General features: G+C 57.0%; 1 protein-coding gene across 3 annotated transcripts; it reads left to right on the top strand.

Moving 5' to 3' along the window:
- Positions 1 to 387: 387 nt before the first annotated feature.
- Positions 388 to 35,951, top strand: EPHA8 (EPH receptor A8). 3 transcript variants are annotated; one of them, XM_072750827.1, is made up of 17 exons: positions 388 to 542; positions 5,940 to 6,004; positions 12,014 to 12,677; positions 19,736 to 19,891; positions 22,009 to 22,344; positions 26,704 to 26,828; positions 26,905 to 27,067; positions 28,295 to 28,388; positions 29,547 to 29,614; positions 30,409 to 30,573; positions 30,745 to 30,930; positions 31,223 to 31,284; positions 31,827 to 32,036; positions 32,851 to 33,000; positions 33,090 to 33,280; positions 33,633 to 33,806; positions 33,949 to 35,951. In XM_072750827.1, the coding sequence occupies exons 1-17, from the start codon at positions 452 to 454 to the stop codon at positions 34,061 to 34,063; spliced, it is 3,015 nt and encodes a 1,004-aa protein (XP_072606928.1). In that variant the 5' UTR covers positions 388 to 451; the 3' UTR covers positions 34,064 to 35,951. The 3 variants fall into 3 exon arrangements, 2 of the variants coding, with proteins under 2 accessions (XP_072606928.1, XP_072606931.1); XR_012000114.1 differs by having other exon boundaries at positions 397 to 542; positions 31,704 to 32,036; XM_072750830.1 differs by lacking the exons at positions 26,704 to 26,828; positions 26,905 to 27,067; positions 28,295 to 28,388; ... (7 more) ...; positions 33,633 to 33,806; positions 33,949 to 35,951 and adding an exon at positions 23,036 to 23,167 and having other exon boundaries at positions 397 to 542.
- Positions 35,952 to 60,948: the final 24,997 nt, after the last annotated feature.

The raw sequence follows: 60,948 nt of genomic DNA, 5'->3' as shown, positions 1-60,948 counted from the left end.
GAGCCGTGCCCAAGGCCACACAGCCAGGGGTTCTGGGGTCTGCGCTGCGCCCCCTAAACGCGGGGTGTCTCGTGCCGGGTCACTGGGGCGCGGGAGGGGGGGAGAGTTTTTTCCCCCGCGAAGTGCTTCCCGGGGCCTGGCGAGGGGCCGCCGCGGGGCGCGGGGGGCGCGGGGGGCGCGGGGCGCGCGGGGGCGTCGGTGCCGGCGGGCGGCTCGGCCCGTCCCCGTCCCCGTCCCCGTCCCCATCCCCGTCCCCATCCCCGGCCCCGGCCGGCCCGGCCCCCGCCCCCAGCCCGCCTCGGTGCTGATTGGCTCCGCGCCGTGACGGGCCGGCCCCCACCCGGGGCGGCGGCGGCGGGCGCGGGTGCCCGCGTGTGCGCCCGGGTGTGCGCCGGCCGCCGGCTGCGGAGAGCGGGGAGCGCGCGGGCTGCGGCGAGCTGGAGGCCGGGCCATGGCCCCCGCCCGGGGCCGCCTGCCCCCCGCGCTCTGGGTCGTCACGGCCGCGGCGGCGGCCACCTGCGTGTCCGCGGCGCGCGGCGAAGGTGAGCGGGGGCGGGGGCGGGGGCGGGGCGGGGGCGGCGCAACTTCCTTCCCTGCACCCCGGGCTGGGGGGGCGGGTGCACCCCGGGGGGGAGCGGGGTCGAGGGACCGGGCGGGGAGGCGGGGCGGGGACCCCAGGGCTTGGGGTTGAGGGACAGAGGCCCCCCCGGGGCCCCAGGGGAGAGGACCGAGGGACTGGAGCTGGGGACCCGGAGCCGAGGGCTGGGCACCTGGGACGAGGGAACAGGATGGGGACGGAAGGCGGGAGAGGAGGTGTAGAGGAGAGAGGGGAGAGCAGGGCGCAGGGCCAGGGGACGCGGCGGGGACAGAGAACGAGGGACACGAGGGACACGGGGCTGCAAGATGAGGTTCAGAAGGTTGAAGAAGAACAGGGCAGGGGTGGCCTGGAGAGGGGACCAGGAACTGAGGAAGGAGGAGCGGAGGGCAGGACCGGGTTGCACCAAAGGAGGCGAAGGAGGCCGGAGAGAGGGGCAGGGAGTAAGAGTCTTAGGTGGGAGGGCCCGCGTGGTGGGGCTGGCGGGGAGGGGCAGCGTTGGTGGCCCAGGGTGGCCCTGGGAGGAGGGGACAGTGAAGAGCCGGCTGTGGGGCTGCAGACGGACTGAGGCTGGCAAGGCCCTGGAGAGCAGGTCTTGTCCAGGGCACGTCTGGGGCAATCCAGTCATTGAGGGGACCCCGGGTGAGCGGGGTGGGAGCAGGAGTGGGGGCCCAGCAGTCAGGACAAAAAGGATCTGGGAAGTGACCTCCTGGTGGTGGGAGGGGGACAAGGAAAGCCAGGAAGAGGCACCCATCGGGTTCCCCATCACCCAGGGCCTCACATCTGCACATCTGCACACACACACTCACATGCGCACACACGCACACATGCACACACGCACGCAATTAGCCCCACTGAAGTCCAGGTCCAGCCCAGGATGCCACCCCGGGTCCTGTTCTGCACCCCACCTCCCGTCCCCCAGGACCTCCTCTGCTCCTGCGGCTCTGCCCAGAGGAGGCCCCGTGGGGTACTCGGTGCAGGATCCGGGGCTGGTGTCCCAGGTCCGGAGCTGTGTGTGTGGCCGCACGAACTTCTTCCACATGCGAGGGAGCTCCGGAGCCAGTGTTCCTCACTGACACTCAGACATACCCGAGATCCACCCCCTCACGCACCAACAGCTCAGACATACAGGCATCCCCGAAGGCACACATGCACACACGGACTCACGTCAGGATTTACACACATAGACCCGGGCCTGTGGAGGCTCACATGCGTGGACAGCCTCCGACATCACCCACAGTCAGAGGCACAGAAATGCAGCTGGTGCACACGTGCACACACACACATGTACAGATGCACACATGTGAAAAATACGCACATCCGTGGGCAGATACCACATATCTAAGGAGATCTTCGAACTTGCGTTCGTGCCCCTAGAAATGCATGTGCACGTAATAAATGCACACGTAGATGAATTCATAGTCTCCGGTGGAAAGGGGACCTTGCGGGGAGAGGGACTGTAGCAGGGCAGCAGAGAGGTGAGGTGACAGGCAGGCACAGCAGGGCCAACTGGGGTGGCTAGTGAGCAGGTGCAGGTTCCTGGGCCACCAGAAGAGAATTGAGGTGGGGGCCCAATGAGTAGGGAAGAGGGTGGGATTGGGGCACAAGGGTCTGGGGGCTCTCAGAGCCCTGGCCTGAGAAGATGGTTTTCCCAGGTTTGGGTTGGGGGAGGGGGCCAGTTTCTTGCCAGCAGGATGCTGGGGGGTCCACACCGAGGCTCTGGGCTTCAGACAGTACCCCCTCAACTCCTCGCTTCAGTTATCTTCTCCAGGAAGGAGGCAGCACCTTCCAGAATTGCAGACGGGCACACCCCAGGGCCCCCCCTGGGGAGGTGACTTTGAGCAGACTCACCTGCAGAAGACAGGCCATTGGCTCGAGGGAGAGGACACATCCAGGGGAGGGACAGCAGTTGGGGAAGAGGCAAGGTCCACAGAAAGAGGCGGGCAGGGAAGGCTTTGTCCAGGGCCGAGGGAGGCATTGTGCGAGGGCCAGTCCTCGCCTGTCCAGAGTCCCCACAGCGGGGCGGGGGTTAGCCACACAGGTTGGGCAGCCTGGGGCACAGGTTCCACATAGGACCACCCTCCCTCCCGAAGGACAGGAGTCCCTCCCGGGTCATTCCTGGGCTGATGCAGTGCCAAGACCAGCAAGGGAGACCGTTGGCACCCAGGGAGGGGTGTCTGCTCTCAGCTGGGCTCCTACAAAAGCGGCGGTGCCCCAGCCTGGCCAAGTGCCCCTGTGCCAGGTCCGTCACAGGGCAGGACGGGGGCCCCCATGTCCCAGCAGGCTCATGGCCGCTTATCACTCTCTGGTGTGGATTATCCACCACTTTGGGGTGATCGCCCAGGCGTTCACATCCTGGCTGACATCCCCTGGCCACCCGAATTCTCCAGCCTCACCATCATGCACTGCGTCCTCGGGGAATGTAAATCAATTTAAGTATTAGTCTCAGCGAAATGGAATGGGGGAAGGTGACGGTGCTGGAGAAAAAAAGAAATCGCATAATGCTTTCCACAGTGGAACAGGAAAGGCTTAGGAATTATCTGTGCTTCTCAGAGCAGGAGAGGGACCCGTTTGATCTCCTAGAACAGCCCGGGCGGGTAGGCCCAAGAGGGATGCCTACAGACATCTTGCAGATGAGGAAACAGCACAGAAGGGTGAAGTGATTCTCTTCCTGGAGAGACCGTGAGTCCCGTCCTCCCATTGGCAGATGGGGAGATGGGCCCAGAGAGGAGAACTGACTTCACAGATGTCACACAGCCCTCCAGGCCGGCTGGGCAAGGGGCAGGAGAGAGCCCAGGCCTGGTGACCAGAGGGGTTTGAATTTCCAAGACGACTCAGGCCTGGGCCAGGTGGGCCTCTGCTAGAATTCTCTCTAGCCTTGAAGAACCGCCCTGTGGGCCTGGAGCTTCCCTGGCAGGCATTCTGTGCCCCCCGCCCAGCCCCCCAGGGGAAGGCATGGGAGGTAGGAAAGAGGGGACAAAGGGAGAGGAGAGGAGGGCAGGGACAAGGAAGCATCTAGAAGGAGTTGGAACAAGCAGCGCTGGAATCCTATAGCCCTTCCTGAATCCAATAGAATCGACTTTTGACTTATCTTTGGATTATCTGAGCCCCCTGGCTGGCTGATCAAGAATCAGCTGCAAAGGCTGTGAGGCTTCCCAGAGTGGGAAGGGCCTGGAACGTGGGGTCTGCCCCAAGAGTGAAGGCCCGGCGGGGAGGAGTCTAAATGGTGGACATTTACGCTGATTTTGCCCCCTGGGTAGGAGCAGATCTGAGCTGCGTTCAGGGGAAGCCAGAGAACCGGCCCTGCAGCTCTGAGCCCCCATCTGGAATGTGGGTTGGAATGGGGGAGCCCACGGGTCCCCGGTCCCCATCCTCTCCCCAGCCTAGGCTCTGCTGGTCTGGGGGAAACTGCAGTGCGGCCCCCTCCCCCTCCCACCAGCCAGCAGGAGGAGAGAGCTTGCCTGACCCAGTTTTCTCTCCATTGCCTGAGAGGGAGGGAGGAGGCGGGAAGGCTTCTCTGCCTGCGCCCCTGGCGTGGGGCCGGCTGGGGAAGGGAGATCCTTCTGCGGACACTGGCTCCATCCCCTGATGCCCCCCCCCAGCCCTGGGGACCCCAGGGAGGAGGGCAGAGGCCCCTCCGTGGGTCTGCAGCCTCTCTCTCCAGCAGGCCTCCCTTCTGGGGTCCCCGACAGCGGGGTGGGAGGGTAAGAGGAAGGAGAAAATCAGCAAATAAGAGCATCCCCACTCCAAGGTTTCCTGAAGACACTTGTCTCCATCTTTGAGGGGCAGGCGCAGAGCTATGCAGATTTCAGGCAGAAGGACACCCGCCTCCCTGCAGAAAAGTTCCAGGAGGGCCCCCCCCACCCCGGCATTAACACCCTGCAACCTGCCCCAGCCAGCCTGGTTGGAGGCCCACACTTGCAGGCTGGCAGAGGGGGGACGTGGAAGAGAGCGTGAGCTGGGAATGGGAGCCAAGAGCCCTGTCCTACTACCATCACCAGACGGGTCAAAGGAAGCAGGGGGCCCAGAGAGGTGAAGGGACCCCCCCCCGGGGGACACACAGCAGTTGAGATTCAAACCATCATTTCTTGACAATGTCATGTTCCTTCATCACCTTACAGTGAGGGGGTAGGTCTGAGTACAAGGAGAGAGGCCGGAGGGGCAGGACTTTGGGGAAGGAAATTCGCTTTAATGAGGCATCATCGGCTCCAGGCTTTAGGGTTTGCTGTCTAGGTGCTGTTAGCCCCATTTTACAGATGAGGAAACAGGGTCAGGGATGCAAGGGTCACCTGCTACTGGGTAGCCGCCTTGCGATTGAAGCCCAGCCGCGTCCGACTCCAAAGGAAAGGTCTTCCCTAACGTGGTGTTGAGGTTCTGGGGTCCTCTTTGGGGGTTCTGGCTTAGAAGAGCCTTGCCCCTCAGGCCCGCGCTCCTCCCAGCCACGGTGACTGCTCACGGGTTCTGCTTCTGGGGCTCAGGTGCTGGGGCTGGTGGTGCCCTCCGTGGCGGCCTCAGCGGGTGCTCTGAACACCAGTTCTGCCGGCCACACCCGCGGGGCTCCGAGCACATTCCAGAAAACCCCCGAGGCCCGGTGTCCTCACTGGTAAAACGGAGAGAAGAGTCACCACCACCTCTCGGCGGTGGCTGCTGTCGTGCGGGTTATGGATGCGGCGTCTAAAGTGCCCCTCGAAGAGCTCGGTACACAGTAGGTGCCTACACAGCAGGGGCGGCTTCTACTGTTCTAGATCTCTCCACGTCACATGTGCTCAGAGGAGTTACTAGGTGCCAGGTGTCTCCTGCGGACGCTGGTGATTGCAAAGCTGGGGCCGGTCCTCCTGCAGGAGCCACGACCTCACAGTGCAGACATTGCTGGGTGCTTTTGACTGCCATTGTGTCCCCTGAGTGAGATGAAGATGAGGCTGTCCTCACCACACCCCGTGAGACGGGACCCACCGTCACACCCATTTTTCACAGGAGAAAACTGAGGCTCAGGGGGGAGCAGGGACTTGTTCAGGGACACACAGCCCCGAAGTGGCAGGACTGGGACTCTGGCCCAGGCCTCCTGGACTCCTGAGCCATCCCACTGCATCACCCGCCAGGGAGCTTGGGGCACTTGGGGTGGCTTGTGTTCTGGGGGTTCGGGAGATCACATTTCGGCAGAGGTGGTGGAGGGTGGCTTCAGGCAAGGGGAACAACTCGAAGCAGGCTCTGAAGGAGGGGGGAGTGAGGCACGGAGCTGGCATGTCGGGGGCTGAGAGCAGACCAGTGGCCAGGCTGGGCTGCTCTGTGGAGCCGGGGAACGGTGTCCCAGGGTCTGATGCTCCCTCGTCACCTGTTTTTACAGTGAACTTGCTGGACACGTCAACCATCCACGGAGACTGGGGCTGGCTCACGTACCCGGCTCACGGGGTAAGTGACCAGCCGTGGGGCCATTGCCATCCTGTGTGAGCAGAGAAAGGCTGGGACTCACAGTCCTATCATCAGATAGATTAGAAGGAAGTGGATGCCCAGAGGGGGGAAGGGACTTCCCCAAGGCCACCCAGCAGTTAGAAACAGCTCCTGACTCTCTCCCTCACTTTGTCCCTTCTCTTCCCTCTCACCTCTCCCCACGCTCCATCCCTTCCTTCCTATCTTCCTGCCTTCCTTTCTTCATGCAGACCCTTGGGATTACACCCTGGTGCCGGGCTCCTAGGGTCTAAGGCCCTAGGTATGGGATCCTTATGTCTGTGTCCTGGGCCTACAGAGTCATGACGTGCCACAGCTGGGCCCAGGGTAGCTCGGGACAGTGTCCAGGAGCAGGGCCAGGGAAGGTCCCCAGCCAGGCCTTTCTCACCTTCGGGATTGATCCCTTCCCTCATGCCCTGCCTTCACCAGGAGTCACCCAGACCCCTGGAGCCCCCACCTGGTACTCTCTTCCATCGGAATCATCCAGGTGGTACAGCCAGCACCCACTGTAGCCAGGCCCCCATGCCCATCTGGCCTCCCTGGGGACCCTGGGTGAGCCCATCAGGTCTCTAGGGGTTATGTTCTCTCAGGCGATACCCCCGCCGTCCCCCCGGGAAGTGGGCCTGGTAATCCCAGGGCATCCAGGGGCAAGGCTTCCGTGCCCCATCCCTCTGCGGCGGGGCGGGCGGGGTGGGGGGCACAGCAGTAAAGCCAATGTGATTGTGTCATTGACAAGCAGGGTGGCCCTGGTGGTCACCACTTCACTCCCGGAGTCTCAGTTCCCCGTCTGTAGAAGGGGATGAGCATGTGACCACCTCGTGGGGTTTGCTGTCAGGATGAGGGGAGGTGACACCTGCTCTTGGACCCATGCCTGGTGCATGGTGAGCCCTCACTGAATGCATTATCGCTGTCATTGTCGTTAGTGGGCGTTATGGTTGCATGTCACAGACATTTCCTCCTGCAAGTGTGCTCGGAAACACACACACACGCCCACCAGACACAAGCACGTCATGCACATGTGACTTCTTTCATGAACACTGGCTTCCATGGCTCTGGAGACAAGGGTAATAATATTAATAACAACGATGGTGGGGTGCCTGGGTGGCTCAGTCGGTTAAGCGTCTGCCTTCAGCTCGGGTCATGATCTCAGGGTCCTGGGATCGAGTCCCACGTCAGACTCTCTGCTCAAGGGGCCGTCTGCTGCTCCTCTGTGCTCTCCCCCAAAATAAATAAATTAAATAATAATAATAGTAATAATAATAATGGTGACAATGGTATCAAGAGTTAATATTTGTGAAGGGAGTGGGAGTATTTCTTCACATTTCATCAGGGCCAGGCTAGAGCCCCCCTCCTCTCCCTCTGGAGCTGTCGTCTGCAGGCAGTAGGAAGCTGAGTCCACTGTCATCAGTCCCCACGCACCAGGCCTCAGGGAGCCTCACAGCAGGCCACGTGGGCCCAGGAACCTGGAGGGAACTCCGTTTTGCCTGAGTGGGTCAGCCCTGCCTGCAGACAAAGGCAGGGTCCTTGAGGTATCTCTGTACCTCTCTGGGCCTCAGTGTCTCCCTGTGAAATGCTCCTCTGCGTGTGCCCCGATGGCCGTCTCCCAGCTGTGAGCAGGGTGTGAAAGGGCTTGATCGAGTGAGCCAGCTCTGCCAATGGCAGGGCCCAACCCTTGAGTAGGTGACTTTCTGGCTGTTGGCTGGGTCAGCCTTTCCCCTGAGACCCAGCATAGGAAGGAGTGGGCCTGGCCCCAGCTGGGCTCCGGGTGTCTGTGTCCCTCTGTCTTCTTCAGAGCTTAGGACTTGGTTTTTAGAGTAACATGGAGTTGTAAGGGTTTTAGGCAGGTGGAGAGCATGACCAGGCGTGTTTCCAATGATCGTGCTGGAAATCGAAGGTTCTTTGGCTTGCAGGGTGCTGTAAAGCAAGGCTCAGAGTTATCTGGTTGGGAAGTTAGAACAAATAAGGTATAGTTACATCGCTCTGAACGGTTCACAGGTGTAATCTCATTTAATCCCCACAACCAGTCCTGTGAGTAGGTACCACCACCCCATTTCACAGATGAGAAGGCTGAGGCTCAGAGCAACAGGGAATAACTTGCCCAGCATCAGACAGGTTCCAAAGGACGGTCTCAAACCCCACTCGCTCCGGCCCAGAGCCTACATGGAGTCCCTTGCGTTCTCTTTGGTCTGTGTCATCGTCGTGAGAGGGTGGGAGGCCCTCCAGCGTTGTCTGCTGAGCCGGGGACCGCCTTCCATCTTTATGGGGCCTGGAGACTGGGCTTGCCCAGAGGGGAAAGAAGATGGGTGAGATCCCTGGTTCCCAAACTCAAGACCCTGAACCTGTCCCAGGTTAGCAAGTGAGGCATACAGGTCGCCACGTGCAGGGGAGGTGGGGAGGTACCTGGGAATCTTTTGTTTCATAAGCTTTCTAGGTGATTCTCCTGCCCAGCTGGCTAGAGAGCCTGTGGACATGGTCACTGAGGTTCTGTGAGGTTCCTCTGATTCGGCCTGGGAGCAAGGGCCCTCCAGGGCTGTCTCCGGCATGAGCAGAGTTACTGGATTGTCAGGCCAAGGCTGCACAGCCCAAAGGCCGGGGGTGCTGGGCCTGCATGAGCCCCTTCGCTGCTGCCTCTAATCAGTGCGACTCAGGCAAGTCACTTACCTCGCCTCCACCTCCCCGTTGATAAACGGAAATGATCACAGAACCTGCTCCGTACAGTTGTCATCAATGAGGATGCATGAAAGGGACATTGTCCTGGTGAGACACCAGCAGCAGCAATGAGAGGTTAAGTGACTCTGCTAGGGTCAGGGGAAGTCTGACCCCGCTGGGGACCCAGGTTCTTAATCCGACCGTGCCCCTCCCCCCACACACTGGGACCTGTTCCATCGCTTCTGGTGAATTAACCAAGGCTGCCTTAGATGAGAGGCACGTTCTGTTGTCTCACCCGGTCCTCACCACCCGCTGGAGTAGAGGAAGGGACGGGCATCCGCCAGCCCATTTCACATATGAGAAGCACAAGCTTCAGAGAGGGGAGGGGAGGTCCCCAGGGCTGCCCAGCTGGTTCCAGATGGAGGACAGAGTTGCAGAGCAATGGGGGTGGGGTGGGGGGTGGGCATCGGAGGAGGAGCCCCCCAGGGCTTAGAAGGCCGGGGTGGGGCTGCCCAGGTGGAGAACAGGGCTGATCTTTGCACCAGCCCCCAGGAGTCTGTGCCCCCCTGGGTGTTTGCGGCAGCCCCCGGGGCTGGCGGGGCTAGGCCGGGCCGTTGGCATTGGTAGAGCGGCTGGAGCAGACTCAGATGGAGCTGATTAATTTATCCAGGTCCCTGGCAGCAAACAGACAGGGAGCAGCTGGCTGGCTCTTTGGTGCTCCATTAATTGTGACAATGACTTTAACCCCAGATGTGACACAGCAGCGCCCAGTGGCCCTGGCTGCAGTGTGGGGTCTTTGGGGTAGGGCCGTAGGAGGCAGAAACTCTCAGGTGAGGCTGGCGTGCCCCGGACCTCTTCCCCCCAGGGGTCCCTGCAGGCGGGCACAAGTGGGCTGGGACGATGCTGCCAGGACGGCTTCCATCAGTCCCGTTCTCCTGGCAGCCTGCTGGGCCGGGCCCAAGGCAAGCGCTTGGCAGCTACTTCTCCTTTCTTCCTCTCAAGCCTCGCTGAGGTGGGCCTGTCTGAGCCCCGTTTTACAGACGTGGGCACTGAGGGTTGAGACCACGTGCCGGCCAAGATAAGAAGAGGTGGACGGGCTTTTTGTCCGACAGGAAACACTTGAGACCCCCGTGGTCCCCACTCCAGCACTTGCGGGTCACTCAGAACCCCACGGATTCCTGGAACATCACAGGGAGTGGTTTTTACCTCCCGCACCCCCTGGAAGCGATGGGGTCTCTAGTTCAAGGGCATTGCACTTGAGAGGCCCAAGAGAGAAGAGCAAGGCATTGCATCTCTGGCCAACCCAAGGCAGGGACCCAGAGCCCATCCCCTCCGTCTCCCCCTCGGCCCCGGCCCCTCCTCAGGGCCCTCCGGAGTCCGCTGATCTCAGCCCACCAGGACTGCTCCCGGCCGACCAGCTCTCTGCGGTTGGGGAGGCTGGGGCCCGGAGAGGACAGCGACTTGCCCAAGGTCACATTGCAGGTTAGAGACCAAGAGGCCTTGACCTCTCAAATCCTGGCTCATTTCTCAACACTGGGTCTTCCACGTGCATCTTGCGTGTCCAACCTGGACTATCTGGTGCTCACTGAACTTGCTGATACTTCCCAGCCTCGCAGGGGCTCTTCCCTCCCATCCCCACAAGAGCTTCCTGCTTCAGGGGGCAGGAAGTGTTCACCACCCCCTGGATGCCCACCACGCCCTGGATGTAGCCCTCCACCACCTTGTCTGATGAGGGACTGTGAGGCCCTCAAGGGAAGGGAGTGTTTCTGGAACATTCCTTTCTTTCTTTTTAAAAAAAGTTGAGGTAAAATATGTATAACATTTACCATCGTGACTGCTTTTCAAGCATACAGTTTAGTGGCATTAAGCACATTCGCCGTGTCGTGTGCCCGTCACCACCGTCCATCTCCAGACCTCTTTTCGTCTTCCCAAACTGAAACTCGGTCCCCATGAAACACCAGCTCACCCTTCCTGAGTCCCGCAGCCTCTGGCAACCAGCATTCCGTTTCCCGTTTCTCTGGCTCTAAGTACCTCATTTAAGTGGAATCATAACAATATTTGTTCTTTCATAACTGGCTTATTTCACGTTGCATAATGTCCTCAAGCGTCACCCGTGTCGTAGCAGGTGTCTGAATTTCCTTCCTTTCTAAGGCTGAATACTATCCCGTTGTCTGGATATACCACATTTTGTCCTTTCATCCGACAACAGACACATTTGGGTTGTTTCTGCCTTTTGGCTACTGTGAACACTGCTGTTGTGCGTAGAAGTATGTGTCTGAGACCGAGCTTTCAATTCTTTTGCGTATATACCCAGAAGTGGGACTGCTGGGCCATAGGGCAGGTCTCGTCTTGACTTTCTGAGAAACCTCCGCAGTTTTCCTCAGCAGCTGCCCCATTTTACGTTCCCACCCACAGTGCACCAGCATTCCAGTTTCTCCGCATCCTCCCCAACATCCTGTTGTTTTGATAATCGCCACCCTAGCGAGTGTGAAGTGCCCTCCTTGCAGTTTTGATTTGTATTTCCCTTAATGGTTAGTGACCGTGAGCATCTTTCCATGGAGTATTTGGCCATCTGTACATCTTCTTTGGAGAAACGTCAACTTAAGTCGTTTGCCCATTTTTCAATTGAGCTGTTTGGTTTTTTGTTTTTTTAGTTGTAGGAGTTATAGGAATTCTTTATATATCCTGGATACTAATCCCTTATCAGACACGGGATTTGCAGGTCTGTTCTCCCATTCCATGGGTTGCCTTTCACTCTGTTGATCGTGTCCCACTTCTTTCTGAATCACTGATGCCTGGCCAGGACCTGGCACAGGAACCACCATATTCATCTTTCCCACGTCCTGGTATGCCCTTGCTGAAAGATTTGAGCAGTCAGGTTCACGCATTAGAAAGATCCCTCTGGCAGCTGATATGGAAACTGGACCTGTGGGCTCCCTGACTTACCCAAGCAAAGTCAAACCACCCAACCTCCAGCTCTGGGAGTATTTGGAGCTGCTGTATAGACACAAGGTGGGGTTTGGCATCGATTCCAGTGCTGACTCCACCCCTCACTAGCTAGGCGACTTCAGACATGGGGCTCAGACCTATTTCCTCACCTGTAGAATGCGGCCAATAACACTTTCTCGGAAGGCTGTGGCAGTCTTTGGGATCACACGTCACAGTGATGGTCAGTAGAAGGCCGGCAACACAAGGGCAGAGAACATTGCGGCTTCTTCCCAGGGATGCCCCTGGCACCGTGCACGGGGCACGAGGCAAGGGTGACTGGCAGGAGGAGGCAGGGTGCTGACTCTCATTTCAGCGCTGTGCTCTCTCTGCCCGCAGTGGGACTCCATCAACGAGGTGGACGAGTCTTTCCAGCCCATCCACACGTACCAGGTGTGCAACGTCATGAGCCCCAACCAGAACAACTGGCTGCGCACGAGCTGGGTGCCCCGCGACGGTGCCCGGCGTGTCTACGCCGAGATCAAGTTCACCCTGCGTGACTGCAACAGCATGCCCGGCGTGCTGGGCACCTGTAAGGAGACCTTTAACCTCTACTACCTGGAGTCGGACCGTGACCTGGGCGCCAGCACGCAAGAAAGCCAGTTCCTCAAAATCGACACCATTGCAGCCGACGAGAGCTTCACGGGTGCTGACCTGGGGGTGCGGCGCCTCAAGCTCAACACGGAGGTGCGCGGCGTGGGCCCCCTCAGCAAGCGCGGCTTCTATCTGGCCTTCCAGGACATCGGCGCCTGCCTCGCCATCCTGTCTCTCCGCATCTATTACAAGAAGTGCCCCACTATGGTGCGCAACCTGGCCGCCTTCTCGGAGGCGGTGACGGGGGCCGACTCGTCCTCGCTGGTGGAGGTGCGGGGCCAGTGCGTGCGGCACTCAGAGGAGCGGGACACGCCCAAGATGTACTGCAGCGCGGAGGGCGAGTGGCTGGTGCCCATTGGCAAGTGCGTGTGCAGCGCTGGCTACGAGGAGCGGCGGGATGCCTGTGTGGGTGAGCGCGCCACGCGTGGGCGGCCGGCCGGTGGGCTCAGTCCGGGCGGGGCTGCTGGGGTGTCGGGGGGGCATCGCAGCCCACGGGTGGCAAACTGTTTCTGGGAAGATGGGTGACCCTCTAGTGTTTCTGTGTCAGCAAATACACGGGGCTGTGATTGTGTGCGTGTGTAGCAGGGGGCGGGAGACACTGCAGCCAGGAGGACCCTCTGTGGGCATTGCAGAGAGGTACGTCTGAGGACACCCGTAGGGTTGGGCGTCTAGCTGGGTACACGCCCGTGTGAGGGAACAGTACCGTGTGCTCACTTATATCGGCCATTATTTAGGCACTTTTCACCTATTAACTTGCTTAGTCCCCAGAGCTACCTGATGACACAGAAGCGACTGGTGCCCTGGCTTTGTAGATGAGACAGAGGCACAGAGAGACAAAGCAGCTTGCCTAGGGGCACAGCTAGGAAGAGGCAGCGCTGTGATTGGAACCCAGAACTGTGGCTCCAGAGCCTGTGCTCGAAAGCACCAGACTTCTGTGGAGTGGAGGGAAGGGGACACGGTTCCGGGGGCATGAGTGTGGTATCGGGTCACTGTGGGAAGGTATGGTGGGCAGGGGCCCCCAGGGAGCACTGTCCGGGTTGAGTGTGTCACTGGGCCACCTGACCCAGCCTGCCTGTGTTTGGAGGGATCTTACCCAGGGACCAGTGGGAGAGGGCAGCCAAGGTCCTTGAGAAGGGGAAGGCCGAGAATGGGACAGCATGGCACCTGTTCCGTGAGCGCGCTCCTCGGCCTCCCACGCCAGAGACCAGGAGCAGGGCCCAGACCCCAGGCTGCGGGCTTGTGTGTCACACTTGCACAGTGCCCACGTGAGGGCGGTGTAGCCAGGCGTCCCAAGCACCTGGGACACTGCAGGAGTTGCTTGGCCAGATAGCTGGCGCCCCAGCTGTTAGTGGCCTCGGCCTGGTTGCCCCTGGCCCTTCCCTCACCTCCCCGGGCGGGGGAGGGGGTGCTGGACACATGGTTGCCCCTTGCCCTTCCCTCACCTCCCCGGGTGGGGCAGGGGGTGCTGGACACATGGTTGCCCAGCCTCTCAGGGCATCGTGGAGCCTGCTGTTGGGACCACTGATGCTCCTAGGGGAGGAGGATGTTCCTGTGCAGGGATCAGAGAGACTGGGGCCTGGCCCAGATAGGAACTGGGACGGGAGCCCTCCCTCGGCCCCAAGCAGGCAGGAAAGACCCGTTGGTGCTCCCAGGACAGAGCAGGGCACAGGCCGACAATTTCAGGCGGCGCTCAGGGTAGTTGTCTGGGATCAGGATACTCCATCCAGCCGCAAGGCTCCTGCTGACCCTTCCTGGGGCTCTCTGGGTCCCTTTAGAAATCTTCGTCATGCTCCCGCCTGCCGTGAGTCTTCACCTCTGCAGAGCCCTGGCTCCCAGAACCTTCTGTGACGTTTGCCTGTTTCTGGACCTGTTCGCGCCCCGTGGTCTAGTTTGTCAGGTTCCCAGGCTGCCAACCTCTTCTGGTTCCCATATCCGCCATCCCTATACTTGTCACCCTCCCGCGGGGGGATGACAAACATCCCTGTTGCCTTTAGGCTCACGCACATCACTTCATTTGCTCACTGGAACAAGGCAGGTGTTGCGGTTCCATTTTGCCGATGAGGAAACTGAGGCTCAGGAGGTAGTGTCACTGCACAGGCCTCACAGCTGTGGGAGGTGGGGCTGGGACCTGAGTCGGGTCTGGCTGCCTGGAAGCCACGTGTAGGTGGCCCAGGTGTATCCTGACTGCTCTCCCCACCAGAGCTGGCTCCTGGCAGCCCCTCCTTCCGATGGGGACAGTAAGGTCCCTTAGCAACAATTTTTGAGTGTTTGCCGTGTGCTAGGCACGTTAATAAGCACTTCCTACTTGTCACGGCAGTTAGTCATTCTGTTGAGCATCTGGCGTGTCCCTGCCCTGGGGAGTTCACACGCTTTCTCATGCTCACGGAAGTCCGCTAAGCGAGGTAGCGTATCCCCATCTTACAGATGCGACAAATTGAGCCCTTCAGCCTAAATCACGGAGTAGGCTCTGATCCCCGGCTGGCTCCCTCCAGGGCCCTGAACTGCCAAACCCCACTACCCACTGACCCTGGGGTGACAGCAGAACAGGTAATAACCGGCACAGCAGAGGCCGTAATAATCAGGCCGGCTGGTCAGTGGTGCTGGTCACAGTCAAGGTCAGCTGCTGTCCCCAGCTCTGGGTTTAGTCTGCAAGTGCAAGTAAGCCACCTGTCTGTCCAGCGGGCAGTGGGACACACTGGCCCAGGGGAAGGACACTGATCCTCCTGATGATGGCGTCAGAGCTCTGGGGTCCCGCCCCAGCCCCCTAGTTTGACGGGGTGGGAAGTGGAGCCCAGAGAGGGAATGTGTCTGCCCAAGGCCGCACAGCGAGTCAAGGGGAGAACTCCTGCTAGAAGCTCCCAAGTCCGGAGCAGCAGGACCTTCCCAGGGCTGGGAGAGGCCGAGGCCACTCCCCTTTGCCTGGCACTGCTGGCACGTTAATAAAAAATCACAAAGAAACGCCAAAGCAGGGTTAGGAAATTGCAGCATATTTTGAATTTTACATTTAAATCACAATACCACGTAATTATGCCAGTTGCAAGATAATTACAGGTTTTATAAAAAATATTAATTCCTAATGCACTGCAGGCAGAGAGGTTTGGGGATGGGATGCCAGGCGTAAGCCGCACAAGGAGAGATTTTTCTCACTCCTGTGGGTGGGTCTCCGTGACTGTCTGTGTGACCTCCTTGGGAGAAGCAGCACGGGTCTGACACCGAGCCCCTGCACAAATGGCAGGCCCAGGCTGGCGGCCCTGCCTCGGGCCCTGTCCCCCCCCCTCCTTGGGTGGGTAGCCTGAGAGTGGGGGGTACTGGGGGCCAAGCAGGAGCCAGAATGGAGTGGGGTGCCTTTCTGGGCTGCATGAGTTGTCCTCTCAAAGCTGTGGCTCCCCTGTGCTCCCCAGGTGGGACACACTGAGGACCGTGGGTGCCACCCCCCCGCCCCCCCTTCTCTATCGGGTACTTGTCTCCGAACAAACAGCAGAGGAGGGAGGGCCGGGCTCTGGGGTCCCGGCTTGTTCAGCCCAGACCCACTGCCTTCCTGCCAGCAAAAGGAGGGGATCCAGAGCCCGAGGCCCGCAGCAGGGGTCGGCCCACGGCAATGGCCACCTCCCAGCCTGCAGGCCCCCTCCCTGCTGCTCTTGCCCTCACAGCTGTCCTCAGAAGTGGCCAGGAAGCACTTGGTTTTACGGAGAAGACAGTGGAGTGCAGGGGAAGGGATCGAGCCAGTCACAGGGCTCTGGGAGACCTTCTGGAGACTGCCCTCGGGCCTCAGAGACCCACTGAGGAGCGTCAGAGCCGTGGGGAGCCGGCCAGTCTACCAGTGGCAAACTGGGGAGCCCGGAGAGCTGAAGTGAGTGGCCCAGGGGCTCGCTGTTAGAAGTGGTTGCCTGGGGCCCAGACCTCCCAGCTCCCTGACCAGAGTGCTCCCCTTGTGACACAGTGCCAGACCCGTGACCTGTCCCCACACTGGCTGCAGCACCCCCACCCCCACCCCAGGCCGGGGACCGACCTCTCGGAGCGTCACCCAGGGGAGCAGCAGCCCCAGCCTGAGGTCCCGGTTGCCATCCTTCCCGTCACCTGGGCGCAGAATGCAAACCACCCTCGGAGGCCCTAATCATTTTTCTATAAATATCAGAGAGTCTCGTTTCGGAGGGGGCGCGTGAGCGACGAGCTCCTTTGCCTTCCTGACTGTGTTTAAAATCTGATTTAGAATTAATTTCCTTTGGTCATCCACCGGCAGACACCTTATTTGTCAAATCTCAGGCTCTTGGCGGGGGAGAGGGGAGAGGTGGTGGGGCCGCAGGCAGCTGCCGGCCTGACGGGCGGCCCGGGCAAGGTGCCCTCGCAGGGGCAGCGGCCCCGCCTGGCGCTGGGCCCACACGCCGGCCACGCGGGCTCCGGAAGCGCCCCGGGTCGGCGGGCAGGGCCGGGCCCCAGCCCAGAGCTGCTCCATCTGTCTCAGCCATTAATTCCCGGCTCTGCCTCCAGGTCTCCGGGCTCCCCGAGGCCTGGTGATTAGTATTCTTATTAAAGATTATTTTATTTTCATTGCGCGGATTAATCTGGCTTTGACACGTTATAGCCATATGGGTATTAGCAGAGCGTGAGAACCGCCCACTGGCGAGCGGCAGAACGGCCGGACCATCTCTGAGCCCTGGACGCGGGTTGAGAGGCTGGGTGGGGGGAAGGCCCAGGCCCCAGAGGCTCCCCGACCCGGCCTAGGCCCAGGAGCTCGTCCCGCGTCCTCCCTGCCGGACAGGGGTGATAACGCCAGCCGCGTAGCCTTGCGGTGAGGGCCAGGCACGGTCCTGGCGTGAATCCCCATGTACTCACTCTCGCAGCAGCCTCACAGCAGCCCGAGGAGGTGGTGCTCTTACTATCCCCAGTTTACAGATGAGGAAACTGAGGCCCAGCCACCTGCCCAGCGTCCCTTAGCCTAGGTGGAGGGGTTGGACCAGAAGGGGGGGTGCGGGCAGCCTGCTCCCGACTTTCTGCTCTTAATCGACAAGAGCAACATGAACTCAGTGACCGGTGGGGGACTGGGGGGCCACAGGCCGTTGTGCTGCGAATCACACCAGGGTGTCGCCGCACATTTTCTGTGCCTCTCACTGCTCAGCTCCCTAAGAGCCGGACCAGCTCTTGCTTATCTCGGCTCCGGAGTAGCCGCTCAGTAAATTGGGGTGAGGGGATAAATGGGGGGCAGAAGGAGTGAGCGGTCCCGGAAATGCTAATCAACATGGATCTCATTACCGGGAGGGCTACGCTCATTCGGCTCAACGACGGGTTGCACCGGTATTTGCTGATGAGGTGCCAAGCCGGCTCCCGCTGCCCGGTTCCTGGGCCTGGAGGAAGGCTCTGCGGCTGTGCCCCAGGACCGGGTCTCAGGGGGGCTCTGGGAGGAGGGGGAGGAGGGGAGATCACAGTGTGTCAACCAGGGGCCCTACGGCCTCCAGCTCCCAGCTCCGTGTAGGCCCAAGGCCTCTTGGGGTCTCTCCAGCGGGAAGGGAAGGAGCCCAAACTGGAGGCACATTTTCTCAGCCCTTGAAACCACAGGCCCCGACCGGCTCCACAGCCTCAGTCTGTGAAGCAAACGTAAGGGCAGTGGCATTCCTCCCGGCGTCAGGTGTTCTCTGGAGCTTGGAGAATTTTACAAATTAACTTGATTTTCGCTGCTCTAATGAGGAGGTACAATTTAGAAAATGACATGACGACTTTTCAAGTGAAGCTCCTCTCAAGCGCCACGTTTTCCAGATTGAGACTCGGTGGCTAGACATCCCGGCGAACTTCCCGGTGGTCGCTCTTGCAAAGGAGGTCAGGTCCGCGGTGCAGCGGGCAGCTGCCTGGCCGGTGGCACTGGTCCTGAACTCCCCGGGGTCTCCCTCTGCCCAGAGCAGATAATGACGGGATTGGCTCACTTGGAAAACTCCTACGGGCTCTGGTAACTTCTGCTCTGAACCAGACAGTAGGAAGGCTGAGATGAAGGAGGCAGCCCTGCAGCTAATGCACAGGGAGCTGCCCACAAGCACCTTCTGGTTTAGGAGAGTTGGACCTACAGATAAACAAGTACACTATAGTGGTGCTACTGAGCAGAGATTGCAGAACTAGGGCAGGGAGCGGTGGCTTCTGGGCACCTGTGTGTGTCTGTGTCTGTGTATGTGTGTGTGTGCACGTGGAGGTGTGCAGAAAGGCTTATTCGGAGGGACAGTTAAAACGAATCTTGAAAGAGTTCGACAGGTTGACAAAGGGGCCAGGCCACCCCGGGAAGCAGGCGCAGCACGTGCAAAGGCCCTGAGGCAGGAAACACTACTGGATGTGGGGGATGGCCAGTCCTTCAGTTCGGCCTGTGGATGGGGAGGGAGGGGTGACACTGGAGAAGGGCTTTGAATGCCAGGCGCTGTTGTTCAGGCCATGGGGGGCCCATGAGGGTTTGAACTGCCAGTGACCCAGGCCGGGTGTCCATTCAGGGAGTTCCTCAATCTAGAATATTTCCATTTCCTGCATGGCTGACTTGTTCTTACTCTTTAGACAAGGATTGAGTATCATTTCCTCCTCCGGGAAGGGAGCTCCTCCCACCATTTACCCTTCGCCGCATCACCTGCTTTATTTCCTTCCTGGCCGTGAGCACAGCCTCCGTCACGGCGGGTGTCTCCCCCTCAAAGAGGCTGGCTCCGTGGGGGCAGATGCGTGTCGATCCTGTTCGTGGCTGTGTCAGTGCCTGGTGCTCGTAAATACTGGCTGAACGGGTGGGCCGGCAGGTGGCGGCTGGGACTGCGCAGCAAGGCCGGGTCGTCCAGGTGGGCGATGAGGAGAGGGTCACCCACAGGACAGGGCAGGTGACAGTGACCCAGGCTCTGGGAGGGGCGAGAGCCTGCGATTCCCAGGTAGCCCCTGTTACTTGGGGGGCTTGTAAGACAGAGTCCCGGGCCCCGCGCCTGGCGCTTCTCACGAGGCGGCTGTGGCGGGGCCTGGCATCTGCACTTTTACTGGGGTCTTACCACCTGTCTCTCTTCTCCAGCCACATTCCCACCCGCCCCGTTCCTTTCCAGCTGTCGTTCCTCCCCGAGTCAGAACCCTCGGATGCTCAGCCTCGTGACCCGCACATCCGAGGCAGTGGCTCACTCGGGGACCGGTGTCCTGTGAGGGACAGATTCAGGCAGGGGACAGGCCTGGGTCGGAAGGGGCCGCTGGAGGAGACGCAGCCCTGGGCTGAGGAGGCTCTGTCCTGTGCCGACGGCAGGGTGGGACTCGGGAATCAGGGTCCCGGGCTCAGCTCTGCCCCCGACTAGCTGTGCGGCCCTGGGGAAGTCCCAGGCCCTCTCTGTGCATCAGTCCCTCCATCCCCAATGAAGGTTTGCGCCCCTGCCCCTTGGGAGATCCCGCTGGAAGCCTTGGGTCAGAGTGGGAGCCGTCCCGGGGCCTGCCAGGGGGGCCCGGCTGGCTCACCTGAAGCCGCCTTGTCCTCCGCAGCCTGTGAGCTGGGCTTCTACAAGTCGGCCCCTGGGGACCAGCTCTGCGCCCGCTGCCCCCCCCACAGCCACTCTGCAGCCCCCGCTGCCCAGGCCTGCCGCTGTGACCTCAGCTACTACCGCGCGGCCCTGGACCCGCCATCCGCAGCCTGCACCCGTGAGTACCACCCTGAGCCCCAGAATCCGGGAGACTAGGGCCAGGCCAGGACCCCGGGCTCCCAGGGCTCCAGGGAGCCAGTGCTCCACGGGCGAGGCAGGGACAGGGGGCTCTCTCGGGCCAGGGGCCTGTCTAGGGTGGGAGGAGGTGACTCTGACTCCTCACTGGTGGCCTCGACCTCTCGGGGGTCCCTACCACCTCTCCAGGGAAGTCTTTCCTTCCCTCACTCTGTCTTTCTTGTCTGCCTCGAGGGCAGACGAGAGGTGGCTTTGGTCATCTTCTGACCCTACAGTGATACCGATGTCCTGGGAGCCGGGGTGGGCCAGCCAGGGGGTTCCCATGAAGCGAAGGAATGTCGGAGGAGCCCCCGCTGGCTGTCATCCCTGATGGACTGGTCAGAGCTGCCGTAGCGTGTGTAGGGTGTGTGCGTGAGTGTGTATCTGGGATACGTGTGGCTGCCTGCTTGGATGATGGCACGCGTGTGTCTGATTCTGTGTGTGCCCTGGGGTGCCTGCGGTGATCGACACTGTGCGTGTCTGTGTCGGCAGCGGCTGCTATGGAAGATGCCTGTGGAGAGTGTGTGTGCTCGCGGGGGAGCGTCAGAGTCCTGCCCACGTACGGAGAGGGTTCTTGGAGGTGTGTGTGCACATCTGGGTCGGTCCCTGGTGGGGACTCCCAAGTCCCCATAGAGCTTGAAGGAATGTGCCTTGTGGGTTCAGCGCGTGCACACCTGGCCCTGCAGAGGAGATGCGTGTGCCCAGAGAGGGTGTGCTTGTGTGTGCTCATGCCCGGGGTACTGAGGGGACTCCGAGGGACCCTGGCACTGAGCCTGCAGGGCTGCGTGACTATCTCGGCGTTCTGCTGACGGCTGGCGGGGCTCCTTGGTTGCCTCCCCTCCTGGCCTGAAGGGGCCTCTCACGCCCCCATCCCAGCTGGGAGGCCCGCAGCCAGCTCAGCGCCCCCCGCCCCCCATTTGCCAACCCTGGTCTCTTGTGGTGGGTGAGCAGCACTTCACACAGTTCTGACTGGTTTTGCTCCCTAATCTATCCCAACCTCAGTCCCCAATCTCCCTGTCCCCCCCCACCCTCCATCTCCATCACACCCAGCCCCCACGCTCCCTGTGGCAAGTGAGAGGGTCACAGAGTCTCACACACACACACAGTCTCCCTCCCCACCCCCCCTTCTGCCCAGACCCGTGCATTTTCCCCTGGCAATGACCTGCCGGGGCAGAAAGGAGGTCCGAGTGACGTGGTGACGACCATGGGCTCCGTGGCGAGGTGAGCCCAGGTCTAGGTCATGGGCACCTGCACTCAGCTAGCCAGACTCCAGTTTGTCTCCAAATCCACGATTCTGTTCCCTGGGGTTCTAGAAGTCTTAAGACTACAAAAGACTGGGCTTTTAGTATTCCATACCTTTCAGATTCTGTGATTCTCTATGATTCTGAGATTCCACTCTTCTATTTTCTTAAGATCTAAGAGTCCCTGCCTGGGATGCTGAGAACTGGCATTCTGAGCCCCAGGGGTCCACCTGAACCCCTCAAGCCCTTCAGACTCAAATGCCCACCCCCAGGAGCCTGCCCCAGCCCCCAGACCCCACTTCTGCAAAATCTCCCAGCTGCCCGGACTCCCGTGGGAGCGGGGTGGGCACACCCTGCCTCGGAGACCCCACCGGCCTTCCTGGCGCCTCCACACGCTCCATGGCGGGGTCAGGGATCTGTATGGTAAATCCAGCCGGGGTTAAGGAGTGGAGTGCAGAATGCAAATGCCAGGACCATTTCATGCCCAGGGGGGCTGCTGTGGGCACCCCAAGGTTGTCAGCATCTCCCCCCAGCTCTGGATGGAAATTTCGGGAAACACAAACCCAGGATCCCTATGGTCCGACCGTGGGATGGTAGGGGGCAGGGATTTCGCTTTCTGTACACAGACCTGACACTGTGGTCCACTCTGACAGCGCCTTTGCCCTCTGGGAGCTTCCAGAGGCTGGAGGGGGTGTGACCTTATCCTGGGGGACCTTGGGTATCATGGGGGACTCCCAGCCCCTCCCTGGTCTGATGGGGGGAGACCCGACCAGGCCGGGTAAACGCCCTCCACTGCCGCCTGTCATTCTGTACTCCCCAGGGCCACCCTCGGCACCGGTGAATCTCATCTCCAGCGTCAACGGGACATCTGTGACCCTGGAATGGGCCCCTCCCCTGGATCCGGGCGGCCGCAACGACATCACCTACAATGCCGTGTGCCGCCGCTGCCCTTGGGCGTTGGGCCACTGCGAGACGTGCGGGAGTGGCACCCGCTTCGTGCCCCAGCAGACGAGCCTGGTGCGGGCCAGTCTGATGGTGGCCAACCTGCTGGCCCACATGAACTACTCCTTCTGGATCGAGGCCGTCAACGGTGTGTCTGACCTGAGCCCCGAGCCCCGCCGGGCCGCCGTGGTCAACATCACCACGAACCAGGCAGGTAGGCGGAGATGCTCCGTCCCCCAGCTTCCCTGAACCCCGGCCCTCACAGGATCGGAGAGGGCTGCTCCGGACTCGCTGTGGCACTCTGGGCAAGTGCCTGCCTCCCCGGCCCTGCCTTCCTCACCAGGCCTCGGAGCTCCAGGCCCTGCACGCCCTTAGAAAAGTAGCACATGCCCTGTAGGTGGGAGGAATCCAACAAGGTCAGAGACAGGCCAGCGTGGCATTCGGAGGCTCCAGAACTTTCTCTCTGCCTCCATTCCTTCCCTGGTGCAGTGGGAATAACAGTACCTGCCTCGGGTACTATTGTGAGGCTTAAGTGAGAGAAATGAAAATGCTTAGCCCAGCACCTGGCCCAAGGTACATGCTCAATAAATGTCATTAAGAAACAAAATCACTCTGATTATCATTTTCCAGAACACCTGCCACTGCTGCCCCTGGGATGGATTTGGTTGCACTGGTTGGAACAACAGCATTTATCTCTGTGTTCCTAGCCAGTTGGTGGGCTGCATTCAGCCCCTGGAGCCCCTCCCTTTCCAAATTCTGGTGCCCCCCGCCCCCCCCCCCCCGCCCCCCGTCAAGTGACGGCCAACCCAAGAGCCCACCCACGGCAGCTGCCCCGTCAGCAGCCGCCCCAGCACACATCTGGGACCGCTGTGGCCCCCACCCCGTCTCTTCCCGACACCACGCAGGCCTGGCCCAACAGAAACTATTCTCACCATGTCGCCGAGGAGGAGACCAAAGCTCTGTGTCAGTCACCACGTAGGAAGCAGCAGTCAGAATCCGAACCCCGGTCCATCTCATGCCCAAGTGAAACAGGCCCCCCCCGACTGTGAGCCCAGGGACCCCCCTCCCTGATGCCAGGGCTTCATCCGCTCGAGGGGCTCTCATCGGACCAGCGTTTTGAGGCACCCACAGAATGCCCGGCCCTGTCCTCGGGGGCTGGTGACGCAGCGGGCGGGGGGCGGGGGGACCTAGGTTTGCGTGTCCTGTGCGTGGGGCCCTGCCCTTGCCCGCTGGTCTCTAGGGAGACTGGGGTGGGGGGCTGGCCGGCCGGGGTGCAGGCTGGAGTCCAGAACCCAGCAGCATTTCTGACGCCATCGGTTTGCTGCGTCATCGGAAGGAAAGCCCTCCCGTGAAGCCGCGCTCCCTTGCAGCCACCACACCGTCTCTCTTCACAGACCTTCCTGCGAGAGACGTCTGCGCGGCCCTCCTGGGTCCTCTCTCTGTGAGCCTCCTCGGGCAGCTCTAGTCAGGCCTCTGGCCCCACCTGTCCCCTGAAGCCCAGTGTCCCCACCTGGCCACACTCAGCGGGGACTTCTCTCCCTGTTCTTCTCCCCGCCACCCACGGAACACTTGTGTCCTGCCCCCATGCCCCCCATACCCCCCATGTCTGTCCACCTGTCTGTCCTGCCCTTCTCCGTCTCCCCCAGGCGTTCTTCTCGAAACAACCCCGGAAGGCTAGAGGACCCCGGGCTTGCCCTGGACCCTCCTCTCCTCCCTGCTCACCCTGGGCCATCTTTTCTGAGTGTCCTTATCAGGGCCTTATCACAGCTTGGGGTTCCACTCTCATGTGCTGACAGTTGTCACCCGCACAGATGTCTCCCCTGAGGACCAGGTGCCCACTCCCACGCCCACAGCACCCCCAGCCCCACACCTCCCATGGGCCCCGCATCTGGGGACATGGCACCACTGTTCATGGGGTCCCCTGAGCCCCAAACCCCGATGTCCCCCTGACCCTCCCTCCCTGTCTCTGTACCACGTCCACCCACCGGGCCTCCCTTCAGGTGACCACCTCCACCTCAGCCTCCTTCCAGCCCGTCTCTCTTAGCTCAGGCGCCATCACACAATGCCATAGGTTGGGGGCTTAAACCCCCGAAATGTACTGATCACGGTTCTTGAGGCCGGAGGTCCAAGACCAGAGGGCTGGCCAGTGGTCTCTAGTGAGAACCCTCTTCCTGGCGTCTGGATGGCTGCCTCTCGCTCTGTCCTCACAAGGCAGAGAGAGAGAAGTCTCATCTCTTCTAATAAAGACACTAATCCCATCGCGAGGGCCTCTCCTGCATGACCCCATCTGATCGTCTCCCTAGGGCCCTAACTACAAATAGCATCAAGTTGGGGCTTAGGGCCTCTATATATGAATTTGGGGATGGGGACACAGTTCAGTGCACAGCACGTCAGCCTCCCCATCACGTGTTGTCTGGGCAGCAGCAGGAGCCCGCGCCTCCGCCCCCCGACGGCTTCTCACAGCACATCCTGAGTGGGCTTTGGAACGGTGAGGTCCGGTGAGCCCTTTACCAGCTTCAGCCTGAGCTCAGATCCTGTTCGGAGCCTCCCGGGCCAGGCTGGGGGCACCTATGCCACCCACCCCGCCCCCTCTCTGGCTCTTCTGGCTCCCTTCCTTGCAGCCACACCGGCCTCCCGTCCACCGGTCCCTCTTCCAGCACACCAAGCCCTTCCCGGCTTGGCCTTTCATCTCCTGCAGAGTGGCAGCTCCTCTCTGCCTCTCTGTTCGGTGGCTGGTTCCTTCAGTCCTGGGTTCCACTGTCATCCCCGCTTAGGGGAGGCCCATCCTGACCCCCCACCCCCACCCCTGCCCCAGCTAAAATGACCCGGATCCCCCGGCCCCCTGGGCATATCAGGTGCCCTCCATCACACAAAGCGCCTTCTTTCTGTCCCTCATGGTGCTTTTTTTTTTTCAATTTTTTAAAGATTTTTACGTATTTATACATGAGAGACACACAGAGAGAGGCAGAGACATAGGCAGAGGGAGAAGCAGGCTCCCCGCAGGGAGCCCGACGTGGGACTCAATCCCCGGACCCCGGGATCATGACCCGAGTCAAAGGCAGACGCTCAACCCTCCCGAGCCACCCAGGTGCCCCCCTTCACGGTGCTTAAACAACCTGTGATTCCCCATCATTTGCCTTCTTACTTTCTCTCTATAGATCATAAGCCCCTTGAGGGCTGCCCAGGTCCTAGTGGACCACAAGGCATGTGGAAGGCATTCCGGAAATCCTGAGGGATGCCTGAGGCAGACAACAGCCCTGAGCAAATGGGGGAGGCCTGGTCTCACTGACTGCTTGCCCTCCCCCCCCACCCCTTCCCTGCCCCCCTCCCCCTTTTCCCCTCAACTCCTTTCCCTTCCCCCTCCCTTTTCCCTCCCCCTATGTCTCCCTCTGCTCTAGAGCCCTCTCCTCTCCGGAGCCCCTCTGGTGCCCTCACCCTGTTTCCTCCCCATCTCTGCCCCCTTCTGTGTCTGCTCCCCTCACACAGCACCTGTTGGCTTGGAAGTTCTTTGTTTTTTAAGAGGCACCCACATATTGCTGGTGCTGGTGTGTGTTCCTCCCCACAAGGTCTTACCTGGTCTGTACCTCCTCCTGGCAGGGTGTTGCCAGCTTCCCTTCCTGGATGGGGGAAACTGTCACCCCGGACACTGGTGGTCCCAGCCAGCAGAAGGCGGGGCTGTGAACCCAGGCCTGATTCCCAGGCTGACGGGGGGCCCTGTACCACACACCCTCCAACTTAACTCTGGACTGACTTCTGAATCTTCATGGCAGAGTCACCCAGCAGTGTTATGGGGGCACCTGCCATGTGTGGTCCCCGCCTTCAGGGAGCGCCAGGTGTGCGGGGACACAGGGTGTCCAGATAGGAGGCAAGAGCTGGGGCCGTGGGGCAGAGAGTCAGCCTGGCTGCGGCCCCCTGTACCTGGCACTTCCCAGCAGACTCACCTGGGGAGGGGGGTAGCTGCACTCCGTCACCCTCACCGGGTGAGGGATGAGCCGTGACCTAGTGTGACAGGGGAGGGCTAGGAAGGCTCCGATGGGCGCGGCTCATGGCCTTTCCCCAAGTGTCAGAGCAGCTGCAGTCGTACCCTCTAAACCCAGGCAGTGATGACAGGTTCCTTGCCTTCCTCCCCTCTCCTTCCTCCTCCTCAGGCACTCCTGAGAGCCTGTGGCCCCGGGCCCTGGGCTGGAGGTGGGAGATGTGGAGATAGAGACATCTAGTGGTGGGGCCCTGGGTGGTGGGACCCCAGGGCGAGCAAGAGTTTTCTGCTTGTTGGGCTGGTGGGGCTCCAGCAAGCTTCCCGGGGATGAGAGGAGGAGGAGGCATGAGCTGGGGTAGTCAGGCCTCCTCTGGGTCGAGCCGGCCCCAGCGTCCTAGACCAGAGCCAGGCTGTGCTGACCCCATGGGGCCAATCAGAGCCGCAGCTGACTTACTAGAAGGATTGGAGGGTGCTGGCTCTCCTGGGATGGGGGCAGGACAGTTGGCAAGGTGAGCATGGCCCAAGCCAGGATCCCTGGGACAGAGGCCAGTCATCACCCACCCACCCATCTGACCGAGGCTGGCCTCCCTCCCCTAGCCCCGTCCCAGGTGGTCGTGATCCGCCAGGAGCGGGCGGGGCAGACCAGCGTGTCCCTGCTGTGGCAGGAGCCAGAGCAGCCCAACGGCATCATCCTGGAGTATGAGATCAAGTACTACGAGAAGGTACCAGCAGGGCAGCGGGAACGGGCAGGGGAACCAGGCGGGAGGACCCTCGGCTGACCACCCTTGTCATGGGCAGGACAAGGAGATGCAGAGCTACTCCACCCTGAAGGCTGTCACCACCAGGGCCACCGTTTCGGGCCTCAAGCCGGGTACCCGCTACATGTTCCAGGTCCGCGCCCGCACTTCCGCAGGCTGCGGCCGCTTCAGCCAGGCCATGGAGGTGGAGACCGGGAAACCCCGTGAGTGCCGGGAGCGGGGAGGGCAGGGAGCTGGGCCAGGCCCGGCGCCAGGGCCGTGGCGGTCAGAGGAAGGGAATGTGCCGAGCTGGTGCCTGTGCTGGATTGGCATTTTTACAGGTGAAAAACCAAGGCTCAGAGAAGCGGAGCGGCTTGCCCAAGGTGACCGGGCTAGTGACAGCGCACCCACCACGGGCTTTCACTGAGTATCAGTGTGACTGGCGGGCGTCATGGTGCCCTTGCCAACACGATCACCTTGTAATCATCCCCGAGACCCTCCAATGAGTTGCCATTATCCACATCCCCATTTCACAGATAGGGAAAGTGAGGATCAGACCCGTAAAGTGAATTGCCCAGGTCACCCAGCAAAGCAGCATTTGAACCTGGTCAGTCTGGGGGACAGATTCTGTGCCCCTTCCCCAGCATCATCCTAACCCCCAGCCTCCAGAACAGAGGTTCTCACAGTGTGGTCTGGGGCAGCAGCACCTGGGAGGTGTTGGAAATACTGATTCTCAAGCCTCACCCCAGACCTTCTGAATCGGAAACCCTGGGGTGAGGGCCCAACAATTCAGGTTTTATCAAGCCCTCAGGGCGATTCTGAGACACATTCAAGCTTGGGGGTGCCCTGCCCCCATCTCCAGCTGCTCGGGGTCTTCTCTGTGCTCTTTACTGGGGGGGCCCTCCAGGGGGTGGTGTAGGATAGAAAAGTTCAAGGCCAAGTTGATGCCCCTCTTCAACCGATGTGTGTCCAGCGCTCTGAGGCCCGATACCACGTTGAGACTGCCCGGCTCGGAATCCTGCCCGGCCCAGTCTCATTTAGTGTGGGGCCTGGAGCGAGCTCCCGGAGATCTCTGAGCCTCAGTGTTCCTGTCTGAAAACTGAAGACAATCCTGGGGTCTCCCTGGGACTGGACTGGAACACGCACCTCTCAGCACATTCTCAGCTTTGTTGCTGTTTGAGTAACAGGCGGGACAGGCATATTACGGGTGGGAGACGCAGGCTCAGAGAAGCCTAGAGGTTCTCCACGGCCCCGCAGTCCCAGGAAGTGCTGGCACCAGGTGGGAAGCCAGGAGGCCCTGGCCCCCCGCAGGGTGTTGAAGGGGAGGCTTAGGAGAAGGGAGGGTGAGGGCAGAGGAGGAGCTGGCCTGTGACCTGACCCACGGCTGAGTCAGAGGCACCAGATCCCTGGGCCTGAGCGGCCGGTCCCCCCACCCTGCTTTCCTCCCCCAGGGCCCCGCTACGACACCCGGACCATTGTCTGGATCTGCCTGACGCTCATCACGGGCCTGGTCGTGCTTCTGCTCCTGCTCATCTGCAAAAAGAGGTGGGTGGTCCTGGTCCCCGGCCACCCCGAGCCCCTCCTCTGGGGCGCTGTGTCTCCAGCCTGTCCCAAGCCCCACCAGCTTGTGGTCCCCTTGCGCCTGGGGCTGGGTTCACTTCCAAGAATACCTGTTCTTCCCTTCCTCGAGGAACACTTGTGCCCTGCCCCCCACACCCCCCATGTCTGTCCACCTGTCTGCCCTGCCCTTCTCCATCTCCACCAGGCATTCTTCTCAAAACAACCCTGGAAGGCTGGAGGACCCCGGGCTTGCCCTAGACCCTCCTCTCCTCCCTGCTCACCCAGGGCCATCTTTTCTGAGTGTCCTTATCAGGGCTTTATCGCGGCTTGGGGTTCCACCCTCATGTGCTGACTTTTGTCACCCGCACAGAGGTCTCTCCTGAGGACCAGGTGCCCACTCCCGCACCCACAGCACCCCCAGCCCCGCATCTCTCAGGACATGGTGGGCCCCCCTTCTCAGGACACAGCACCACTGTTCATGGGGTCCCCTGAGCCCCAAACCCCGGTGTCCCCCTGACCCTCCCTATCTCTGTACCACGTCCACCCACCTGCCAATCCCACCGGGCCTCCCTTCAGGTGACCACCTCCACCTCATTTAATCTGTGATGCGGAAATTCCGGTCTCACTTTGCAGGTGAGCTAGTTGGGGATCAGAGAGGTTAGGCGTCTTCCGCCAAGTAGATGTCAGAACTGGGACAGGGACCCAGGTCTGTGAAAATTAAAGTGGTCGTTCTCTCTCCCAGTCCATCCCAGAGGGAGGTGGAGATAGGACACTGGGCCTGGTGCGGGCTTAGGATCCCAGACAGCAAGGACTGGAAGCATCGTCCTATACATGGAGACACGGGCCCAGGGAAGGGAGGGAGCTTGCCAAGGTCCCACGGTGTCACAGATACCAGAGGCCTCGTCCCCATCCCCTCACCAAGGGTGGTTTCATTTAAAAAGGGGGCTTATAATGTGGAGACTGCTGTGCAGGCCAAAGGTGTCACCATCGGCTGGGGTGAGGGCCTGAGGGCGGAGACTCCCCTCTGCAGGGGCAGGAGCTGTGGTGGCAGGAGCTGTCCCTAAAGGGGAAGGAGCTCGAGGGGCAGAGTCCTGATTTGTCCCGGAAGGGGATCAGGGCTGAGGCCAGGGCCGTCTTCCACAGGCACTGTGGCTACAGCAAGGCCTTCCAGGACTCGGACGAGGAGAAGATGCAGTATCAGAACGGGCAGGGTGAGTGCGGGCGCCAGGCACTTGGGGCAGGGAAAAAGAGGTCACGGTGGGAGCCAGCGCGGCTCTGGGGGTGCCCCCGGAAAGATGAGAGCCCCAGAGAGAGACAGCAGGACCTCAGAGGCCAAGTGCTGTTCACCTTTGTTGGGTGTGCAGACCCGACAAGGATGCTGGAATCCCTCTGCCCGGGGGCCTGCACAGATGTGTGCACTCACACACAATCTTGGATACAATTGTGGAGGGAGGGGGTGTCGTACACTCTTGGCTAAGAACCCGTGCTACAGAGAGCTTGTTCAGGACCCTGCAGAGACCCCAGGAGACGAGGCAAAGAGGAGGGAGCCTTCCTCCACACCTCACTTTTGTGCCCGTGGTGAACATTAGTATCGATTCTGGTACTGATTCTCATTGAGCTGAGTACAGCCTCCGAATCCTTCTTAACACAGTTTTCTGGAGAACTGCTTTCAGTCAAGGTTGGCGTGTGTGATTGCAACATTTTTACCCCTGAGCAATTTAGAAAGACCCTAAAGACTCTAGAAGTGACCCCAAAAAACAACAGATACGTTCAGAACTCACTGGAGACCCCCGAAACCCCCAGAGACCCCATAGCTCCTCCGTAGAGACCCCATTTTCACTCAATAAGCACTTATCGGGCACCTGCTGTTTGCCACCTACAACCTGAGCTTCCGAGGGATGCCCCTTACTGCCCGCCCCCCACCCAGCCCTATCCCAGGCCCCTGCAATGCTGCAGGGAAAGTCTCCTGCACCCCACTGATGATCCTTCTCTCCTGGGCCCTCAGCACCCCCACCCGTCTTCCTGCCCCTGCACCACCCCCCGGGGAAGATCCCAGAGCCCCAGTTCTATGCAGAGCCCCACAACTACGAGGAGCCAGGCCGGGCAGGCCGCGGTTTCACTCGGGAGATTGAAGCCTCCAGGATCCACATTGAGAAAATTATCGGCTCTGGTGAGCCTTGGGGGCTGTGAAGGGGGATGCCCGGGGGAGGGGCCCCCAGGGCAGAGGGGGAGGGGAGTCACTGCGCACAGGGGTGCAGGGGGTGCAGGGGGGCGCTGGGGTCCCAGCGCAGAGAGGAGGGTCCCACAGCCCTCCCCTGCCCGCCCCACTCGGGCTCTGCAGGGGAGTCCGGGGAAGTCTGCTACGGGCGGCTGCGGGTGCCGGGGCAGCGGGACGTGCCCGTGGCCATCAAGGCCCTCAAAGCCGGCTACACGGAGCGACAGCGGCGGGACTTCCTGAGTGAGGCGTCCATCATGGGGCAGTTTGACCACCCCAATATCATCCGCCTCGAGGGCGTCGTCACCCGCGGTACGTGCCCCGCGAGGGCAGCCTTGCCCTGCGGGAGCCCTCCTGCCCAGGCCAGAAATCTGGGTCCACCACCCCTGGGCCCCTGCCCTGCCCCTGCACCCCCCCGGTTCAGGTCCCCCGATGACTTGGTTGGGGAGGGGGCCCAGAGCCCGGGACCCCAGTGGGAACCCTGGGCTCCCCAAAGCCCTCAGTGCTGGCCAGCCCATGGGAGGGGGCGTGTTCCTGGGGTCTCCCCATTAGCAGGCCTGATCCCCCCACCAAGAGCCACTCCCTCCCCCCTGCCCCTCCCCAGGCCGCCTGGCAATGATCGTGACCGAGTACATGGAGAACGGCTCTCTGGACGCCTTCCTGAGGGTGCGTGCCCACCCCGCCTTCCACGTGGGCCCGGCGGAGGGAAGCTCATTCTGGGTGTTGGGAGAGAACGTGAGGTCTCCAAACACCCACAGAGTTCGGGCCCAGTGGACCTGGGGAAGGGGAGTGAGGTACAGGGACGAGTCTCAAGGGTCAGCCCATCCGATTGCCTTTCAGCCCCGCAGCACATGAAGGTCCCTCCGCTGCTCCGGCTGCTCTGCCCCGCACACGGGCGGAGAGGGGGGCCTCCCTGGAGACCCAGGGCCCCAGCCAGCTGGACGGCATGGTGGGGGGGGGGTGGAAATCACTGGACTCCCAGCCCCTGCCCTTCCATTTATCTGCTGGGTGTTCGGGTGCAGGGGCCTCCGTTTCTCCTTCTGCAAAATGGGTGAGGAGTCATCACAGCCCCACCTCCCTCTCAGGGTCGCTATGAGCGTAAATGAGACCGTGAGAAGGACCTGAAACAGGAACATGCTTCATAAGCAGTGAAGATACTTTGCAAGCTGCGCAGAGCCTTTCTGAAGCCGAGCCATGTCCCCCTACAGACTCACGACGGGCAGTTCACCATCATGCAGCTGGTGGGCATGCTCAGAGGCGTGGGGGCCGGCATGCGCTACCTCTCGGACCTGGGCTACGTCCACCGGGACCTGGCCGCCCGCAACGTCCTGGTTGACAGCAACCTGGTGTGCAAGGTGTCCGACTTCGGGCTCTCCCGGGTGCTGGAGGACGACCCTGATGCGGCCTACACCACCACGGTGCGTAGTCCCACCCGCCTCCAGGCCCGGGAGGGGCAGGGCGGCTCAGGAGGTCTCCGCCACGCGGAGCTAAGTGAGGTTGGAAATGTCGGGACTGCTTCCACCCGGTCCTACCTCTCTTCTCTGCATCTCGGCTCCCCCTCTGGGAAGTGGGAGCCCCCCTTTCCCGCCTTTCCTGTATCACTGGGTGGCCTGGGGAGACACTGGGGCTGTCTCTCACTCTCCCCACTGTCACCCGCTCTCCGGGAGACTTTGGGAGAGTTGGTGTCTCTCTGAATCACAAATCCACTCCACATGTGTCTGTAAGGATTGGCTAAAAAGTGGTGTTTTCAGAGCATGCTCCATAGAGAGGCGGGCTCCTCCAGAGGATCCTTGGGGGCTGCTGTCAAGGCAGGAGGCTGAGTGGAGGGGCTCGGGCCCCCCACCCTGCCTCAGTGAGAACCTTCCCTCTGGGGTCTCACCTGCCGAGCATCCGAAGGAACAACGTTTCACTTAGAGAAGGGATTTTGTGACACAAGCAAGGACAAGAAGGAAAGGCAGGAAGGGCAGCTGGGACAACGAGCAAGCCGTGCTCCGCGGGCTTCGTCACTTGCAGGGGCACCAGCCCGTCCCTGGCTCTTAACTGAGCACCTACTATGTTTCAGGCGCACCACGCGCTTCCTTTGCTCAGTCTTCGGAACAGCTGAGGGTGGGTGTCCGTGGGCGGAACAGGAAGGCGGAGGCCACGTCTCGGCCCCTGGGCTGCCCCGACCCGGTGCTCGGCTCCCTGCCTCGGGCTGCGGAGGAGCGCCCAGCACCCCCGTGTGTCTTGCAGGGAGGCAAGATCCCCATCCGCTGGACCGCCCCCGAGGCCATCGCCTTCCGGACCTTCTCCTCGGCCAGCGACGTGTGGAGTTTCGGTGTGGTCATGTGGGAGGTGCTGGCCTACGGGGAGAGGCCCTACTGGAACATGACGAACCGCGATGTGAGTCGGGGACCCTGGCTGGGCAGAGGCGCGGGGGCCGTGGAGGGAGGGACGGCCTCCAGCCCCGCGCTGTGCTCGCCCCACCCCAGGTCATCAGCTCCGTGGAGGAGGGCTACCGCCTGCCCGCGCCCATGGGCTGCCCCCGCGCCCTGCACCAGCTCATGCTCGACTGCTGGCACAAGGACAGGGCTCAGAGACCTCGCTTTTCCCACATTGTCAGTGTCCTCGATGCCCTCATCCGGAGCCCGGAGAGCCTCAGGGCCACCGCCACAGTCAACAGGTGCCTGGCACCCACCCCAGCTCTGCCCAAGCCCAGCTGCTCTCCCAGTATTTCCCTGGATAAGGCCCAGACTTAGTGTAAGCCCTGACATCGGACCACACCTAGCCTCGGTTCCAAAGCCCTTTTCCTGGCCCCTGTCCTGCCTGAACCCCTGACGCCTGCCCTGCCCGGGCCCCTGACCCCTGTCCTGCCTGGGCTTTCCTCAGCCCTCTCCTTTCAGACCTGGGGGCTAGCTCCTTAGATCCTTTGCCCACAACTGAGCCTGGATGGGGGCTGAGCATGGCTAGTGCCTGGGTCCCTGAGGAAAGCAGGGGCCCTGGCAGGCTACTTACCAAGGGCCTCTGTGCCTCAGGTGCCCGCCCCCTGCCTTTGCCCAGAGCTGCTTTGACCTCCGAGGGGGCGGGGGTGGCGGCGGGGGCCTCACCGTGGGGGACTGGCTGGACTCCATCCGCATGGGCCGCTACCGGGACCACTTTGCTGCTGGCGGCTACTCCTCCCTGGGCATGGTGCTGCGGATGAATGCTCAGTGAGTGCAGGGTCGGGTGGTGCCCGTGCAGGGGAGGAGGGCAGGGGACCAGAGGCAGGGCCCCTGAGGAGGTGAGAAGCTCCAGGGGATGGGTGTGTCCCCGTCTCCATGGTTCCGGGCCAGCACCACCCTTCCTTCACAGGGACGTGCGTGCCCTGGGCATCACCCTCATGGGCCACCAGAAGAAGATCCTGGGCAGCATCCAGACCATGAGGGCCCAGCTGACAAGCACCCAGGGGCCCCGCCGGCACCTCTGACCCAAAGCCAGTGGGGCCTGGGTGGCAACTAAACCTGACCTGGGTCACGTCAGCCTTCAGAGGACTTACAGGGTTGGCCGGGGGGTCAGGAGCCCCAAGGTCCCTCCTCTCAGGTGCCAGGGAGGCCAAGAGCTCCGCCGCAGGACCTGGAGTTACCAGGGGTCAGGCTGCCTGGGAAGGGGTGTCTGGTGCCCAGCACTCCTGGGACATCTGCCCCCAGGGCAGGCGGGCTGGGGCCTACTGACACTGAGCCTAAGGGAGACATCACTCACCTGCCTCTGTGTGTGTGTGTGTGTATGTGTGTGTATGTTCATATGCTGTAGGGGTGTGTTTTCATGAGGTCCTGGGGGCCCCTGTGAACATTTGTGATCACGTGTGTGTGTCCACCCATCAGGCCCGAGCATGGGTGTGTGCTGATGGCGTACGTGCTTCTCCATCGCGGTCGCGGGCATGTGTGCGTGACCATGGATGGCACATCCTGAATGAGGATGCGTGTCACAGGCCTGTGTGCGCAGAACTTGGTGTGACACTGCCCACCGGATACGGGCCCAGGCCCCAGCACCCATGGGGACTAAGGAGAGGCTCACGCCCACCTCCCCCCACACCTGGAGGCGGGAGTTAGGGGCCACTTTGGAACCGCACCAGCACCAGGCCCACCCTTGTCTCCGCCCAGGTGAGCCCTCCCCCGGCTCTATCTCAGGTCTGAGCCCTCCCTCTAGCAGGTGGGGGGCCGCCTGCAGCCTCCACCTGGCTCCCACAGCTGCTTCAACAGGAAAACAGGGTTCCCGGCCAGCCCCTCTGGCCACCTACTGTGTAGGCATCACTGTAGAGGACACAAGATGCCCTCAGCTGGACTTGGCTGCCGGGTCAGGGGCCAGGGGCCATGACCTTCCCTCTGGGCTCCGATGCCCCCCTGTGGCCCAGGGCTCCTCACTAGGAAGCCCCTCGCCAACCTCTCACTGCCCAGCCCTGGCCTGCACACCCCCTCAATCCTAAGATCAGGGACCGTGAGATCCCAGCTCTTCAGCCCCATGTCCACCCCTCTTGTACCACCTGGGGAGACCAAAGCCTACAGAGGGGGTGTGCCTCGGCCAAGGTCACACAGCAACCAAGCTTCAGAGCCGAGGCCTCCTGCCTCCCAGTCCAGGGCTCCTTCCCCCATACACCACCCCACACCGACAGCTGTGGGTGAAGGGGGCTTCGGAAGCTCCCCCATCCCGAGACTGACCCTCCCCTTTACGGCCCACCAGGGTATGTAAATATCTTTTTTCTACCATGCCAGAATATTTTTTCCTCACTCCTGACAATGCAAAAATGGTCTTCAAAGCACATAAAAAGCACCCAGGGTGAGAAAGCACCATCCCAGGGGAAGCTTGGCAGGCAGGGCTCAAGGAACCCCACTGGGCAGGATACCTTGTGCCCCTGCCGGCCCCAGAGGGAGGGGCAAGCCCAGCTTCCCACCCCCTGCCCAGCCCTCCCCCTAGCCAGCACAGCTGTTCCGCAGAGACACCAGCACTGAGCCCCCCTTCCTCCTGCAATAATTTGGGGAGTCTCAGCCCCGCCTGGGTGCTGCGGCCAGCTCTCTACACCTCTATATATTATATTACTATATAGCCGAGCTGTTCTTCCTTCCTATGGAAGTCGGAAACATGGTCAGGACACGATCCGGGGAGGACCCTGTCTTCCTCCTATCCCCACCCCACTCTCACCCAGTTCCTGGGCTCTGATCCTCACCGTCAAGGTGTACGCAGTGGGCCTGGCACTTGCAAAAGTGTGGCCCCTGCCCCAGGCATGAGGTACCCTTGGGGTCCCAAGGATCTGCTGCTCTGTGGTCTTCATCCTGAGTCTTGAACTTGCCCACAATGAGAATAAATCCTGCCTCATCTTTGCCTGTGTCCCCATTTCTTTTCATCCTTCTAACGTTGACATCACCTGGTAAGAGCAGCCTCATGCTGTGCACCTACTGTATGCATCCCATACATTTTTTTCCTGCTCTGGTCTTCTCATCTCTCCCAGGGGGTAGGATTCATGCACCCATTTTATATACAGGGAGGCTGCGTAGGCCTGAAGCCAAGTTTAGGGGGCACTGAGCCAGAACCCCAGTTTGTCCAACTCCAAAGCCTGTGCTCTGGCTAGGAAGTCCCCCCCAACGGGCCCCAAATCTTTCTGTCAAGATGTGCAGATGGTGCTTGCAAGCGGGCATTGCCCTTGCCTCAAGGTTTCTTGGAAAAGAAAGACATCCTCTGGAGGAGGAACACATGAGGAAGGAGCATTACATGGGAACAACTTGGGACCAAGGTGTCCATTGAGAGACCTGGGTGCCGCGGGCAGGGAAGGGATGCAAGCACCCGCTGTAGTGACATCGGGCTGAGGATGCGGAAGCAGCAGGAGCCAGGGCAGTGGCATCGGAGGCAGAGCAGAGCCCAACTAGTCCATTTGGAGAAGATGCCCCAGGGGATCCTATTGATGCACAAGCCAGTGATCTCCAGTGGCTCCTCAAGCTGAGGGAAGGAGCTCCATCCTCAAACTGGAAACACTTTCACTGTGTTTCCTTCATTGTCTCACTAATGATCATAGCAGCCCTATCAGATTGGTGATGTTGTCTCCATCAACAATGTTGATTGTTGCCCAACAATGTGTGTTGGGCACAAGCATGCTCAGAGAGGCCAGTGTCCCAACCAGCAGAATGACCACGTAGAGCTAGAACTGTGGTTTCTAGCCAGGTGTGTTTCTCCTGAAACTCTACACTCTGCTCCGGGCCTCCTCTCCATGGGACGAGCCGTTTCCTATGAGGAAGAACCTGTTACTACACACTTCCTTCCCTAAGGGAAGGAACCACCCGAGCCTATGGTGCACCTACTATGTCCTGGTGACACTGGGGGATACAAAGATGAAAGCAGACCCTTTCAGAAGCTGAAACTTGGTGGAGGTATGGAGTGCACAAAGTGGCTTCCCAGTCAGATCGCTAGGCTAAGCATCCAGGAAATGGAGCACAGAGAAGGATTAGAGGAGATCAGAGGAGAGAAAGTCCAGAGGGCCTAGCGCTGTCACCAAGGACTTCATGGAGGAGGAAGCATTCAGCTGGGCATTGAAAGATGGGAAAGATTTAGAGGTTCATTTCCCTTGTGTGAGGATGGATGCAGAGAAGAGGAAGAGTAACAGCTAGACAAGAAACTAAAACAAGTGTTCATGTCTAGGAGGCCTCGCTATCATAAAGTCAGCTAGTCTGCTCCAATTTAATTTATACATGTGATTCCCAATAAAATTTGCAGTGGGGTTCTCTCTGCAACTTGACAAGATCATCCCAAAATGCATATGGAATACTAACCCAGAATAGCCAAGACAATTTTGAAGAAGAAGGAAGAAGCCAGAGGAAGAAGAAGGGAACCTCATCCTACCAGATGCCAATAATTACTATAAAGCACCACTAATTAAGATAGTTTTACTTGGTTCTGGGAATAAAGAAAGAGATAAAAAGAACAGAAGATAATAATGCCTAGGGATGGATCCAAATATTTTTGAGAGTTTGAAACATGACAAGGGGCAAAGGGTGGTCTCATTAATGGATAATGTTAGGACAACTAAATACCTTCACAGAAAAAAGTAAAATTGGATCCCTCCCCATACCACTCACAAAATAAACTCTGGGATGATTAAGGTTTAAATGTATAAAAGCAGACTATAAAACTTTTCGGAGGAACAAGAAGATAATTTTATGACCTTAGAGCAGAAAATAAGCAAGACACAAAAAAGCACAAATGATTAAGGAAAACCGTGATAAACCTTGTTGCAATAAAGTTGAAAACGTCTACATAGCAAAAAAGAAATAGATTTGTTAGAGCTGTGGCTGGGAGACTATTTGCAGGCTGCACAACCAACCAAAAGAGCATTAGTTTCCAAAATAAAATTGTTTTAACTTCAAAGAATCAATTTACCAAAACATTCCAAAGCATAGGAAAGTGGGCAAAAGATACCAACAGACAAATGACAGAAGAAGTTTGAATGGGCAATAAAGTTATAAAAGAGATTCTCAACATCACTAGTAAACATGGAAATGCAAATTAAAACAATAATGAGATAGGTATTACACCAATTTGTTTGGGAAACTTATAATGCGGGCATTGATGAAGGTGTTGGGGGAATAGGAATGTTTATAAACCACTAGTGGGAATGTAAATTGGTGCAACTACTTTGGAGAGCAATTTGGAAACACTTAGTAAATTTTAAGATGAGCAAATCTAAGACCAAGCAGCTCCACCTTAGTGTGTGTTTGTCTTAGATTAGGTTTCCTAAGTAGTGCCTGAAATTCTTGTGCAGGTGATTTATTGAGGGAGAGCTCCCAGGTGAAAGAGAGAGGGGAAGGCAGGGTGGGAGGGAATGCTAGGCAACGATTTGTTCTTGGTGGAGATTAGCTTCAATCTGATGCCACAGGGAGCTCTGGAGCATTAATAGCACCACGGAGTTGATCTGCTTGAAGCAAGGGGACCGGACTTGTACTCTGAGTCAGTCATTGAACGCCCATAGGCTGCCCCATTGGGGGAGAGTGGGTGGTGTTGTATAGTATTTCTTCCTGGGTGAGAAAGTTTCCAGGAAGGGAGCAGCTCTGGGCTCTTAGCAGTCAACACAGAGCATCTGGGGGATGCATGCACCAGCAGATCAAAGGAATCTGAGCAGGTCCCCCAGTATTTCCCATGCATCCTAGAGAAATTCATACTCACATGCAAAAGGATACATAGCCTTGGACATTATTCACTGCACCTTAGTATGTAATAGAAAAATGAGGAGCAGCCTAACTACGCTCAGCAGGGGAACAGGAAAATAAGCTGCTTTATAAGTACAATGAAATCATCTATCATAGCTAAAATGAACAAAACTGGACCAACGTGTGCCAACAGGGATAAGTCTCCACGACATAATATGGAGTGAAAAAAATAAATGACAGAGGAATATGCACAGTATTATACCATTTATGTAAACTTTAAAAATATATGTCACAATAGAATTGCAGGTTTTGGACGCATAACTCAATAATGACAATACAAAAATATGCCTCAGACCAAAAAACAACGGCTTCAGCTCAGTTATCCCTGGGGAACAAGGGCAGGGGGTATTGAGTTGGATTGATTGTGTTTTATTTATTTTCCTTTTTAAAAAGGGAGGGTTGTGAGGCAAATATGGCAAAATGTTAACACCCATTTAATCTTGGGGGGGGGGTGCATCCACGTCTATTACTTTATGAGTTTTCTGGATGTTGAAATGTTTTCTAATTAAAAATAAAGATGTTTTATTTTTAACATCACAAGGGAGGGGGGTGCCTGGGTGGCTCAGTAGGCTAAGCATCCGCCTTCAGCTCAGGTCATGATCCTGGGGTCATAGGATGGACTCTCATGTCTGGTTCCCTGTTCAGCGGGGAGCTTGCTTCTCCCTCTCCCTCTGCCACTCCCCCTGCTTGTGCTCTCTCACAAGTAAATAAATAAAATCTTTTTAAAAAATCCGTAAAGGAGGAAGGAGTTCTGAGAGCTGCCCTCAGGAGGCTCAGTGTCTCCTGAAAAACGGGAGTAGGTCTTTTGGGGGGGAAACCTGCAGGCGTGCGCTGTCCGTGGTGCTGAATCCCACGTCGGGAGCTGCTGTGTTGCAACAAATTAGCCTTCTTGTCAGCTCTCTCTCCAAGCTGTGTCCCAAATGTAACCCTTTATCTCCACCTGCCCCCGCCCCTTGTCTGCAGGAGCCTCCTCACTGGGTCTCCCTGCTTCCTCTCTCACCTCTGTAATCCATTCTCCACAAGTGGCTGAAGGGATCTTTTAAAAATCAGAGTGCGCCTCTTCCCTAATTACAACCTTCCAGAAGTTTATTATCTTTTTTGATTATCCCATTTTATTTTTTTATTTTAATAATAAATTTATTTTTTATTGGAGTTCAATTTGCCAACATACAGAATAACACCCAGTGCTCATCCCGTCAAGTGCCCCCCTCAGTGCCCGCCACCCAGTCACCCCCACCCCCCGCCCTCCTCCCCTTCCACCACCCCTAGTTCGTTTCCCAGAGTTAGGAGTCTTCCATGTTCTGTCTCCCTTTCTGATATTTCCCACTTATTTTTTTCTCCTTTCCCCTTTATTCCCTTTCACTATTATTTATATTCCCCAAATGAATGAGACCATATAATGTTTGTCCTCCGATTGACTTATTTCACTCAGCATAATACCCTCCAGTTCCATCCACGTCGAAGCAAATGGTGGGTATTTGTTGTTTCTAATGGCTGAGTAATATTCCATTGTATACATAAACCACATCTTCTTTATCCATCATCTTTTGGTGGACACCGAGGCTCCTTCCACAGTTTGGCTATTGTGGACATTGCTGCAGAAGTTTCTTTTAAGTTTGTAATAACATCTAAAATCCTCACTTGGCTCCTGCTGGCCTCTCTGGCCTGCCTCCAACTAGCCTCTCTCTCACTCATGTCTATTTATTTATTTATTTATTTATTTATTTATTTATTTTATTTATTCATTCATGAGAGAGAGAGAGAGAGAGAGAGAGGCAGAGACAGGCAGAGGGAGAAGCAGGCTCTATGCAGGGAGCCTGATGTGGGACTCGATTCTGGGACTCCAGGATCACGCCCTGGGCCGAAGGCAGGCGCTAAACTGCTGAGCCACCCAGGGATCCTCTTTCTTTTTATTTCTTGAACGTGCCAGGCCTCAGCATTAGCTCTTCCCCTCTGCCTGGGATGCTCTTGCATGTCTGCAAAAGGTTCAGTCCGAGTGCGTCCACTTCCCACCTGAGTCACTCCCTACCATGTTACCCAGTATTATTGTATTTATAGCATTTGAAACCAGTTGAATTTATCTATCATTTATTTGTTTGTTTATTTTCTGCTCCCATAATTCAGTACTGTCTGAAGAAGCAGGTACTGCATCTAATTTGATACTTAGTGCTTTACTCACAGAACACAACACAGTGATGGCCCTCATTCGTGGGCGACAGATATTTGTTGAATGAATGAATGTATATTTTCTGAGCACCTAGTCTGTGACAGACCCTGTACTTGGCTAGGGATGTGAATTCTAGAATATTTATTCTAGATATGAATTTATTCTAGATACAAATTCTAGAATAAATAAGATTCTAGAATAAATAATGCTCACAGGCTGTAGAAAACAGAGAAGCCAAATCATAAGATCATAGAAAGCTGGAATAAGCTCCTTTGCCCTTAAAAAAAAGAGATTTATTTATTTATTTATTTATTTATTTATTTATTTATTTATGAGAGAGAGTGCGGGAGTGTGGGGCAGAGGGAGAGGAGAATCGCAAGCAGACTCCACGCTTGCATGGAGCCCAACACAGGGCTTGATTCCATGACCCTGAGATCATGACCTGAGCCAAAAATCAAGGGTCGCACACCCAGCTGACTGAGCCACCCAGGTGCCCCCCTTTGCTTTTATTATAGAGTTAGAGGGCTTTAAGGGAATTGGATTGGTCATCCTCCACATACTTCTTTTTTCTTAAATAAAGAAATCCAGCCTTACCCAGAGAGGGAAAAAAGGCTCACGCAAGTTCACATAGCATCAGAGGCATGGTCTGGGTCTGAAATTCTCCACCTAACTTCTTATAGTTAGTGTTTAAAGAAAGTGCCCCCCCCACACACACACACAAAGCAGCTTTGGACACTCTTCTGCCTCCTGGCTCTTGGGTGCCTTCCTAAGTACCACCTGCTGAAGGAAAACCAATTCCCAGAGGAGTGGTCTGAGGAGCAACAGGAAATCCTCAGGCAGATAGATGCCTTACCTTTTAATCAGACACAATGCCTAGATTTTTACCATTAGGATCTCATCTCTTTAAAGCAAGAATTGCTTTTTGGATTTCTCTGAGAAAAATACAAAAGCAGGGCACCTGGGTAGCTCAGTGGTTATGTGTCTGCCTTTGGCTCAGGTCGTGATCCCGGGGTCCTGGGATTGAGTCCTGCATCAGGCTCCCTGCATGGAGCCTGCTTCTCCCTCTGCCTATGTTTCTGCCTCTCTCTGTGCGTCTCTCATGAATGAATAAATAAATCTTTAAAAAAAAAAAAGAAAGAAAGAAAATACAAAAGCCCCCTGGAAGAACAACTCTCTGAACCCCCAGTGTGGGCAAAGCCAGCCAAACTTTCCCACTGCTGTGAAAGGGCTCACTGGAAGAGAATAGAAAATATGATTGGGGGTTGGAGGAAGCATAGTAGTCAAAGACACCAAGTGAAATTTTCTAACCTCGTGCTACCCATATCTCTTGCCTCATCCCTGGTTCTTACTCCCCAGCAAACCCACAAGAGGATGTTTCAGCCAGGAAGAAGTACCTGCAGACCCATAAATACTCTTGGCCCTCTCCCATGACTGTGCCATGTGCATTCTCCACTAGAGGAGTGTTCCTCCTCTCCCTTCTCACCCTGAGTAAGTCCTACTCATGCTGCAGCTCTCAACCTCTGGGGCACCTCCTTAATTTAGGGTTGGGTTTCTCTTTTCTTTGAGATCCCACAGATGCCCAGCCTTCCTCATTAAATGCTTATATTGCACTGTGTTATCTGCCTTCACTGTGGACCGATTAAAGTCAAAACTGTCCCTATTTAACCAGAGAACCCCAGTGCCCAGCCCAGGGCTGGATCATTGTAAGGATTCGTAACTGATAAAAGCACAGATAAATAACCCTTCCTGGGGTCCTGGGTATCTGCTCTGTTCGGTCAGTTTCTTCCTCCTTCCCTTCCATGTGACTTTGAGCATGTCACTCACCTCTTTGAGGCTCATTTAATCACTCATCACCTGTAACATGAGGTCAGCATTTCTATGCATTGCAAAGGCTTGTCATGAGGATTAGAAGATAATATGAAGGTAAGACATAGAGACAGTGCCTGGCGTTGGTCACTATAGCAGGAGGAGGGTGACTGGGTGTCTCTGGGATGGTGTAAGAGCAAGGCTGTTGGTGAATATGGGTGAGGTTTTAGAAGCAGAAATGGGTGGAGAGCCCCACTTTCCAGGACAGTCCCCTCACTATGGTTCCTCTACCTCTCACTTCACCCAGGGGTGATGACTTGGGCCCATGGGCCACCACCTCTCACACTCCATCCCCACTGCCAAGGCACCTCATTAGGGACACCTCCATCTCCCCCAACCTAGGTTTCTGGGGAAGGGTCAGCTGCTGGTGTGAAATTCACAGTCCTTGGAGAGTTTGCATTTCCATGTCTCCTGTGTTGGGGCTGGTGGAAGGTGATGAATAAAAGATGGGAATGGGGGGGGGGAGCTCCTGTGGCTTTAAGAGAAATGTGATGAGCATTTAGAGTGGAGAGATTAGCGCAAGAGCTTCTCTCTGAATACCAAAAATGAGGGGTCCAGTATCAAATGTAAAATAAACCAAAATAAACTAGAAAGTGACCTTTCTGCCTTAATAGGGTAGGAACCCCAAGGAAGGAGAAAGGGGCCTGGGGACCTTGGGGAAATGGAAAGATTCAGGTGAAGGAGTCTAGGAACCATCAGGAGAAAAGTTCAAGAGAAGACATGGTCAAGGTGATCCAAGGGCTGAGAACAAGACAGTGAGTTCTGGTGCAGCCCCCTCCTTCCCCATACTGACATTCTTTTTGGATGCTGCATGAATTATCCCCTGCGCACACACACACACGCACACAAACATACACTCCTGTGAAAGAGACCGTGAAGAGGAGGCTGTCTGTATGGCATATAATGGGAGCCTATGTGGGTGGCTTTACTGTTAATAATAATGAATCACTATTTACTGCACTTTGTCATATACCAGACACAGTGACAAGTGCTCTCCATGCATTACACTTTCCAGTCTTCACAGCAGCCTTATGAGAGTGTTACTATTACTATCCCCTTTTCATTATAAGGAAACTGAGACTCTGAGAGCTGGTGAGTCATGGATCAGGATTTGAATGCATGTCAGCCTGACTCCCTGGGGAGTCAGTAATCGTGGAGTGTGCTGAAGGCAGTGATTAAGGACATAGGCTCTCCCCTAAGCTCAGGAATCACCCAGCAGTTCACACCTGTATCTGTCTTCTGGACAGTTGCTCCTGGGAGAAAGCGTCTGACACCCTCTGGCCAAAGAAGATGAATGATGGAGTAGAGGGGTGGGTCTGTTACTGTAGATTTGTATTTCGATGTAAGTGGATGACCGTGAGGGTTTTTGTGCATTTGGTGGCATAAGGCTATACAAAAGGGCACATGTGACATTATCTCCAAGTGTATATGACTGTTGGTATGTGATTGTATGTACATGTGTCTGTGTGAGTGTGACTGTGATGAGTAAGCATATGCCATGAAGGTGAGGGTGGCTGATGTTAGTGGATGTGTTTTTGTATGTAGAATTCAGTGACTAACATACATAAAGCACACCAATGTGTGTGATTGGTGTAGGTGTACTATTATGCATGTGATTGTATGTGTGTGTGTCAAGTGCATAAGCATTTCCATGACTGTAACACAGGCCAGTGTGTAACTGAGTAGATGCTGCCTGTGTGTAGAGAGAGATAGGAGCATGTGTGCATGTGTGTGTGTGCGCCAAGCCCAGATGGTCACCTCTGAATCCCTCCTGCCCCCAATCTCTCCCCCAGTGACAGAACTGAATGTCTGTCAAGATGCTTAAATTAGGAATCATTTTGCCTCAACGTAAAGATCCTCAAGGGGACATTCTGGACATGGAACTTTAAACTGCAGATGCACAGCAGAGCCCCAGAGCCCTGCTTCACCCATGCATCTGGCTCTTCCCCTGAGACCTTTCCAGCACCCCCCCCCCCCAGGCCCGGAAGATACTCCTGGCTCTATTCTTAAAAGAAGGTCAAGCCTCAGGAGCATTATATATATATATATATATATATATATATATATATATATACATATCCATTCTTCTTCCCATCCTTTCACAGCTGAAGAAACTGAGGCTCAGACAAGTTAAGACTCTTGCCTGCAAATGCAGGTCCAAATTGCTTTCCTCCAAGGTCCCCTTAATTTTCTAAGCTTTTGCTTCATAATCTCACCTAACATCCTGTCTGAAATGAAGACAACCAATAATTCATTCAACAGTTATCCAAAGCTTCCGCCCTGTGACCAGATGACACCATCTGTCAGCCCATAACCAACTCTTCAAAGACTGAGTAGTCTGCTGCCTTCCCCAGACTCCCCAAGCCTCACATCCAGGGGGGTACGCTTGCCGCCAGGAAAGGAGTGGAGCTGTCCTTGGTGCTGACTCTGCACAGAGGCCTCGGCCGCCAAGGCCCGATCCGGGGCCACCTCTGGACTTTGGGAGGACCTGAGGCTGAGTTATTGGAAGCGTAGAGTCATGATCAGCGGAGGTGATTTTCCTGCCATGCACCATGCTGGCCTGCCACATCTACAGCCTTGCTCTTTTTTTGCCTGAACACCCCTCATGGAGCTTCTCAAAGACTATGGTGGGTGCAGTCCAGGTCCTGGTTTGCTGGACTGATCTGAAGGCAAAAAACAGGCTCTTGAATGTGTCCATGGGAGTATACCATGGTGGAGGTGGTCCTGGTGTCATAGCGAGGGGACACCCTAGTGAGGATGTGGGAGCATCACCGATCACTGTCTTCAGATCCTGGAGGGGCTGTGCTGGGAAACAGACTCAGGCTAGCTCTTCCCAGAACCAGACGCTGGAGCCTTCAGGGAGAGAGGAGCTTCCCAAAAGTGTGAAACGCAGAATATTCCATTTTCTAGGGTCGTCATGACAGTAGACCAGCCTTTGGACTGGTTACCATTTATTGAACACCTATCGTATGCCTGCCACAAGCGGGAGCATATATATCATTAGCCCCATGTTACAGATAAGGAAACTGAGGCCCAGAGAGGGAAACTGACTTGTTCATGGTCACGTGGTTGGCAAGTAATTGGGCTGAAACGACAGCCAGGCATGTGATTCCTTGTGTTGCTAACCTTTGTGCTACAGTCTCCCTGACCAGCCCAGAAAGTGTAGAATTCCTACCTTCTCCCTCATGTATCCTCACAGCCTTCTCTCAGCAACTTCCCTTCCTCCTCCCCTTGGGTTGAGTTTTAAGGAAGAAATAAATTAAAAATGGATGAGGCACCCAGCCCAGAGTGTGGGGCCTGATCCGATTAACACTGATGTTTCTTTCATGAGGGATGGGACAGCGTTTCTCACCCGTGGCAGCCCAGGGCAGTGGAGGAAGCTGCCTGCAAGTCACCAAGGCCTCCCAGCTCTGCAGGTTCTCCGACCTGCCCTGCCCCACCATCTGCCATCACCTGCCCCTCCTCCTGTGCTCCCCACGGCCCAGCCACAGCTCTCAGAAGCTCCACCGACCTCCAGCTGCATCTCCCAGACAGCCTGGGGCAGCAAAACAAGCCCAGACTTTGGATCAGACCAGAGTCTAGATCCTGGCTCTTTCCCTGAGGCCTTCGAGAAACCACGTAAGCTTTGACTTTTCCAGTAAAATGAGAAAGAGGCCTACCTCGCAGAGCCATTGTGAGGTGAGTTCGTACATCCAGGGCTTGCAACATAGCTTATCTTCTCTTGGTTAACACTCAACAAATGGTCATTACTACTGCTGCTGAGTAGTAGTAGTAGTAACACCACTGCCGCCCTACTACTAGTCATAGTCATACTGCTGGTGCTGCTAGTACTAGTAGTAATACTGCTACTGCTGCTAGTACTAATGCTGCTGGTGCTGCTAGTACCAGTAGTAATGCTGCTGCTATTGCACTGCTACTATTATCATTGTGTTGATGAATGGGAGCATTTCCCATCCTGAGTGCTAATGACCAAAGAAAGACATGGGTAAAAATCAAGGTGGTTGGAATTGAGGCTCATTCCTAGAGGAGCAGGGCACGCCTTAGGGAAGTCCTCAATTTCTCTCCACTAGCCATGTCACCAGGGATGAGGGGGACAAACAATAGAGATTCTGCTGGACCAGGCCCCAATTATTGGGAATTTGCCTGGCCTGACTCCCCAGCTGAGACAGGTGGGAGACCAAAGGCATCTCGATCACTGGAAGAGCTGATGCTGGACATTGGGGCTTGCATCTGAGGACCAGTAGGTTCCCTATGGTGAATCCCTGGGTCTCACAGACTCATTGCCCAGCCGCAAGGGCACTGACCAACCACAGGGGAGCAGGGTGCACGTGGGCTCCCTGTAGGCAGCCTGGCTCCCAGAAGGAAAGATCCCACCACCCTCATGCTGAGAGCCCTTGGCCTAGCACTGCCCCTCTCTGAGCCACTGTAGGCTGCCCTGTGAAATGAGGACAATAGAACCTACCACTCCGAGTTGTGGCTGGGGTTACAGGGTACAAATAAGGCAGAGGAGCAGCAGGGCAGAGGCTCCTCCAAGGCTTCCTGACCCCCATGTTCTCAGGGCCCTTCCCTGGGTCTGAACCCCCCACGGTTGACCCACAGTGGGGTCCAGGAGTTGTCCCCACTCCCCAAACATGGAGCAGCCCTCAGCAGTGGCTCTGAGCCTCCCTGCATTGCGTGCCAGACAATGCACGTGGCTGTGAGGAGCAGAAGGAGGGGAAGAAGCCGGGAAGCCTGGGGCCCAGGGGAGCACCCCGCACGCCAGTCTCCCTCACGCGAGGGCCTTGACACGCGATGTGAAGGCGTCCACCAGGCCTCTTCCTCACCTTCCCCCCTCCCTTAAGCACACGGAGGGGAGCTCAGTGACCCCAGCCTCTGCCCCAAGTGCTGCCTCTCCTCCCCGTCAGTCCATCCGTCCATCTGTCCTCTCAACGGGCTGACTGGCTGCCTGCCTCTCCTTTGATCTGCTTCCTTGTCTATCACTCCGCCTGTCCGTCTGTCTGCCTGTGATTCCGTCGGTCTGCCTGTTGGTTGTCAGGCTCCTTGTGGGGCAGCCTGGCTGTCCATCTGCCTTTCAGTTTGTGTGTTTTCCTCTGTCTACCTGGCAGTCTGTCTTGCCTTCCTATCTGTCTGCCTGTCTATCCACCTTTGTATTCCCCATCCCCACCTCTCTCCATGTGTGGAGCTGGGTTCTCTCTTCACCAACAGCCACCTCGCGGGCCAGGAACCGGGGCTGGCTGTCCCCAGGGAAGCAGGACCCCCTCCCCGGCCCTCCAGCCCCACTGACCCCCCCCCCCAGCCTCTCCCTTTGTTCAGCCCCACCCTCCTCTCGCCAGACCCGGATTCTTACAGGAAGATTTATCAAAAGGTAGTTGGGGAAGACTAGGTTCAAATTAATGGTGAAAATAAGGTTTTATGATTCCATTTTGGCTTTATTCCTCTACTGATTTTCTCCATTACCACCGAGCATCAACTGAGAATGGCTGTTCTCGCAGTATTTATGGTAATGCGGGTTAATGTCTGAGTTCGAGGAGCTCAATTAGCAAATTCATGGACAAGGGGGTCTGTTCGCGCTTCTCTTGTGAGCCTGATGATTCATTAGCCACAGAGAGATGCTGGGTTTCATGTCCGCATACAAAACGCCAGCCGCTTTTCTGCCAAGCGTGTGGTGCCTGGTTCTGAGCTGGTGTCCAGGGAGCAAGTGGGTCTTTGTGCCCTGTACCCATCAGAGTCCTTGGCACAGAGTAGGTCCTCAATATCTGCTTGGCACTGAGCCTCGAGCACATGGCAGTCATCTCTAAATATTAAATAAATCAATTAATCACTTTGTCCTCAGTGCCAGGCACAGAGCCTGGAACAAAGGAAATGCTTAATGTTTGCTAAAGAATTAATACATCCCTGATCTCTTGTACCTAACATGGGGTTGCCACATGGTAAATGCTGGATGAGTGTCTGTTGACCTACTGATTGATATGAATGAATGAATGAATGAATGAATGAATGAATGACTCACTGTTTTTTTCCAGCAGCATGGCTGCCACGATCCCCAGAATCCTGCCCTGAGGGTGACTAGAAGAAACAGGATTTCAAGGACAGGTCCAGTATGGAGGGTCTAGGGCTGGAGATGTGCAGTCTCTTGCTCCCTCCCCAGGGCCAGACTTTAGAAACATGGAAGTGGAACAGCCACTTCCAGGTTCATAACTTCAGGCTTTGCTGGGCTGGGGCGTCCAGGCTGAGCAGAAGGGCTGCAGGTGGCACCCACCTGTCCTCCGATAGTTACCCAGCCCTGATTCTGGGGGTGGGGAAGCTGCACAGAGAGAAGAAACTGGCCCCCTACTGCCTTCCCAAGACTGCTCTTGCTGGAGACTCATCTCTTGGTGATGCAAGGCTGGGTGATTTGTCTCATTTTGCAAATGTGGAAACTAAAACCCTAAGAGGGAAAATGCTTTTTCCAAAGCTGTACAGCAGGTTAGTGGCTGAGTCGGAATTTGAACTTCTGTGTTCTTTCCTCTCCCTCCTGCTGCTACCCAGCCCCATCCCTTGTCCTCTCTGGGCCTTTGGTTTCCCACACCTTCTCCCACTAGAATGTCAACTCCATGAGGGCAGGGATCTTTTCTGTGTTCACTGATGTCTCACCAGTGCCTGGAACTGGGCAGGTAAATTACGGAAGTGTGTGACAAAGCCTCGTTGAATAATGAGTGAGTGAAGAGCCTGTGCCCACCCGTGGGAGCAGGAGCATGACAACACTCGTAGTACCTCCTACTTATGATGCTCCTACTCTGTGTGTCAGGCCCGGCGGTGTTCCAGTCTCCCAACAGTCCTGTGGGGACAGCATGAATCCTGTTCTCATTTTAGAGAGGTGACTTGGCTCACCCCACTCGCACAGCTAGTGAGTGATAGAGCCAGGGTCAGGATTCCAGCCCAGTTCATTCTGTAACTGAGCCCTGAGCCTGTATTCACTGGCCACCTGCCCTCGGCACCCGTTGCTTGAAACTGAGCCCACCCAGCTGCTTACCCACCAGTTGAGACTGGCTCCTGGAATGACGGCTCCCCAGCCCCAGGCAACGTTCGGGGTGGCTTCCTGGGGCTAAAGCCACAGCTGTGACAGGGAGACCAAGAAAGGCCAGGCCCAGGGGGAGTGAGGCTAGGCCCTGGGCCGCTCTCTGCCCACTCCTCCTGCCAGGGGTCTCATCAGTGTCAGCAGAGGCCTCTCCATGAGATGAGGTTGACGTTTCCTGCACAGCCTGCCATGGGCTGCCTGTCTCTCCCAGGAAGGGGCTCTGGTGGGAGGGGGTGTGGCGTGGAAGGCAGGCGTGACAGCCAGGCCCCGGAGACCGGCCCAGTGTGCCCTCTTTCTCCAAGTGCTCGACGAAGAAAGCAGATAAAGCTCCAGCCCCACGCTAAAGGCTCACAAGAGTAGCTGCCAGCACTTGGGGTTCGTGCCTGCCAGGCGCAGAGCTGAGCACATCATGTGCATCCTCTCCTTTGCCCTCACAGCTACACACAAAGAAGGCCTAGGGAATAGCCCCATTTTACAGTTAGGGAAACTGAGACTCAGGGATGCGAAATCGATTGCCTAAGGTCATGCAAACAGAGCAGGAGATGCAAGACCAAGCTCTGTTTGACCCCAAGCTCTCGCCCTTAAACTCAACTCTCAAAAGCCTAGTGGGAAAATGTAAGTCACATAAACGTGGCCCCTGGTTTCTGGAGACCTCCTTCTGCAGCTTAATGAGGCTGGGGAGCAGAAGTTAAAAGACACAGATTCAATCCAGCCTCTACCACAGACTCCCGCCACTGTGTGACCTTGGGCAAGCCACTTAACCTCTCTGATCTCCAGCTGTGACGTCCTCCAAATGGAGACTTGCACACCTGTCTCCTGCTCACCTGATCCCCAGACGCCCCTCCACCTGTCTCTCTGATTTCCTGGGCTGAGGATGACTTTGATCTTGAGAAGGAGGAGGTGGCCTGTGGCAATCAGCCTCAGGGAAAACAAACAGCACAGTCTGTGAGAAGGTCCCCAAAGGTGGAGTGGGACAGAACCAGTCAGAGCCTCATTAGGGGTCTGATGACCAGAGAGAAGTGACTCGCCCAAGGTCACACTGCACATTAGCATCCAGGAAAGGATTCCTGGGCCAGCACCTTCCCCCACACGGCTGCCACAGCAGTAAAAATGTTCAAAGAAATTTAAAAGCTTTACCTTTGGCCCTCAGTTTTTTCTTTTTAAAAATCTTTATTCCTTTTTCTTTGAAGAGAATAACACATTGGGGTTCTTGAAAACTCTTTTTTCCCCCATCCCTTTAAACAAAAAATAAGCAAACTCAGTCTAGAAGACCCTGATGACAGAAATGGCATGTGGGCTTCCTCGGCACCCCCCTCCCCCCGAGACCCGGCGGCTGTCTCCTGGAGTCCCTGGCGGCTGGCACCATCGCGGAAAGCCCCGGCGGGGGGACTTTCTGGACCAGCTGCTGCATAAGCAGCTAGCAACTTCAGACAGACTGGAAAATCAGGCGCCACTTCAAAGGCTCAATGACAGGCGGCAGCGGAGGTAGGAGCATGGAGGTGGCCTCCCCTGACGACCAGCCATGAAGGGGAGGCACTGCGAAACAGCCAACAGAAGGGCAGGCACCACCTTTTCCCACCAGCGAGGAAGCTCTTACAATATTTGTCAACCCCTGAGATCCAGGGGGTGGATGGGCCCTCCTGGAGGGTGGGGGGAACAGAGCGCGGGCCCAGGGTCTGGGACCAGGGGACCTGACCCCTCCCAGAGCTCAGCTTCAGCTGCAGAGCTGTGGGTGTCGGCAGAGGGTGGGCGGCTGGGAGCCCGGGGTGCCCCTGCCTGGCTGAGATGGAGGAGCAGGGGGGCCGGGCCCACTCCCCAAGCCCCGCTCCGCGTGTGCCGGGCAGCGAGTCGGCCGCAGCAAACCTTGAGGCCCCACGGTTCCTCTCTCCCTTTGCAGATCAGGGGAAGCTGGACTAGCTGGCACCAGGCAGCAGGAAGCCCCGCTAGAAAAGTTGGGGAGGGTGGGGCAGCCCAGGTGGCTCAGCGGTTTAGCATCTGCCTTCAGCCCAGGGTTGTGATCCCGGAGACCTGGGATCGAGTCCCACGTCAGGCTCCTGCCTGGAGCCTGCTTCTCCCTCTGCCTGTGTCTCTGCCTCTCTCTCTGTGTCTCTCATGAATAAATAAATAAAATCTTAAAAAAAAAAAAAAAGAAAAGTTGGAGGGGTGCACAGGTGCGTGCATGTGTGTGGGTGTGTGTTCATGCGCATGCTCCCACACACAGGTCTTCAGCACCACATCTTTCATATCCTGCCTTGCTAGAGTTCCCCGACCACTCATCTCCCTTCAGGGCCCCTCACCTTCACTTCCCTCTGTCCCCACTCCCCCTCCTCAGAGACATCCCATGTTTCAGACCCAGCCCATCACTCCCAGGCCATGTGACCTCAGACAAGGGGCACCGGCCCCCCAAGCCTCAGCTTCCTGTCTGTGAAATGGGACACGTCGCTGCTCCACCTTCACAGAGGAGGGGAGGTAGGGGAAGCGCGGAGCTCGCCCTGGTGCACACAGGCCCCGGGTGTCCACCTGCCAATCTCCAACCTCTTCTCCCCTCCTCTCTCCTTAGTTCTTTCCAAGCCCTGTTGGTGCCTCTGTTTCTCCATCTGTAAAACAGGGATGACACTACCTATCTCCAAGTCTCTTGGGAAAGCTTAGGAAAGATATGTGGTAGCAGGGTCTGTGGATTCATCACCTGCTGGCTGCGTTCCTCATCACCCTCGTGTCTTAACACTGGCACATAAAAGTGAGTTGTTGGGACACCTGGGTGGCTCAGTGGCTGAGCGTCTGCCTTCAGCTCAGGGCGTGATCCCGGGGTCCTGGGATTGAGTCCCACATCGGGCTCCCCACAGGAAGCCTGCTTCTCCCTCTGCCTGTGTCTCTGCCTTTCTCTGTGTGTCTCATGAATACATAAATAAAATAAGAAAAAAATAAAAATAAAAGTGAGTTGTCACTGAATGGCAGAGGGGCATTACTGTGTGTGTGTGTGTGTGTGTGTGTGTAATGGTTTACACTGATCTAAAGTGTACTACAAAAGGACTTATTACATAAGTATACACCCAGGAAACCACCACTCAAATAAAAATGTAGAGCAACCCCAGAAGCCCAGAATGTTCTCTCCCAGTCAATACCTCCCCCTACCATCAGACCTAAATATTGTTCTGGATGCAGCCTAAATTTTAGTCTAGAAAATCCACCGGGGGGGGGGGGGGGCGGGGCGGAGAAAATCTACCAGGTTAGACTGCACGCAGGAGATGGATGGGACAGGCAAGGGTGGTGGGGTGGGGGGCACCAGGGCACGGGTACCCAGGCAGGGATAGAGCAGGATTGCATTTGAGATGGGGTGGTAGGAAAATGCTGGTTGTCAGAGAAGGCCCCCGAGCCTGGGGTCTCAGGGGACCCCCTCACCAGGAGCCTCCTGCTGCCTGAGGGAGAGACAGGAAGTGTGCACGGTGGCTCATGGTCACGTGTGTCTGGGGACTCTGGGCTGGGCTAGCCCAGCAGAGCCAGAAACGTGGGCAGCTGCTGCCCCTGGGCCTTTGATGTGACAGAGATGGAGACACACACACGCCCGACAATTAATTAATTGTGACTTTCACCGTGCAGCGGCCGCTTCCTATTGATCTCCGCCCGTCTGGAGTGAGAGAGACAATTAGGAGGGAGCACAGTGGCGGCAGCTAATTACCCACAGAATGAAAACCGTGCCTTTCAATTTATTAAACTTTTATCACAAAAATAACTGAGCCGCCCCCTCCTGCTGAGAAGCAAAGGGGGATGCTCTGACAGGGCACCCCCAGTTAGCCTTTCCCAGATGTTGCAAGTGCCAGGAAGCCGAGACCACCTCCTTGCGGCAGAAGACCCCGCACATGGCAGGCGCTGGGAAGCAGTGGGTGACAAGGGCCACCGAGTCACCCTGAGTGCCGAGTAACATCAGGCAGCGGGCCAGATGAAATCAGGCGGAGGCCTTCAAGGAATCTGGAGGCTTAGATGAGGCCCGGGAACGTCCAAGGCAAGCTGCGAAGGTTCCCAGCACCCACCTGGCCCCATCTGTCGGGTGCCAGAGGTCAGGGCCCCCGAGCAGACCCTCAAGCAGGGCCACGGGGGCCTGCAGCCCCTGGTTCAAACCTGAGCCGGGCCTCCTAGGATTTTGGGCTGCCTATCAGTAGTGTCCGCCCAGGAGAGATTGCCAGTCCAATTTTGCAGATGTAGAAACGGAAGCTCTGAGAGGCAAAATGCTTGCCCCAGCCACACAGCTGCCTGGTCTAAAGCCCAGCTGGAAGCTCTGCTGTCCTAGCCTTTAAGCAGGTGATCTGGGCCAAGCGACACTGTCTCCCAGAGCCCCCGCTTCCTCATCTCTAAACTGGGATTGGTTATATCTACCATGCGGAAGAGCTGTGAACATTTAGATATTAGAAAACCAAACAGGGACGCCTGGGAGGCCCAGTGCTTGAGCGTCTGCCTTCCGCTCAGGGAGTGATCCCGGGGTCCCGGGATCGAGTCCCACATCGGGGTCCCCGCAGGGAGCCTGCTTCTCCCTCTGCCTGTGTCTCTGCCTCTTTCTCGGTGTCTCTCATGAATAAATAAATAAAATCTAAATAAAAAAAAAGAAAGAAAGAAAGAAAGCCAACCAAACAAGAACCCTGCAGCCCTGCAGCGTGGTGGATCGCTGGTGCCCTCGGCGACAGGGACAGTGAGACTGAGACAGCATCACTGACTCCAGGCCAGCACGCAAGCTGTGCAGGGAGCAGAGGACTGCCAGCCAGTGAGCCTTCTGCTCCAGAGACGTCTCAAAGTTCAGACCTGGCTCTGCCTCTTGCTGATGTCTGTGGGGGACCCTGAGCGAGTTACCCCTTGAGGGACCCTGTTGCCCCTAGGGGTGCCTGGCTTTGGGAGGGTCCCTGATGGGTATCCTCCCTAGCCAGCCCACAGCCCCACAAGGCAGGCGGGACAGTGCCTGTTAGAGACGAAGATGCCAACACCCCACGGGGCTAGGGTGGGGGTCAAGGCAGCATGAACAGGGCCCAGGGGCGCACCCAGCCTCTAGCTTCCCAAGCCAGGGCTTTCTCTCGACACGGCTGGTGCCCTGGCCTGGCTCAATCAGCAGACCCCACGGCCCAGGCTGGCGCCACAGGCCAACCCACAGGCTTTGCTTCCTCCGCCCCACGGGGTCAGGCCAGCCTCTGGAAAGCCCCCTGCAGCCCCAGTTCCCATGGGAGCTGGTGGGAACGAAGCAAAGGGTGCTTTTCCCACCAGCCCCTTCCTCAGTGTGTCCCAGCAACTGCCTGTCTGCCTGGAGCCTGGGGCTGGAGAAATGGAGCAGGGGGGAGCCCAGAGAAGGCTCTCAGAAGCCCCTTCTGCAGAGGAGGCAATGGCTGAGCTAAGGGCCAGGGCCCTGCAGCCCCCCCCCCATGCCTGCACCTCAAGCCCCCGGTAATGCCCACGACAGCCCTGTAGTGAGGGCAACAGGAATCGGTTGTTCGTGTGGTGGAGGAGACGAGGAGCCTCCCGGGGGCGAAGCAGCTCTCTCAAGGCAACCTGGGCACCTGCTGACTTCGAACGCAAGCTCCTCTGCAGGCTCAGCCTTCCCATTAATCTGGCCACGGTTCCCTGAGCAACCACTGTATATTTCTTGAATCAGAAATATCTGGTATTTTGTAAGCACTTGCTAGATGCTCGGCACTCTTCTGGAGACATTACCATGTTGACTTCATTCCTCCTCCCCACAATCATGTGACGTGGCTTCTATTACCACCCCCATTTTACAGATGGAGTCACTGAGGCGCGGAGGAGTGAGGAATAAAGGTATCACACAGCTAGGGAGGGGCAGGGATAGGAAGTGAACCCAGGTGTCTAGGCTGCTTCTCTGGCAAGTGAGTGGGGATGAAGAAAGTGAGTGGGAGGAAGGGGTGAGGGAGAAGCCACGTAAATGCCACGCACTGCATCAAGCCGGGAGAAAGTGACTCTGCCCTGCCCTGCCTGCCCTCCAGGATGCACAGTCTGCTGGGGTTTCTATGTGGTTCAAGGAATTCAACATCCATTACGACCCTTCCAGACCCATCATGGGGTCCAGTCACAAGGACCTTCCACTTGAGGCATCCTCTCCCCCTAAAATAAGAGGTCTTTTACCTGGGGATTGGGGGCTATGCCGGAGATAAAGGGGAATCTGTGTCCCTGTTCCCCTACCTGTCTTCCCCCCATTTTCTCTGGGAAGAACATAGCTAACAGGCTCTCTTGATGGGAACTTGGTTTTTAATCCTGTGTTCTCATGGACAAGTTCCTGGGGTAGAGCCAGGCCTCAGATCCCCATCAATAAAGCAAGACGAGGCCCTGGAGCTCTCACCCACCATTTCCTCCCTGCCCACCTCCTTGCACTGTGGCCTTCAGGGCTGGCTGGCTCCCAGCGCCCTCCTGCCTTTACCTCCCCAGGGCTTGTTCAGTTCTAAGGCCCACTCAGAAGAGGCGAGTACTTAACTCTTGGCTCTGCTGCCTTTTCTAGCTTGAAAAGACAGTGTGGCAAGACCCAGCAAGCCACATTGCTTCTAATTTGTCACACTGATGCATTAAAACCCTAAGGTTCTTTGGTCATGTAAGCTGGACATATTTTGGAAGGAAACTCTCATTTTTGCTTTTCTTCAAGGGGAAATTATCTCCACAGTATTTAAAGGAAACTTCCAATTCTGGAAGGGAGGGTATAGGTGAGACCAGGCACAGAGAGCAGTAATCTAAGCTTTAAAGTAATCAGAGACTTGAGTATGGCATAGATGGAGGGTTGGGTGCTATGAGAGTAGGAGAAGGCCATGGAGGGTAGAGCATGCTTCCTGGAGGACTAGTTAATTCGAGATGAGCCTTGGGGAATGGGTGGATCTGGACCATGGAGATGGTTTAGAAGGGCAGGCGGGAGGAGAGGACCCGGACAACAAGGTCATGGAGCTGACGGGACAGCAAGGTGGCCAGGGCGCTGTGGGCTGGCTGGGGTCTGGTTCCTGGATCACTGGGAGCTGTGTGGATCCTGGCAAAGCCCTTGGAGTGGCCCCGGAGGTGGTGACAGTAGTGGAGCAAATGTTCTATCAGCTATTGGTAGATCTACCTTCGTGGCAGCATTATTCAATAGCCAAAAGGTGGAAGTAATCCAAGTATCCATCAGTGAATGAATGAATAAATAAATAAAATGTGGAATATACACACAAAGGAATATTACTCACTTTTAAAAAGGAAGAAAATTCTGACACCTGCTACAACATGCAGGAAACCTGAGGACTTTACACTAAATGAAATGAGCCAGGCAAAAAGGACAAATGTTGTATGATTCCAGGTATATGAGGTCCCTAGAGTGGTCAGACTCCTAGAGACAGGAAGTAGACTACTGGGTGCCAGGGGCTAGGGCGGGGAGCAGACGGTGGACTTAGTGCTTAATGAGGACAGAGTTTTAGTTTGGGAGGATGGTAATGGTGCTGGAGATGGATGGTGGTGACCGTCACACAGTAAGGTGAATGTAACTAATGCTACCACACTGTATCCTTAAAAATGGTTTAAATAAACATTTCTCTGTATATTTTGCCACAATGAGAAAAAAATCGTGGGATCTCAAAGGTCAGGCATCGAAACAGTGGGAGATGCGGTCAAACCAGAGGGAGTAGGGAGGCTCCAGGCTTGAGGCTACAAATCCTAACCCTGGACAGGCTCTGGTTGAAGGCAGGCCCAGCATATGGTCCGGGCTCAGGCACTTCCTAGCTGGGTGCTTTAGGCAAGTCGCTTGTCGTCTCTGCGCCTCCTTTATCTCATCTGTAAAGCAGAGATGATCCTAGTTATTTCTAGTCTCTTGCAGGATTGCTGCAAGGGCCAAACAAGGTGGTAATGACAACTGTCCTTTGAGCACTTGCTCTCCGCCAGGCACTGACTAAAGCACTCTGCATCTATTAACTTGTTCAGTTCTCACAACCGCTCTCTGAAGATGGACTTTTTATTGTGCCCAGTGCACAGATGAGAAAACCAAGGCTGTAGGAGGGAAAATGTCTGCTCAACATTATCCGATGGGACGTGGAAGAGTTGGGACTCACACCTGAGTCATGAGGAGAGCCTACGAATACCCTGGAGGGGAGTCACCACTGCCACCTCCTTCTCCAAGGAGTCCCCCAAGATTCCTGCACTGGGATGACTCTTGTCTTACCCACTGGGAGTTCCCACCTCTGGTTTCTAGGTGTCTCTGGCACCCCATGACCTGCTCACTTTGGGATTTATTCGTGTCTGCCTTCCCCAGCAGAACGTAAGCTCTCCAAAGGTGGGTCTGGGTATTTTTTCATTGTAGGATTCTGGGTGCCCAGCCTGGATGGCACAGAACTAATGAAAGTCTGAACAGGGGTGGAGGCTCAGTCTGAGGACAGGGCCCTGGACAGCTCAGCGGAGATGAGCCACCTGAAGCAATCTGTGAGGGCGTCGTCATGACAATGACAGCCCTGGAAACCTGGAACCGGAGGGGTGGAGGGTGGCGACTAAGACTGTGAGGTCGGCAACCAGAACCGTGGTGGGCCCGTCGGCCAGGATAAGTAAGCTGTGCCGTAGTGACAGCCCACACCTCAGTGGCTTGATGCCACACAGGTGTACTCATCACTCCCGCAAAGCCTGTTGTGGCCCTGATGACTCTCTGGGACAGTTGTCCTCCACGAAGACACTCAGCAAGCCAGGCCACTTGGGGCCCGGGGCTCCTGCATCGCAACACAAGTTCTCTACAACAGCAGCAGGGCGAGGGCGTGTTGGCGGATGTGTACCATCGGCTTCGCTCTGCTCAGCGTCATTGCACGGAACTAGCCCAGACCCCACCTAGCTGCTAGCATGGGCTGGGAAGCGCAGCAGCTCTTACCACCTTTCCACAAGTGACAAACCTTTCACGTATCACACCTGTGACAATTCCTGAGCACACCCAATCCTGAGAGAGTCCGTAGAAAAGAGACCAAGGCCTTGGACCCTGGAGACAGATCTGGGTTCAAAGCCCAGTCCCACTGCCAAACAAGTGATGTCCTGGCTCTGTAGGTGGTGAGCTCCCCATCACAAGAGGCATACAAACGGAAGCTGGATGACCGCTTTGGTCATCATCATCATCGTACATTAATTAATGTGTGATAGCTCCTGGGAGGTATCTATACTTTATTTACTTGCAAATTATGTTTTATTGAGGCAAAAGGTATATTCAGTGAAATGCATATAACTTAAATGTACCATGTGATGAATTGCGACCAAGGGGTACATCCTTGTAACTGACACTGCAGTTAAGATATAAAATATTTCTATGACCCAGAAAGTGTGCTCGTGCCCCCATCCCTGCAGCATTAGGGCGCGATGCGTGGCGCTAAGGGAGGTTGACTCAACAGAAGTGCAGCGCCAGCAGGACCTGGACAAGGGGAGGTGAGCGAGACGCCTGCCTGCGGCAGGGCAGTTGGAGCAGGTGCTCACTCCTGGGGTCGGTTCTGCACTTGCATGACTTCCAAGGGAACACTCCGGAAATGCTGCTCCCGGGGAGCTTCACTCTCTTACCCCAGGCCCAGTGCAGAATTTCAGGCAGGACAGGAGACATACGTGCCTGCGAGCGGGAGGGCCATTCCCAAAGCCTTTGAAACCTTTCAAATCATATCTCACAAGGCCAGCCGTCCCCCTGAAAGGCAGCTGGGGTGGTGACGAGCCCCAGGGGTACCGGGCCTTGACAAGACACCATATGGCCATAGGGATGCTATGGGCAGATCTTGATACTTTCCGCAGAGAGTTCCTATTTGCAGGACACCTACTAAGCACCAGATCATGTGAGGCACCTTGTATGGTGTCCAGCTCTCGGGACAAGCCTAAAGAATGTGTATTTGTATCCCCACCTTTCAACAAACGGAGGCTCAGGAGCACAGAAGTCACATAGGTGAGGACCAGTGGGGCTCAGACTCAAAGCCAGTCCTCCCTGAGCTCCAAGCCTATTTCCCCCCTCAGCGTCCTCACGGTGCTCTGGATGCAGGGGCTGCAGGTGCGTTGGGAGCCCAGCAGGTGAACCCTGGCCCCTACTCTGACCCCTCCAGTCCCCCTCAACCCGAGCGATGAGGTCCCCGCCAGCAGGGACCCCTGTTCCCAGAGCCCGTCCCTGCTCCGCAGCCAGGGCTTGAGGCTCTGGCAGCCTTTCCCAGGAGCCCTGGCGGGGCTGGTTTGCATACTACGGGCGTCATTTGCATACTACTTAGGAAAAGCCTTCACTCTTCCCACCTGCAGCAAACTCCAGGCTGATTAGTTCTCCCCACATTGGAGAGTTAATTACTCTCCTGCGTAGACCGGGTGTTTATTTGTAATCAGCAGAGGGCTGGAAGGGGGGGAGTGGGCCGAGGCAGCTGTCCTTAGCCTAAATCCTGGAGCAGCGCTGCAGGTGGAAGAGTGAGCTGAGCTGGAGCACCCCAGACCACGTTGGGGCTTGCCATGTGACCCTGGGCAAGCCCCCCGCCTCCCGCTGGGAGAAAGGAGAAGGGGGGTGATTGCTGATTGGGCCTGAGCTCAGGGGCGGGTGTGGGACCATCGCCCACAGTGAGCTGTTGGTGGGACAGAGACAGGGCTTGGAACATCACAACGAAGAAAGCAGGACCCCAAACCCAGGAGCCTGGGGAGGGAACAGACTGGGACAGGACATGGGGGGGGGGGGGCTGGTGGGTGGAGTCCTGCCCCAGAGACTGGAGAGTGGCCCAGTTCTGCTGTGTGACACCAGAACCCACTGCCCTCTCTGAACCTTGGTCTTCCCATCACTGGGGCTAACAACCTGGTGGGGAACCATGGGAGCCAGGCAGGGACTGTGAAAAACATAAATCTCTACTTAAATGTAAGACGGACGTATTTCTGGATTCCCAGGTTGGAAACAGTCGCAGCCCCAGGGGCATTTTAGTGACTACCCTCCCTCCCTCCCTCCCTCCTACTCCCACCCAACATATCTGGACTTGCCTCCCTCTCCTACTCCATCAAGATGTTTCTAGACCCTTCCGCCCCTGGTCTCTACTTGTAAGATGCAGAATGGTCATGTCCAAAGGTCC

The sequence above is a fragment of the Vulpes vulpes genome, chromosome 2 (assembly GCF_048418805.1).
Source record: "Vulpes vulpes isolate BD-2025 chromosome 2, VulVul3, whole genome shotgun sequence".
NCBI classification, from domain to species: domain Eukaryota; kingdom Metazoa; phylum Chordata; class Mammalia; order Carnivora; family Canidae; genus Vulpes; species Vulpes vulpes.
Note: the sequence above shows the minus strand (reverse complement) of the source record. Positions and strands in the feature narration are given on the sequence as shown.

Bases quoted from the DNA above. Each gene is read 5' to 3' on its own strand.
- EPHA8 (XM_072750827.1), top strand. From the start codon at position 452: ATGGCCCCCGCCCGGGGCCGCCTGCCCCCCGCGCTCTGGGTCGTCACG. The intron at 6,005-12,013 runs GTAAGTGACCAG...CTCTGCCCGCAG, and splicing joins TCACGTACCCGGCTCACGGG to TGGGACTCCATCAACGAGGT. The intron at 32,037-32,850 runs GTGCGTAGTCCC...TGTGTCTTGCAG, and splicing joins ATGCGGCCTACACCACCACG to GGAGGCAAGATCCCCATCCG.